This window comes from Ahaetulla prasina, chromosome 2 (assembly GCF_028640845.1).
Source record: "Ahaetulla prasina isolate Xishuangbanna chromosome 2, ASM2864084v1, whole genome shotgun sequence".
NCBI lineage: Eukaryota > Metazoa > Chordata > Lepidosauria > Squamata > Colubridae > Ahaetulla > Ahaetulla prasina.
The window spans coordinates 148,056,406-148,128,494 of record NC_080540.1 but is presented as its reverse complement, the minus strand read 5'-3'; the positions used below and the strand labels follow the sequence as shown (position 1 = coordinate 148,128,494).

At 43.2% G+C, this 72,089-nt stretch overlaps 1 protein-coding gene across 1 annotated transcript; it reads left to right on the top strand.

The window, feature by feature from the left end:
- The first annotated feature begins 21,877 nt into the window (after window positions 1–21,877).
- On the top strand, window positions 21,878–70,031 carry C1QL4 (complement C1q like 4). The gene is made up of 2 exons (XM_058171869.1): window positions 21,878–22,441; window positions 69,852–70,031. The coding sequence occupies exons 1-2, from the start codon at window positions 21,878–21,880 to the stop codon at window positions 70,029–70,031; spliced, it is 744 nt and encodes a 247-aa protein (XP_058027852.1).
- Window positions 70,032–72,089: the final 2,058 nt, after the last annotated feature.

Below are 72,089 nucleotides of genomic sequence, written 5' to 3'. Positions count from 1 at the left end.
CAGTAAAATGCACAGGAAAATCCCATTGACAGTGAAAATGAAACTAAAATTAAGCTTAGTGTAAGGCTTAGATCTCCTTGATGTCAGAGCATAAAACTGATGCTAGGGATAGATTGTCAGAGGTTTCCTAAGGAAAGTGAACATGACAGGTTTTTATTCGAACTTCATTGTGCACTGCTATAAAATGCACAAGAAAACTGTCGTGTCCTACTCCTCCGCTGACGGCCGGGTCAGGGAAATCCGAATCAGGCTTGCCTCTGCAGCTCTGCCCAAAGTCCTAGCAAAGTCCTCAGAGCAGGCAGGAGACCAGAAAGTGACTTCAGCAAGATAAGTTCGACTTTGCCTGACTCAGAGACTGCCAGAAAGCAGATCCTTTATATAGGCCATGGGGTGTGGCTCCATGACTCAGCACTCATTAAGGCCTGCCCCTCCCTTCCTTCTGTTGCCTCCGCCTATCCAGTCTTCTGATGCGAGGGTCACTCCAATCAGCAGCTGTTGGAAATAAACTTTCCTCAGGCTCACATGCTGTGGAGGAGGGGGAGGGGTCTAGCTGCTCCGTTTGCCTGGGCATGGAGCCAGGGCTGGGGCCGGGGGATACTCCCTCCTCTGCAGCCTGCTTGGGCATGGAGCCAGGGCTGGGACCGGGAGGTGCCCCCTCCTCTTCAGCTTGTCTGGGCATGGAGCCAGGACTGGGGCCGGGAGGCATACATTCCTCCGTGTTCGGGAGCAGATAAGAAGGCCCCGGCTGCTGTGAGAACGGACAAGACACAACAAAAACGCACTGCCAATGAAAATCAAAATAAGATTAAGATTTGGGTTGTGGTGAGTATTAGGTTTCCTTGGAGTAAGGGCTGAAAATTAATGTTACAGATAGATTCCCAGAGGTTTTCCAAGGACTGAGAACATGGTGGTTTTTGTTCAAACTTCACTGAGGATCACCATAAAATACACTAGAAAATGTTACCGCTAATGAAAATGTAACTAAACTTAGAGGTTGGGATAGGGTTAGATCTCTTTCCAGTAATGAGTTTCAAAAGTTTTTACTACCGGTTCTGTGGGTGTGGCTTGGTGGGCGTGGCAGGGGAAGGATACTGTAAAATCTCCATTCCCTCCCTCCCTTATCAGCTGGGACTTGGGAGGCAGAGAATAGATGGGGGCAGAGCCAGTCAGGATTTTTACTACCGGTTCTCTGAACTACTCAAAATTTCTGCTACTGGTTCTCCAGAACTGGTCAGAACCTGCTGAAATCCACCTCTGTCTCTTTGGAGTCAGAGCTGAAAAGTGATATTAGGGACAGATTCTCAGTGTTTTCCTAGGAAAGAGAACCTAACAGATTTTGTTTGAACTTCTTTGTGAACCACAAAAAAATGCATGGGAAAATCCCATTGCCAATAAAAATGAAAATTGGGTTAATGTTAGGTTTCCGTGGACTCAGGGCTGAGAACTGATGTCGTGGATAGATTCTTAGAGGTTGTTAAAAGAAAGAGAACTTGACAGCTCTTTGTTCTCACACTTTGTTCTCACTCGTTCTGGAACGCAGAAAAATGTATGAGAAAATCCCATTGACAATAAAATTGAAATTCAGGTTAGGGTTAGAGTTAGAGTTAGGTCTCCTTGGAGTCTGGACAGAAAACCGATGTTGAAGATAGGGGAGAGTTTCCTAAGGAAAGTGAGCATGACATGTTTTTGTTTGAACTTCGTTTTGCACCACTGTAAAATACCTCAGAAAATCCATTGCCGATGAAAATAAAATTAGGATTAGAGTTATGTTTAGGATTAGGATTAGGTCTCCTTGGAGTCATGACTGAAAAATGAAGTTAGGGATAGAGGTTTCCTAGGGAAAGAGAACATGACAGCGTTTCATTCTTCTTTGTGGGCCACAGTAAAATATATGGGAAAATCCCTTTGCCAAATAAAAGTGAAACTACGATTAGGATTAAGGTTAGGTCTCCTCAGAGTCATGGTTGAAAACTGATGTTAGGTATTGATTCTTATATGTCCTCTAAAGAAAGCAATAATGACAGCTTTTCCTTCAGATTTGTTTGTGGACCACAATAAAATACATGGGGAAATAATCCCATTGTCAAAGAAAACTAAACTATAGTTAGGGTTAGGGTTAGGATAGGATTAGGTTTCCTTGGAGTCAGAGCCAAAAATTGATGTCAAGGGTAGATTCTTGGAGGTTCTCTGAGGCAAGAAAATGAAACAACTGTTCGTTTGCACTCTGCTCTGTCTCCGTTCTCACTCTTCAGCCAGTGGATACACGGCTCTTATCAGTCCTGGCCGGGAAAACGCAGCTGCCTGCCAAAAAGTTCAAACAGATTAAGACTTCAGTTCACTTTGACACGATTCAGCTAATTTGCTTCCTGTAGAACTGAAAGCAGTCCCAAAACTCTTTATATATCCTGTGGGGTGGGGCACCTGGCCCATCCTGCCCTTTGATGACGCCGCCTCTCTAATGTTCTGAAGCGTGGGTCGATCCAGGCTTGATTGGTATGGTTATCAGCTGCATCTGTAGGCGTAGCCTGAGGAAGGGAGGAATCGGGATGTTGGCCTCATTACGTCCTCCGACTGGCCTGGTTCTGGCTCCTGGAGCCGGACCAAAGGAATCGGTGCTCCTGAGGTAAGCCTTACCGGCCCTTCCCCCTCACTCTCAGAGTCACTTTCGGGCATGGGGCCAGGTTCGGAGGCTGGAGCCACAACACACTCCATGTAAAATACATGGAGAAATTCAGTGGCTAATGAAAATGAAAGTAGGGTTAGGGTTAGTTCTCTTTGGAGTCACGGCTGAAAACTGATGTCAGGGATACGTTCTCAGACGTTCTCTAAGGAAAGCGACGGTGAAAGTTTTTTATTCAGACTTTTTTGTGGCCCAAAGTAAAATACATTGGAAAATCCCATTGCTAAAAAAAAAATAAAGAATATTGGAAACTCCTGCTCAGAGAGCAGTTCATGGACATGCACCATGGTTACTCTATCCCCTAGTTTTCCTGGACTATATCTCTTTCTCCCTGCCTGCCTTCCATTCATCCACTTAAAACATAATATCTCTATCTACTGTGCTGCTCCACTTGTGATTTCACCTTGTTCTCCATTCATTCTTTCTTCTATTTTTGTCTAATCATGTACCTTACAAAACATCCAGCACTAGGGACAACCATCTCCCACATACCTCCAGGTTCCTGTCCTTCCTAACATTATGAATTACTGACCTTTTTAGTTGGCAGCAAGGAAAGCTGCAGTTTTTCAATTCTGTATAGTGGAATTCCAACAATTTCAGGGTGTTTTTCATGCAAAAATGCAACCAGAAGACGGGGCTTATTTACTGGTGGCTTTAACAGCAGTGGGAGTTAATCTCAGTTTTGACTTTTTGTATACTATTCAGAAATCTTCTAATGGGGAAGGTTTAACTTGATTTTCTTAAAGAAATGTAAGTCATATCTTGAATGATTATCAAAACTTTTTTAAAAAATAATTTCAGATAAGTGGATGTCCCCCTTTCAATCTCTTGCTTTTGTTAGAAGAAATGGGATGTCAGATCTATGCATATCTTCCAATGGAGGGAAATCACTGCCCAAATAAGGAAAAGAGAGCTCTGCCATTTTTGCTCCTGGAAACAAACACACAGGAATGCACACTTCTGATGTGATTCTCACTTTTAGACAAAACAACACTGCTTCTGGACTCTAATACAATTAAATGATTCCTTTGTATCAGCTCATTGCTTAAGGCAGTGTCCAGTAGGCATTTGTGCATAACATTCTGAGAATGAGATGAGCAGTATTTAATTTAGATAGAGATTGATAAATGATAGTTAATGAGGGAGAGATGAGGAGAGACAGATACAAATGATACAGTAGATAGACAGATGGTAGAGATCGATAGATGATAGATAGATAGATAGATAGATAGATAGATAGATAGATAGATAGATAGATAGATAGATAGATAGATAGATAGATGAGAGAGAGAGAAATGATAGATAGATGATAGATAGATAGATAGATAGATAGATAGATAGATAGATAGATAGATAGATAGATAGATAGATAGATAGATAGATGAGAGAGAGAGAGAGAGAGAATCACAGAATCATAGCGCTGGAAGGGAGCTTGGAGATCTTCTAAATCAACCCCCTGCTCAAGACATGAATCCAATAGATGGATGGATGGATGGATGGATGGATGGATGGATGGATGGATGGATAGATAGATAGATAGATAGATAGATAGATAGATAGATAGATAGATAGATAGGTGGGTGATAGGTAGATAGTAGATAGATAGATGAGAGAGAGAGAAATGATAGATAGATAGATAGATAGATAGATAGATAGATAGATAGATAGATAGATAGATAGATAGATAGATAGATAGATAGATGTGGACAGATGAGAGATGAGAGAGAGACCGAGATGATACAGGAGAGGGAGAGAGAGAGAGAAAGAGAGAGAGAGAGAGAGGGAGAGAGAGAGATCAGATATCCTGTAGTGTCAGAGGTTGGCACAGAATATTTTGAAACACGTGTCACCATTTTGTATTGTGTCATAGTGGCATTTGTTGGGGAACATGAGAGTTGGTAAAAACAAAAGGAGATAGAAATAAAACAAGGAAAGGAGGGAAGGCATTAAAATCAAAGAGCAAAATATAGGTGCGGGGAAAAGTGTCAATGTTGAGAATCTTTATTAATGAGGTGGGTCAGGCTTATTGTGGAAATAAGATGGGGTGGATCAAAACATTTCTGCCCCAGAGACCCATATAGGGCAAAAATATTTGCCCCACTTTGGAATATGTGATAGGCATCCTAGCAGGAGACCAATTTATTTTGTCTGCTAATGCTAGGCATACCATTACAACTGAAGTCTCTATGGGATTTGAGGATGGGGGTCACCATTTGTGATTGACAAGCAGACCTTTGATTGTTTTGCAATTTGGGGCACTTAATGAGCAGCCCTGCAAAATGGGCCATTTCTCTGAAATCCTTATGGCTTAAATATCAAAATAATGAAGTCATGAATTACAAATCACCAAGTCATGAATTAAAGAATAACCTGGGATCCTCAGTCTCTGTGGTGATGAGAATTCAGATTTAAACAGGGCCCAGAAGAACGAGCACCGTGGGTCCAAGGAAAATAGGAAGATTAAGACTCTTATTCAGGCAAGGTTGCCTCCCCAGTAGAGAAGTCATTTGCAGGTATTATTTAATTTCCATTTGTTTAACTTCCACGCCGCATAAAAGGGATTTCTGGCTGCTATAGCATTGGTGGTAAGAACATAATTCCAATCCAAGGGCTCAAGATTTATACATTGACTTCTATGTTTCGGTACCTTTAGAACAGGGTGTCAAACTGGTGGCCTGCGGGCTAGATGTGTCACGCACAGGCCATGGCCACCCCAGCTCCGCGAAGGGGAAAAACGTCCCGTGATGGCAGGGGTGGGCTGCTGGGGGTTCGGGAGAACCAGCTAAGATTCTGTGCAGTTCAGAGAACTCCTGGCTGGCCCCACCCACCCCACCCCTCCCCTCCCAGGAATCCCCACACAGATGTAGGTAAGTGCAGGGCATGCACAGAGGCTAGGTGAGGGTGAAAAACGGGCCTCCCGGAAGTTCGGGAGGGCCTCCGGAGCTTGGGGAGGCTGTTTTCACCCTCCCGGAGGCTCGAGAAAAACCTCTGGAACCTGGAGATGGCAAAAACGCCACCCCCATCACCCCCGCCATGGTGCAGGAGGCTGACTAGATCACTCCCACCATGGCCACGCCCATCCAGCAACCAGGCAGTGAACCCCTTGCTAAAATTTTTGAAACCCACCCCTGCGTGATGGCAATGTGATACTGCGAGTTTGACACCTGTGCTCTAGAATGTAACTGAAGGGCCCCACATTGACTTGTGCAAAGGAAACGTAACAAAAGCAGCATTGTAGTTCCTCCCTAACACGTTTTCAAAAGTTTTAGTAGCTACAATTTATCCAGACTTCTTCAACCTAGTGTCTCCCGGATTACTGTTTTTCAACTCTCAGAATTTCTTGCCAACACAGCGGTACTAATGGGGAGATTATGGGAAATGAATTCCAACAACTCTGGAAGACACAGGAATTCAAAATATGGCTGAGAATTTGGCATCTGAGGTTGCACAAAGTACTAATCATTGATTAGAGAATGTGTTACTGAAATATTACCAGTGCTGGGCTGCAAAAATGCAGATGACCACTAGGTAACAACAAATAAATAATTTTATTTTATGTATTTTAATGCTAAACAAATAATTCCCTCAACACTGTCAAACTATTGCTAAATCTGCACTACTATTAATCTTCTCATCATTCCCATCACCCATCTCCTTATGACTGTATGACTGTAACTTTGTTGCTTGCATCGTTATGATTTATATTGATATTGATTGTTTCCCGATTGCTTATTTGTACCCTATGACTATCATTAAGTGTTGTACCTTAGAATTCTTGATGAATGTATATTTTCTTTATGTACACTGAGAGCATATGCACCAAGACAAATTACTTGTGTGTCCAATCGCATTTGACCAATTAAAAAAATCTGTTCTATTCTATTCAAAGAGAAAGAGTCTTCTTTATCTCTTTGGGACCTTCTAGCAGTCATCTAACTTTTTGCAATCCATACCTAGCAGGTACCTCCACCTCAAAAGAGCTAGATTTTCTAGCTTGATGTCACAATCCACCCACTTGACCAGCATGCAAATTTCAAATGTTAGTATGTTAAATACAGAAACATAGTTTATATTGCACAGACGGGAGATTGCGTGAGTAGGGTCTAATGAGATGTGTAATGCCAAAATGCATTTTGTTTTAACTTAATTACTTTTGTAATATCAACTGTTCCAGTTAGCTGATGGCTTTAGTGTGATGTGTGAACTAAGCCTGCTTGGCTTATTCAACAAATCTTGGTTTTTTAAAAAAGAGATTAATTCAGCCTGTGAACCTGGCATTCATTCCTTGCAAAAATTGACACCTGTTTAAGCCAAGTTTCCTTTTATTGTTCTAGCAATACAATTTGATGACAAGCAGAGGATTTTTCTCTAGTGTTAATTAAACGATTAGGATTTGAAATCTGTAGTAGCCTACAAATCTCTCAGAAACCTAATAGTAGATTTATCTTCTATTCATCCCAGTTCTATATCATTATTACAGTTGGAATTGAAGGAGGAGTGGCAGAATCTGGGGGGTGGAGTTAAAAGAGGGATCAAGCCAAAAATCTCACAGCCACAAGCAAACTAAGCTCAACCGCCCTTGAATTCTACAGGCCCTTATCTAAGTCCAAGCAGGTGCTAAACATTAGTTGACAATATTCTTGTGCATAGGCATAAATAGCAATAGATCAGTTTAATTGGAAGATACGTGGACCTGATCTTTTACGCCTGACCGGAATAGACTGTGTGCTATAAGCTATTTTTTACAGCTTGGGGAAATTTATATTGTGTTGCTATGCTATGCTGTGCAGTGCTGTGCTGTGCTGTGCAGTGCAGTGCAGTGCAGTGCAGTGCAGTGCAGTGCAGTGATATGCTGTGGTATGATATGATATATTAATATATTATCCTCAGTTTTAACTGTTTTATTGTTTCTCTAAATTAGTTGTAAATTCACACATATATATTAAAAATGGATTGTTTTCAGATTGTCTTTTTTTTTACATGGATTGTTATAATTTGCCCAGGGAATTAAAGAACAGCCTACAAATAACCCAATTCTCTGTGGGGGCTCCTACCCTATGGAATGAGCTTCCCCCTGGACTCAGACAAATATCTGACCTTCGGACCTTCCGCCGCAAACTCAAAACCTACTTATTTCGTCTTGCTGGACTCGCTTAAATTTTAAATTTTAGATTTTATATTATTAAATTTATGGGTTTTTAAATTTTTTAGTAAATTTTAGTGGGAATATTTTTATCTATAAGTAGCCAAATTAAATAGGTTTTTTAAGGGTTGTTTTTAGTTTTGTACTGTTGTTTTCTTTCTGTATTTTACTTGTGGCTGTACACCGCCCTGAGTCCTTTGGGAGAAGGGCGGTCTATAAATAAAAATATTATTATTATTATTATTATAATAAATCAGCACGGAAACCCAATCCTAGTGCTTTGAATCTCAGGATGGGGCCCCAGAGATGAAAGGATGCAGTCATATTTTTAAGAGAAGGCTTCTCAAAGCAGAAGCAGATACCTGATGGGTGATTCCCTTGGGTTCTGTGAACCACTGTGCATAGGGGCACCTCTATAGAATGTGTCCCAGAGCACTTTGCCATTCCTCATTCTCAGTGTTGCAGAGGGGAAAACTGTGTCTGTGCATACAGAGTGGTGCAAATACTTCCCCATCTCTCTCTCCCTCTCCTTCTCGCCATGCACATGCACGCAGGCACACACACACACACAATCATCCATCATAATGATGGGCATTTTGTTAAGTGTCTTTATAAAGGTTAAAGCAACCCAGGGTTTCCCAGGGAAGCACAATTTGTTCCTCATTCCAGTGAGGCAGTATTAACATGCACCAAGAAAGTATTAGATGCCCACAGCCCAGGGATTTTGAGAACAGGATCTAAAAAGTTTCAGAGACTGCTTTCTAGGACCAATACTGACTATCTATGACTATCATTAAGTGTTATATCATTAAGTATTAAATTTGTACCCTATGACTATCATTAAGTGTTGTAAGTGTTGTACTTTGATGAAGGTATCTTTTATGTACACTGAGAGCATATGCACCAAGACAAATTCCTTGTGTGTCCAATCACACTTGGCCAATAAAAATTCTATTCTATTCTATTCTATTCTATTCTATTCTATTCTATTCTATTCTATTCTATTCTATTCTTTCTATAACCGTTCTTCAACTACTGCAAGAGTCTGAAAGGGAAAACCATCTTGGAAGAACGCATTGGAAAAGCCACTTCTACATCGTGCAGGAAAACTTCACCAATGTATCCATGTAGAGCCAGCTACCTGGTGATACTACTTGAGCTTGGTTCTTATCAGTTGAGAACTCTGGAGAACCTCTCCATCCATTTTAATTTGTGAGATATCCTACCAATCCGAGGTCATTGAGCTTGGGCTTTCTACCTTCTGGCCTGTGCTTTATTAATAACATCAATTATAGTGCAGGATGTATGCTAAGTGGGGAGGGATGGATACTTAGCGTATGAAGTAATAGATAGAAAACTAGAAGAAGAGTCCAACACAGATCAGACACAACTTAACCAAGACACAAATCGTGAAGCAATTCCAGTGCTGTCAACATAGTTTCTTCACATTCAAAGGGAAATGTATGAGAAAATAAAAGGGATGCCCATGAGATCCCCAATATCGGGAGTCATTGAATAAACTGTCCTGCAGAAACTAGAATACCATGCACTTCAAAACTACATATCTAAATTTTGGTGCCTCTACGTGGGTGACACATCTGTCATCATCAAAACAAATGCACTGAAAGACTTTCATACCCTACTGAACTCCGTCTTCCCGGACATACAATTCACAATAGAGGAAGAAACAGCTAGAAAATGACCATTGTTAGATGTGCTTGTCAACAGGCAGGAAGATGGGAGCCTAAAAATCACGGTTTATCGCAAGATCTCCAGTGCTCCACACATTCTTAGTTTCAACAGTAACGGTCCACTGTCACACAAAAAGAGTTGTGTCAGAACATGATATGGCAGAGTGAGACCCCACTGTAGTACCTAGCAAGCTAAACAACTGGGGAGCAGGTACCTATGTGAACAATTCAGGTAGAATGAGTACACACAAGCATTTATTACAAGTTGCCTGTGCAATGCAAGGAGTGAAAGGAAGAAATAAGGTACAAGACCAACTATATGGCACACCCTGCCACACTCAGAACGCAGCTTCTGAGACCTGCAAGTGGGCATCACACACCGCCCAGAGGCTACCATACGAGGATAAATCCTGCATTGCAAGGATTGTTTGAAAGTGGGAGATACTTCTAATATAATCTACTGGATTCCTTGCATGCATTGCCCCTGTGACTAGGGACCGACAGGGAGGAAGCTAACCACCAGATTGCAAGAACACAAGCAAGCCATCAGATGAGGAGACCCAAACTCATTGATAGCATCATGCCGCAATGAACAAGGACATACATTCAATTTCCCAGCTACTAAAATTGTTGGCCGAGCAGGTACAAAGGTAGCCAGGGAAATGATTGAAGCCTGAGAAATGGCTGTAAGGATTTATGTTCTTTGGATATTCTTCGAAAGAATATAAATCCTTTCATTTCCCACCATTCAGTTAGAAGTAGAGAAGCTTCTTGGATGAGAAGCTAAACTTTTCAAGGAAAAAATCCAAGAAAATCCTTTTGGAAAAGCACCTTTACTTATTTTTACTACTATATTTATATACTATTATATTATATTTATATAAAATTGTATTATATACTATTATATTATATACTATTATACTATATTTATATACTATACTATACTATACTATACTATACTATACTATACTATACTATACTATACTATACTATACTATACTATACTATACTATACTATACTATACTATACTATACTATACTAATTTATATTTATTTTACTTATTTATAATGAAAAGGAACCAACTTAATTTTCCATCCAGTCCTATCATGAAGGGCAGCCAGACAAAACCAAAAGAGATTGCAGAAGTTCCAACTTGAAAATTACAAATGTACAGCCTCATGTATAATTGTTGTGCGTAGGAAACCCAAGAGAGAAAGATGAATATTAGTGGCCATACAGAACTGTAATCCATGCAAGCTACAGCTTATTGCACAACTGTTTCCTTGCACACTGATCCCTGTACACATCCTATCTAGATTGCAATTTGTTGCAGACAATGTTGCAGGCTATAATTGTGCCTGTTGCTTAGCTTAGCTATTTCATGCTGCACCCAACCTGTTCTCCAGAAAATCAAGGTGACTCATATAGGACTTTCGTTTTGTATTTGATTCCCACAACATTCTTGTGAGGTACCGGTAGGTATCTTTGGCTGAAAGGCAGTGACCAGGCCTTCTACGGTTGAAAGTGGGCTTTGACTTTTATTTATTTATTTATTTATTTTGTCATAACAGTATATATAAGCATAAGCATGAAATAACTATACTATTTATAAGCATATATATAAGCATAAGTATGTAATAACTATATTAATTGGATATAATGAAAGGAAACAATAGGACAGGAATGGTAGGCACTCTTGTGCTCTTATGCACGCCCCTTACAGACCTCTTAGGAATGGGGTGAGGTCAATAGTAGACAGTTTTTGGTTAAAGCTTTGCGGATTTTGGGAAGAGACCACAGAGTCAGGTAGTGTGTTCCAAGTATTTACAACTCTGTTAATAAAGTCATATTTTCTGCAATCAAGATTGGAGTGGTTGACATTAAGTTTAAATCTATTGTGTGCTCTGTATTGTTGCAATTGAAGCTGAAGTAGTCTTCAACAGGAAGGACATTGCAATAGATGATTCTATGAGTTAAACACAGGTCCTGTCGGAGGCGGCGGAGTTCTAAGTTTTCTAAACCCAGGATTTCAAGTCTGGTGGCATAAGGTATTTTGTTGTATTCAGAGGAGTGGAGAACTCTTCTTGTAAAATATTTCTGGACACGTTCAATTGTATTGGTAATCTGGTATGGGTTCCAGATAGGTGAGCTGTATTCAAGAATTGGTTTAGCAAATGTTTTATATGCTTTGGTTAGTAGTGTAGTGTTTCTGGAGAAGAAACTATGCAAGATTAGGTTTACAACTCTTAAAGCCTTTTTTGCGATGTAGTTGCAGTGGGCTTTGGCACTTAGATCATTTGATATGAAAACTCCAAGGTCTTTAACAGGTGGGGGGTCATCTGTAAGGTAATATCAATCGAGTTTGTATTTAGTGTTTAGATTCTTTTTTCCAGTGTAAGACAGAACATTTGCTGGTTGAGATTTGGAGTTGCCAAGTTTTTACCATTCTGACACAAAGTCAAGGTCTTTTTGAAGGGTAGTTGTATTGTTGGTGGTGTTAAATATTTTGACATCATCAGCAAAGAGAACACAATTTCTTGTAATATGGTCACAGAGATCATTAATGTATAATATGAAGAGTGTTGGTCCAAGAACGCTGCCTTGGGGAATGCCACTTTGGACAGGAACAGGATTTGATAGAGCACTGCCAATTTTGACCACTTGTTGCCTGTTTGACAGGAAAATTGTTATCCAATTGTGGAGGGGTCCTGAGATGCCGTAGCATTTTAGTTTTAGGAGAAGTTTATCATGTAACACTGAGTCAAAAGCTTTACAGAAGTCTATGTAAATTGCATCTATTGCTTTGTCTTGATCAAGATTTGTAGTCCATATGTTTTTGCAGTAAAGAAGTTGTAAATTACATGATAATTTTTTTCTGAAACCAAATTGTTTATTAGAGAGTAGGTTGTTTGTTTCTAGGTGGAGGGTAATGGATTGGTTGATGATAGATTCCATTACTTTGCAGGTGTTTGTTTCTTTGTTTCAGACTTGTTTCTCCACAGTCCTGGTCCATGATCCACTACTTTAATTACACTGGATCTCTTTTGCGTTGCAGACCACCAAATCGATCAGAGGATTTGCTGCATATAAGGCACATTCGGAGCCTTGGATGTACAGGAAGAAGCTGGTAAGCACAACCTATATATCCTGGTCTTTCTGTTGCATGAAACAAAAGCAGTTCTAAGGAAAGCCCACCCACCCCCCTCTCTCATCAGAGAAAGGATTCCCTTGATGCTTGAGCTAACTTGAGCCTTTTCCTTGAGGTCTCTGGCTATCTGCCACATCGCCTGGATGCCCCCACCCAGGCGTCCTGCTAATTAGCAGGGGTTCCACTTCCAGAGGCCTCTCCTCTCCCCACTGTTCCGGCTTTCTTCTAATTAATTCACTTGTGCTGCTCATTAGGATCAGCCTGCAGAAGACTTCCAATACAGTCTTTCTAGTGGCCTCTGGGCTACAAAGGAAACAGCTTGACTGGCTGGCTGGTTAGAGCCTCCTTCCCCCCTCCATTCGCCCCCCCCCCATATCAAGCAAAGCCGAGTACAAGGGAGGAGGGGAAAGCAATTGTCTTTAGCCAAGGTGGAGCTGAAGATCAGAGCATCGATCCTATGACAATCCCCTCAAATATATTCTGCTCAGCCTTTGCGCCCAGGATAAGGGCGGGAGGCAAGCATAATTTGCTGCACAAACATTGCTGGCTGGTTTGTTTGGTGTTTTTTTTTCCCTTTTAAGAATTGCATTGATCCTAGTATATAAAGCATTCATAAATCCATCTAATATCCTAAGTTGATTGATTATTGCCCTTTGAAAAGATTCTGTCCAGGACTGCAGGTTTTAAAATGATACTAATAAATTAAATATACTGTTGCAGAAATGGGAGGAAGTGGGTTTCGCAAGTGGGTCAGCGGCAGAAAGAGGGACCAGAAACATGGAGGGCGGGGCCTCAGAATGGGAATTGTCCGATGCCCCAAATCAAAGAAACAGTGTGATAACAACACAGCAAACCAACGCAGGGCAAAAACAAACAAAAGGATGACCAGTTGAAGCGTAACAAAATCTCACATATAAAGCATAGGAAAGAGAGGCCAACACACATACACACACACACACAAAACCACAACAGAGAGTTGAAGCAAACAATGATGTAGGTGAAAGAAAGACAAATGTTCATACAGGATAAGTAAGCAGTTGCACAAAATAATTCACCCAAACGTTCCCCAGGGAAAAAAAAAGTTTAATTCTTACAAGAAGAACAAAAATTGAACCCCAGGCTGCCAGAGACGTAAGAAATTAAACGCCGCTCAACCATGTGCATTGTTTACATGTACACAATTTGAGACAAGGTAGGATTTCACAAGGACAGCAGAGAGTAAAATAGAGAATAACAACAGGATGGAAATGTGCACGCTTGGCAGAAACTGGCTAGTAGTGGCAAAGCCCTCAGTGATGGAAAAACCACACTTTTCTTTCCTACACAGGCAGAAAGTAGCACAACAATGGAGGCCCAGCCTACAAAGAGCAGGAGGAGAGGTGAGATGCAGGACCACCCCTCATGTCAGTAAAAAAAAAAATCAAGTGGGCGCTGCTTTCATGAACACAGAGAAATTATCTCTCTCTCTCTGTCACCTAGCCCCACCCATGGTGCACAACAATAAAACCTTGCATTTTTCTAGTCTTTTTTTCTTCCCCCCTCTTCCTTTTTAATTGCCTAGAAAAATGCAGACTCTAATCCCTCCTGAAGGAAATCTAGCCTCCTGGGAATTCTGAGGGCAAAAGCTAAATTTTGCATGAAGAAGCGGTATTCAGCAAAGACGGTAAAAATTCAAGAAAGATGGTAAAAGAGCAACTCATAAATCAGCCAGCTTCTTCAGTTTGGGGAAAGATGGGAGAGTGAATGACAGCTGCTAGGGGCAGAGCCATGTCACGATTGAGATGTATTGGAGTCTCTGCGTTGTTGCCTTCTGGGTGAAAACACCGCAAAGGAGCCCTCTGATACAGCTCCGTTTTGTCACATGCCAGGGAACAAATCAATGTTAAAAGTTGTGTGGAGAGAAACATGAGATATTAAACTGGAGGGGGGGGATATAGGAATGGATGCAGAAAATGTATGAGAATGCAAGCGAGCAGAAATTCTAAGATGAGGTTAGCACCTGCTTAGCTTACACTGTATGGTGTACAACTCTAGGTAGCAGCAACAAGGTGCTAAGATTTAAACGCTGCATATTAAAATACATGTCTATGCACGCACACAAACACATAGAAGTGAATTCACACTACGTCAATCCCCCAGCCCAGACTAATATAATCTGTGCAAGGATGACATCAGTCTCCCAGACAGAATAGTTCAGTCATTCCAACTGTACAGAGGGAGTCCTTGTTTAGCGACTGCCTCAGACAGTGAATGTTTGCAGTTACGAGGGTGATGAAAATGTACCGGTAACTTTGCAACCAGTGCAATTTATGACCTTCACAGGTCGGCAAAGCAAAGGGAAGCTGAAGCAAGATTGTTTTGCTTAATGACTGCTTTGCTTAGCGACTGAGTTGCCAGTCCCAATTGTGGCTGTTAAACAAAGGATACCTGTATGTGCTCAATATAAGGCAACCTTTCTCAGGCTGGCAGTTTTCAGATGTATTGGATTCAACCTGACACATCCAAGAGCTACTTTGGGTGGGGCTGATGGAAGTCTCTGTTCAACCTGCTTGGAAGACCCCAGGTTTGGATGGGTGGGGAAACATTTGCACCACCCATCTTTGGGATTTGCTAGCCACACAGCTCCACTTCTTCATCAACCTTCCCATAGAATAGGGTCTCCAACCTTGGCAACTGTAAGACTTGTGGACTTCAACTCCCAGATTTCTTCAGCCAGCAAAGCTGAGTTGACGTCCATCAGTCTTAAAGTTGCCAAGGTTGGAGACCCCTGCCATAGACGACGACCCAGAAGAAGTTTCCAGTAGGGTTCTTCCTGCAGGAAGAAAATATATGTGTTACCACCAGGGAGATTGATTGATTGATTGAATTATGAAACTACTAGTCTTCTTCAGGGGACTCTAAGCAAGTTTATAAAAGCAACGACAGCATAACCCAAAGCAATAGTATCGTACATCGAGTAAAACCAAAACATTTATAATTATATTATTAGTCATTATATATCTGGTTCCAAGGACTTTCCAGAAGGGTCAGATCTTTGCAAGTTTCCAGGAGGCTATGAAAACGGAAATCATCCTTGCCTTGAGGTGATGGCAGAGGGGGAGGCAGTCAATGGTGGGTTTCAAATTCTTTTACTACCGGTTCTGTGGGTGTGGCTTGGTGGGCGTGGCATGGCTTGGTGGGCGTGGCTTGGTGGGCGTGGCTTGGTGGGCGTGGCAGGGGAAGGATACTGTAAAATCTCCATTTCCTCCCGATCAGCTGGGACTTGGGAGGCAGAGAATAGATGGGGGCTGGGCCAGTCAGAATTTTTACTACTAGTTCTCCGAACTACTCAAAATTTCCGTTACCGGTTCTCTAGAACTGGTCAGAACCTGCTGAAACCCACCTCTGGAGTCAGTTGAATTGTTCCAAAGGAGGAACCCTGCAGAGAGAACACCTGGTTTTTTTAATGCAACCCAGGCATTTGTTATTACACGTAGCTCTTGCCTTACAACCTTTCATTTAGTGACCATTTAAAGTTACAACAGCACGGGAAAAAAGTGACTTGTGACCATTTTTCACACTTACAACCATTACCATGGTCACGGGATCAAAATTCAGATGCTTGGCCACTGGCATGTATTTATGACGATTGCCGTGTCCTGGGGTCATGTGATCACCCTTTGTGACTTACTGACAAGAAAAGTCAGTGGGGAAGCCAGATCCACTTAACAACCATGTTATTAACATAACAACAGTGGCAAGAAAGGTTGTAAAAGGGCACAAAACACACTTAGCAATTGTTTTGCTTAGCCACAGAAAATTTGGGATCAGTCGTGGTCATAAATAAATCAAGGACTACCTGTGTTGGGGGGAATTCATTCCACTGGTAAATCAGTCTAGTACCTCCAACTACATTCTTTTTTATTTAATGCTTGTTTATCAAACATATACATGTATATGTGCTTCAGATTCAGATTCAGATCCAGTTTAAAAAATCTCCCTCCCTCCCTTCCTTTAAATGCTGTAGATTAGAGCAGGGGTCTCCAACCTTGGCAACTTTAAGCCTGGAGGACTTCAACTCCCGGAATTCCCCAGCCAGCAAAGCTGGATTAGAGAGCAAAGTGACTCTTCTAGAAAAGGAACTGCAACATTTCCATTTAAAACTCATTCTGTTTACCTAATATCAAGCTTATAGCAACTGATAAAACCAGAACAGAAGGAAACAAGGCAGAACAACATCCAACTCACTTATTCACCACCCTTCCAAAGGGTGTATATTGGGTGTATAACATACGGTATATTGATGATATATCAGCATATATTGATGATACAATAGAAGGAAGATGCCAATGAACTGAGAGGCAGTGTGTATAACATATATATATGTATGTATGTATGCATGTATCTTGGCGGGTATCTTGGCAACATTTCGATGAGGTCTCACTCATCATCTTCAGGCTGGTACTTTCGGCTTCGTGCCCATGTGAGCAAAGCGTGGTCGGAGCTGCCGTCTCTCTATAAATACTGGTGGGGAGATGGGGAGTGTTGCTGTGAGCAGGCCGGTTGGCTGGGTGGTTGCATCTTAATTGGTAGATGGAGTGGGTGCCGGCAGATTGGTCGGCTGTTTCGCAGCATCCTGTGTGGGTGTGGTCCTAGTCTTTTGTTCCTGTCGTGTCCCACTCCTCCGCTGACGGCCGGGTCGGGGAAGTCCGAATCAGGCGTGCCTCTGCAGCTGTGCCAAAGTCCTATCAGAGTTCTCAAGGCAGGCAGGAGACCAGGAAGTGACTTCAGCAATCCAAGTTAGACTTTGCCTGACTCAGAGAATGCCAGAAAGCAGATCCTTTATATAGGCCATGGGGTGTGGCTCCATGACTCAGCACTTATCCAGGCCTGCCCCTCCCTTCCTTTTGCTGACGTCACCTCTCAACTCTCCGGAAGCAAGGATCTCTCCAGCCTCCAGCTGTTGGCAATTCTAGCTCATGACTGGCTTCACATTCTTCAGGCCCACATGCTGTGGGCGAGGGGTTTAGTTGCTCCGTTTGCCTGGACATGGTGCCAGGACTGGGGGCTGAAGGCACATCAGGCCCTTCGTCTTGCTCGGCCTGTCCGGGCATGGTGCCAGGGCTGGGGCCTGGAGGCATGCCAGGACATTCTTTCGAACTATCAGCATCCGGCAGGAGATAAGAGAGGCCCGGCTGCAGCAGGGGGAGCAGGCGAGACACAACAGTTCCTGAGCTTTGGTGTTGTGGCCTCTGAAGTTCTGTGATGTGATGGCTGTGAGCAGATGGCTGTGATGCAGCATCCCGGGTTTTGGTTTAGCTCCGAGTCCGAGGTCTTGTCATGTGTTCCTGGCATGTGTCAGCTTTCTTTGTGTGGGGATCGGAGGGGGGCGCAGCGGCCAGTGGTGCCAGCATGGTCTGCCTTCTGGATGGTGGCTGTGTTTCGTCTGTGGGATGGGTTTGGGTTTGAATCTGGTGAGGATGATTGGTGGTGGCGTTGTGTGTTATCCTGGGTCCAGTGTCAATTTTCGTGGCTGGGACTCGTTTGTTGACCAAGGCTAGTTTCCAGATGTCTGGTAGGTGGGAGGTGTCGTCCTGTTTGTTCATGTTGTGGGAGTGTTTCTCTATTTCGATGTCTTCCATAATTATTCTCTTGTTATAGTGTCCAGTTTTGGAGATTAGTTTGGTTCCTTCAAAATGTATAGATACCCTCAACCTTACACGGGAAAAGACCCGACTATGCCAAGACCTACATACCTATACCCGTGAAAACCTATGAAAACAAATATATATATAAATATATATGTATGTGTGTGTATATATACACACACGTACACACACACCAGGGGTGAAATCTACTTACCTTCCTTACCGGTTTGGGAGTGTACACGCTGCGCTTGCTTGCTTGGTTCGATCATGCATGAGCATCTCATGCGCGTGCAGACCTTCTGCACATGCACAAAACACATTACTTACTGGTTAAAACCAGGAAGTAATGACACCCGAGTGGGTGGGTGGAGCTTTGCTCCGCCATCACTACCGGATCATCAAACTACCAGCCGCAATCACTACCGGATCGCGTGATCTAGTCCGATCTGATAGCATTTCACCTCTGATATATACCCAGCACTGTCTGAAGACATGTGGTCATGTGGCCAGCATGATTAAATACCAAAGGCACACGGAACACTGTTCTGTGTGTGTGTGTGTGTGTGTGTGTGTGTGTGTGTGTGTGTATACATACATACACACGCATACATACATACATAAAAGTGTGTGTGTGTGTGTGTGTGTGTGTGTGTGTATATACATACATACACTAGTGGTGGGTTGCTACTGATTCACCCCATATTGGGCGAACCGGTAACAGCGGCGTTGGGAGGCTCCGCCCACCTGCCCAGACGCTTCTGTCCATACGCAGAAGCATTGCGTGCACGCACATGATCAACTGGTAGCAAACTAAATTGAAACCCACTACTGCCACACACACTGCAAACGTTCACTGTCTGAGGCAGTCGCTAAACAAAGACTCCCTCTGTAGGAATAACTGAACTATTCTGCTTGTCTATATATAATATAAATATTTTGGTTTTACTCGATGTACTATTGCCTTGGGTTATGCTGTTGTTGATATGCTGTCGTGATACAATAGAAGGAAGATGCCAATGAACTGAGAAAGGAAGTGTGTGTGTGTGTGTAAGTAAAATATATGTGTTACCATAAGGGAGATTGATTGATTGAATGATTATGAAACTACTAGACTGCTTCAGGGGACTCTAAGCAGTTTATAAAAGCAACAACTCTGTGTGTGTGTGTGTGTGTGGTATGTGTTTAATACGTATGCACATATTTTTGATCATTAGACAAATATAATTCTGCACATTCCAATATAAGTGCATTCATGAATGCGTGTATACAAAAGTAAGTATTCCTCTAGAACTATATATATTAGTGTAGTAATGGATTTAGAAATAAACACAAACAGAGTTCTTTCTAATCAGACAGATCTAATGCTGGTCACATATACCTGCATGTTTCTGATGACTCCTGAACACACAGATCTCGTGCGGAAAAGTCTGTTTTCTTTTGTTTTGTTTCTGTTCACTTGGTGAAATCTGCCTCCATGCCATTAACAAAAACCAAGCCTTGCATTGGTATGCCTGTGGATTCGAATCTGGAGGGACAGAGAAAGGACAAGGTAATGGCCATACAGTATAACATTCTTAAGGCTTATAGAGAATGAACAGTGGATAATAAAACCGTAACAGCACACTGACAGAAAGACTCTATGTAGTAAAAGGTGAAATGGATTGGCCTTTTTTGTAGTCCCTGCTTTTAATAAAATATCGCCTTACTCTAGTATCCTGATCCAAAATTAGTTTCAGAATAGTCAATCAAACAATTCAACCTGCCTCTGAACATTTTTCAGCACATAGGTGTGTACTATAATGTACATACAGGTACAATTGCTCCTCTGCAACTTAAAATGTATTTATCGTGCACATATCCTCAACCTTCCTGGATAGTCATCGATCACTCACTTCTAGAAACCAAAGGCAAACTTCAGTAAACACAGACACACAGACAATATACCTGTATATTATTTGCCTACCCAACAGATCCCATATTATTTCTTACAAATGTGTACTCATATTCACACATGGATCTTTGTTTTTCCCCCATGCATGTTTATGAATGATCCCCATGTCATCAGGAACAAACAGTCTGAGTGGGGCATGTACTCATTCTCACGCATGTGTTCTGTTCAGTTTCTTCAGCCGTCTCAATGTGTAGCTGCTGCCTCTGAAGTTTTACGTCTGCCTCCTCCCACCCCGCTTTGTATAGCATCTCGGCAAACTGAATCAGAGCGTTAAGGCACCTCTCTTTGTGCAGTGTGTGCATGTGGAGGGGGGGGGGAGAAGAGAGAGTTGGGTGTTTGGGGAGGGGGGAATAATTGATTAATTAATGAATGGGATGGCTTGCAGCCCCTCTAGGAGATTCCTGCTGGATCTGTCAGCTGTTAATCAATCTCCGTTGAGAGAGGCAAAGGAGGCACAAAGGTAGAGCACTTAATTGCAGGGGGGGGGGAAATGATACAACCCCAGCATATAAAACACATCCTTAAACATGACTCTGGATGCCAGCGGGGCTGGGGGTTGGCTGGGATGTAGACAGAGTGAGCTGAGTCCAGGAGAGATGGAGGAGAAAGGGGCACTAACTACAGGAGCTCTTCCTCCCTCAGCGATGCAAATGGCCAAGCCAGGCAGGCAGAGAGGCTTCATCATCCCTCAAGAGTCCTTCTTCCTTCCAAGACGGGACGGGGACGCTTGTCCAACTGGATTGCTACCATCAGAGGACGGAGGCCTCCTGCTCCCCTCTGCCTGAGCATCTGCCCCAGGCTCAGGGAAAGCAAGCAGAAAGCCCAGCTGCCATGGATGGCAGGAGACCCTTCCAGACTTCAGGCAGACCTGTCTCCACAGCTGAGCCGCTAAGCCTCCTTTGCGAAGCACCAGAGGTCGCTCTGGTTGGCTTAAAGCTACTTTTTGCATCTTGGACAGCTCAGTCTGATCTTCTCTTTTTGAGTTTATGGAAAGAGTCTTCTTGCATGTGGTAGGGAGGGGTGCTGGATGACCTGTTTGTTAGGAAATCCTGCTCTCTCTCCCTCTGGCTCTCCGTTGATGGCCATATGATATGGCACAAGAAGCCTAGAGCTGCTCCGTGGCCACCAGCTGAGATCTCCACTGGAGAAGAGAAAGGAAGGCATAGATAGAACTTACATATTCACGCTCTCTAACACACAGACACACAGAGGCACACACACACTGGCACACACATTCTTTCTCTTTCCATCTCCACCCCCTAACACATCTGCTGCTGCTGCTGCTGCTGTTGCTGCTGCTGCTGCTGCTGCTCTCTGGAAAGTAGGAGCGAGACAAAGTGATTCCTGCGAAAGGAAGAGCAGTTCTCTAGTGGAGGAAAGGCAGACCAAGGAGCAGAGCTGCACAACTTGGGACGGAGTTTGCCTTGTAAGGAAGCCAGTGCTTCGTTGCCAAGGACAGGACATCGGCGGAGAGCATCACTCCAGGGATCCTTCAGGAGACACCTCCATCCGCGTGGTTTTTGACTCCAGAGAAACTTCCATCATTACCTCCAAAAGCGAAGACGATTTTTTAACCCTGGCCGCCTCCAGGCTGAGCCGCAAAAAAAGGGTCATTGGGGCCGCCATCGGGGTGGCCATGGTGCTGGTACTCTTGGTGGCCATCCCTTTGCTGGTGCACAGCTCCAAAACTACCTCCCACTATGAGATGTTGGGCAGCTGTCGGATGGTCTGTGATCCGTACACGCCCCAGACCCACGGGGCAGCTTCAGCAGAGGCAAGCCAAGAACTGGCTCTCATCTCACCGCCGCCTTATGTGTCTGGAGGGAAAGGAGACCCAGGGAGAAAGGCCAAATCTGGAATCCGTGGGCCGCCGGGACCTCCGGGGCCACCTGGGCCCCGAGGTCCAGCCGGAGAGCCGGGGAGACCAGGTCCTCCAGGCCCACCGGGTCCGGGTCCTGGAGGTTACATCCCATCTTTCTACAGCCCTAAAATTGCCTTTTATGCAGGATTGCGGAAACCACATGAAGGGTATGAAATCCTTCGTTTTGATGATGTGGTGACTAATGTGGGAAACTACTATGAACCATCAAGTGGCAAGTTTACCTGCCCTCTCCCTGGCATCTACTTCTTCACCTACCATGTGCTCATGCGTGGTGGTGATGGTACCAGCATGTGGGCAGATCTGATGAAGAACGGGCAGGTAAAGCAATGCTCTCTCTCTCTCTTATCCCCAAAGTCTTTCCAGGGTCATCTTCTCCTGTTTTACGTTTCTCTCTTTTTCTGTATACCGATCTGTGTGAGTTCCTTTTCTGTTGCCTCTGCCTCTTCCCAATTAATTTCCTCTACTCCCCCAGTCTCATTTTACTGATTGGTGTAGCCTATTATAACTACCTGTTCTTCATTCTACCTGTTCAAATTTAGGACCCCTCCCACTCCAACAATTAACCACAGTGACCATTACTAGCTCCTCCTCTTTTAAACCCTAACTCCTCCTAAGCTAACATTCACCTTTGCCTTATTTCTTAATCATAAACACCTGGCACCTGTTCTAAAAACTTAGACTAAACCGGAATGTGCTTTAAGTGCAGAAACTTCACAACTAATTACTTGGAGCACAATCTCACATCTCAGGATTGTGCTATGTATGTATGTAGTATTGTGCTGTAGAAGTTTGCAGCTCAAACGAATGATTTTATTATTCATAAGGATGCTTACGAAAAGTTAGAAGAAGGGATTAATTCCTCTAACTTTAGTTAAAATTGTAATTGCTCTGCATATTCATTCTCATTCATTTTTACATTTGCAATGAGTGATCTAAAATAAAATAGTAACATCAGTATTAAAAGCTCTACAAGAATCACAAGACATGCTATACAGTGCTTAAAATAAGCTTGTCTTTATAAAATGGTCATTGGTTCTCTTCTTATGAATTTTCATAGGAAAAAGAAGAAGAATATGGCTTAACAAATAAAACATATCTCTGGTATTTATCCCTTAACATAGGTTCTCCTATTAAGAAAATTTCTAGATTTGCAATTCAGTGTTGCTGTCAACTGACTAAAAATTCTTGAATTGGAAATTAGCCTTGAATTCAACTTTTCCCTCCTTTTCTCCATCCTGAATGGCTCTTTTGTTTCTTTTTAAAGAAATACATAGTTCAAAATAAAGCATAATGTAAGGCAATATACTAAAAATTCTATTCTGTGATTCTCAGACCTTTTGGCTCAAAAGCAGCTGAAAAGGGATTCACAGTTTAACTGTGTTTGTTCTGTTTATACATCTCTAGATAGCTTGGAAAGGGGGTCTATTTCCTTTTTTAAATATTGTTTATGTTAAGCTACTATGAAACTTCAGTTCACCGTGCCATAATTAAAGAAATACCTTCTGCTTCCTGATACAGAAGTAAATCTGAAATCAAAACTTTGAATAACGATGCAACCAGCTGTTAAGGCAACACAACTGATGGGCATTCTCCCAAATAGGCATTCTCATTAATGAAACGGATATTTGTTTTTCAAAAAATAATAATTAATGAATGGATTTTAGAAAGCAATTAGTAAAACAATCAAATCCGTAAGATAATAGTTTTCTTCCAGTTACAGAAGAATTAAGTTTATTTTAATAAAATGGTTATTAGATATGCCCTGCACACAAGAATGAGGTATTTCTTAAAACGATTGTGCCTATATTCACCAAATGTAAGTTTTATAAATTGCACATATATAATGTACTTGTAGCATGCATATGAATTAATCATTTATACAAATTGCCTCCATTCATCTTCATGTTTTAAAAAAATGATCGTTAAGAAGTCTTCACCTACATGAAAAAGCTATTCACTTTAGCACAGTGTCTAATATGTATTCTTCAATATCCCATTGTTTTATTATTGAAGAGAAACTATCAGTCAGTATTGTACTAAATACATCAAAACATATAAAATTTAAATGCTAAGAATTATCATACATATATATTGTATCTGGTGTATGCAAATAGTTAAGAAATAGTTATGCTGAATTGCAGAGAAAAAATAATTTGTGTGTATTGAACTATGTTGCATCAATCTAGATTTACCTCAGGTTTTGGTAGTAACCCATACAGGTATGTAAAGATTAGTAAGTTTATATAATTATTATTTGCATACTTTCCAAGTCAATAGCACATACATTTATATGTACACATAGTTGTATAAAAATTTAGTATTAATATATTTCAACAACAAAACTTACTAATAATTTCATTCCTAACTTGAGATATTGGTGATAGAGATAAAATCTGACAATTATCAGAATAAATTGTTGAGACCTAACCTAAAATATTGCTACACCATTGGGTTATAAATCTGAAAAGAAAAGTAGGGGCTAGAATATTTTTAGCCAGGTGAATGCCAAATGCAGAGCAATATCACTTCAATATCTTCTTGCATGTTATACTACTTTGTTTCTCTCTAGCCAAGCAATTTTTCCATCCATCAAAATCAGTTGCTCCTTTTTGCCCTTCTTTTAACCAACTTTCAATAAACTCGTTTATATGACCTCTCCCTCTTCTCTGTATTTATTAACTGTCTGCCTGAAGCTTCAGGTGGATAGAAACTTTACAAGCAACTTGGGCTTTTAAAAAGTTATTTATTTTTCAAGATAATTCTTTTTTTATTGAACAGCTTTTTATAAGTCCCCAAACTTGGTACCATAAGATTAAGAGAGATAACTATGAGTGAAATGTTTAGGTTTTTTTTTTAAATCTACCTAGGGCACCAAATTATTACATTGATTAGGTTAAATTAGAGAGTCTCATTTCCAACTCTTTCCATTTATTAAATAGAAAGAAGACATCGATCTGAAATTTAAAAATTCATTCCTTTATCCCTCAGCAAGCCACCTGAACTAATGAAAGCAACATCTCAAGAGAAGGAATCTGTCATCTCCCTTCACCAAATCAATAAACATATTTACATGTGCTAACAGGGAGTTTCAGCAAATGGGTTTGGGAGACATACCATGTAAAAATAATTTCTTATTTTGTGAAAAGGCACAAACAACAAAAATCTTTTAACAGCCGGATAGAATTCTTCTGTTCAATTGGTATCTGTTTCTATTGTCCTGCGTCCTCCCCGCCCTTTTTTCCATTTCCTTGTAAAATAAATAAATAAATTAGATTGGAAAGTGAATGAGCAGCTAACATCAACTGAATTGGGAGGGTGTGTGTGTTAGTTTGTACCCTCTGAATTAAATGAGGATTAAGAGCGGCAAAAAAACCCTCAGGTGCTACAGGTGGAGTCACTTCCATCTTGACAGTGGACATGTGACACATCCATCCTTATTGCAACATCCCAACCCACAATGTGTGAAGTAAAGACCCAGGGACATTGCGTGTAGCAAGCAAAAGGGGAAACTCTGTAGAACTAAGACAACAATTTGGGCCTGGCTTTGAAGGACACTCCCAAAAAACAAGTCTTAGCCATTCTTCTGGATAGTCACATAAATTAAAACAGATTGTGTCTGGTTCCTCACTTTGGCCCCCAAAATGATTGCCTGCCCAGGCGTGTTTGTATGCTATAGCGCACCAATCCGCCACTTACCTTCCTTGCCGCATAAAAAAATTGAGGATAGTCCAAACATGTCCTTGGCTCTAAACTTTAATTCCAGGTCAATTTTTTAAAAAAATAGAGAACACAATCGATTTCATACTTACGTCCAATGTTATTGTTATCATCACAGTTATCTCTTATTCATTCCCCCCTCCCAAAAAAACTCAGTTAATTACCAGCAATATTTAGACATCAAAAAGGCTGCCCGACCTAAGTTGGGAGCCTCTCCCTCCCAGGTAGTAAAATGGCACTTGGCTCTATTGATCAGAATTTATGTCAGCCTGGATCACTCGCTGCCTTGCCCTCTTCCCCAAATGATTGATGCTTTGTGAGGTTTTCTCTTCTTTTTCTGCTTTTTCCTCCCAGCCCACACTCCTAACTTGAAATAAAAAATTCTCTCCCCTACCCCATCCTTTCTCCAACAGCAGCACAGATTGCAACAGACAACTGAAAGCAGCAACGAGAGAGTTAATTTTCCCCCTCCCTCGGAGAGATGTTTAAATTTCAACACCTTCACAATTTGTGCCTGGTGGAGAGGAACAATTGCCTGCTTATTAAATAATAAATAGCGGGAAGGATAAAAACTGACAGGACACCTGGTAATATTGGTTCAGTCAATTCGCCTCCTGAGACCTGTTTGCAGTCAATTTGTCAGGAAGGGGCATTTTAGAAAAAAAATAAAAGTTTTAAGATCAAAATACCTCCTGTCAATTGAGATCGGGGAGGGAGCAGTAGCCATGTTCTTGCTTTCCTTCCCTTTTCCACACAGCTCCTGTTCTCTTTACTGTATGTCCTATACCTTTTTTGTAATCAAAGGATCAAAATAGAAATCTATGTGTAGCCTATAAATCCAACAGTAACCCTACACACAAATAAGGAGGAAGTTTAAAAGCTTACTCACACATAGACAGCAGGATCCTACGACAAACAAACAAAATCTTTAGCACTTAATCTTTGTAAGTCTCCGAGTTTAATAGCATTCTATCCCATTCTTAATGCACAATTAATCAAGGCATAAATAGAAGGGATTCCTCAGGACAGAACACCGGAGGTTGGAGGAAAATAACAATTTTCCCCGAATTGTGATTTTAAACCTAGACATCTCTATCAATCCCCAGTTTAAATTGCCAAAATTTAAACTCTGGAATTAGAAGGGCAAATTAAATTCAGAAGGCATTTCTCAATTCTCAAAAGCAGAGGTGTCTTGAAAGGGTCATCTCAATGGTGAGATGGACACGTATGCCTTACTTGACATCTCTGGCAAGATCTGAAAAGCCACCTAGACAGAAGGGAACCAAGCCTAACAAGGGTTTGATCCAGCATGAGACCGAAAATCAGAATTAGAACAAGTTATTCTTGCCCTCTATACATCTCGCTGGACCCATTTTAATTTTTCTTCATCTTTAACAGATTTCTCTGCCCTTAATAGTCAAGATTGTAAAGCAGATACACAGGGAGAAGATCAACAGGATACTTGGAGGGATTTGGGGGAGCTGATTCAAAATTCCAAGTCCTTTGGTAGGAGTCCAAACCCACAAAACAGCCCCCACCCAACCCCAAATCTCAGTCTCTGTTCAGCTATTCCGTCTTGGCACGGTGCAGCTCGCTGGCAGACAGACAGCGTACCTCTCTCGGAGTGAGAACCTGGAGCATTCCCAAGTAGATCAGACTGTCTTGTGCCCTCTTTGGCCAATCTCTTTCAATATTCATCATTTGTCAGTCTCAAATCTCACAAGGAAGTTGACATATTCTTGGCTCCTGTCCCTGGGCTTTGAAGAGGTTGAGTTTAGTTTAGTTTTCCGTTTCTTCTCAGCCTCAAGTATAATTCAAAAATTGCTTCTACAATGGCTCAAATATGAGACTTCACTAGTAATAGGGCAGCCCCAGGTATGACTTCAATCCAGCTCCTCACTAGAGTGTTATGGTTCAGATCTGCCTGGAAATTATCACCTCTAGCTGACAAAGGCTTCTTCCTAATTAAGGATACATGGAGAGGCCAAGTCTGAGCCTTTTGCACGTGGCTAGATGAACTTTTTCCTTCGGTTTACCTCAAAGGACAAATTAGACAGCTAGTGAAGTATCATGTTTAACGAATTGGACTGGGGTAAGAGAGATTGGTGTTTTGGTCCACGCTCACTGGGGGGCACTGGGACAGTTACTCTCTCTAAGCCAAGCTACCTCATAGGGTTGTTGTTATTGAGGAAGATTTGGAGGAGGGGACTATGTATAAAAAGTGAGCTACAGATCTAACCAGCAAATAAACAATGGCGCATCATCCTGGCGCAACTTAATATTTCTCCCCACCCCAATTTTAGTGCCAGTGCAGGAGTTCCCTGCACCCACAAACCAGATTTTATTAATCAGGATTCAGGGAACTATTCATTTCCAGAGAACAGCATGCCTCCAGGTGACTGGCAGGTCTGAAGACCATCTGGGATTCACACAGACACAAACATTCCATTTCACCGAACAAGTATCTAAACTAACTGACATCTGTAGAAGAGGGAAGATGAGGGTTACACAGGCTGGGAAGAATTAGACTTCTGTGGTGGGTCCCTGGTCAGGATCATGGAAGCCACTGACTGGCAGGCAAAGTTGTGTCCACTGTTCGAATAAACAAGAATCAGCTGCCATTCAAGCATCATTCTATAGGAAGGATTTCTTATATTGGAAAAACAAAGCTGCAAAGAAAATTGCACAAGGGAGCAGAAGAGATAGCCTTAAAAACATTATGTGTCCAGATGGAAATGGGAAATATTCGTGGCCTCCACACCTTCTTAAAAAGAGAAAGAGACTGTGTGTTTCTCTGCTTTTCAGATCTAGGGACACTAGTTCAACAGGAGAAGCAACTGGAGTGTTTTGGCATGCCTCTGTAGCATTGCTTTTGATTCCTGTGCAGATATTAAAGCACAGAAGCACTGCCAGAAAAATAGAACAGTTGCAGGTATGGTGAAGCCGACAGCGGCCCCATTGTTATCTAGTATCACTATATTTGATCCAAAACTCAGGTTGATATACACTCCAGCACAGGGAGTATCTACCACATTTCTCCCCATAATTCCCATGCAAAATATATAATGAGATCTATTATCCAGCGACTTTTATTGCTGTGCTGAGATTTGAAACTTGCTCTATTTATGATCCAGATCCAGCACTCAGTCTGTTACAAAACATCATCTTTCTTCAAGCATTGCAAGGATAAACTTTGCAATTTATTGTCACAATTGTAATCTCTTATTCGGAGTGTCCATTTGTGAAATGCAGAGGATGTAGACTTAGGTTTCAGCATGAAAAATTAAGGTAGTATAAATACCTTCTGAAATTCACTTGCTAGGAGACTGAAGAGGAGAACTGTTGAAACAGCTGGTCGTGGAAAAATTTTCTAGAAATAAAGTAATGGAAGTTGGGGGGAGAATAAAGAAATTCATAAACCATTATTTGTATAGGATTGCAACATAACAAATTATTATCTGCATTATGCCAAAATTAATATTGAATGGCACCTGTTATTGAATAATATGTAAAGTTTGGATTTTATGAATCTTTGTTTTGGAGTATCTAGTATTTCTGATCATTGTTGGTACAGTATATACCAGTGATGGCTAACCTTTTTCTCTTTGGGTGCCAAAAGGGCGTGCAACAGTGTGCGTGCCAGCAGCCATAAAGTAATGTGTGCGCCCCCATGCATGCACATGCAACCCCCATGCAACCTCATCCCCCCTCTCCCTGCGCGCATGAGCACAAGGGGTGCATTCAAAAATGTTAGCAACCTGCACCACAGTACAAGGGGCATTTTTGCCCTCCCCAGGCTCCAGAGGCTTTCCTTGAGCCTCTGGGAGGGCAAAAACGGCCTCCCCTGGGCTCCGGAGGCCCTCCAGAGGTCAGAAATTTGCCTTTTTCTGGACTTCCAGTAGCCCCGTTTTTCACCCTTCCCAGGCTCTGGAAGTTTTCCGAGGCTCCAGGAGGGCGAAAATGGCCTCCCCCAGGCTCCGGAGGCGCTCCAGAGGCACTCCAGAGCCATTTCCGCACTTCTGGAATGCGTGCACCACTTCCCCACGCTGCCCCTGCCCCTGCACATGACCCCCCCTTGTATGCATGCACGTCTCCCACATGCACTCCGTCCCCTGCACATCCCAAAAATCAGCTGGCCAGCAGGAGGCACACATACGCATGCGCAGTGGACGTGAGCTGGGTGACGGCTCGCGTGACTGCAGAGAGGGCTCTGCATGCCATTTGTGGCAAGCATGCCATAGGTTCGCCATCACAGGTATATATTTTCAAATTATCAATGCAAAAGCATTTTTTTTTTCATAATGGCACCTATTTCAACCAGATCTTTCATTTGCTTCATGGGCCAATAAAATAAAATTAAGAATAGAAACTGTGATACAGCTAGAGCACTGGTTCAGGTCACGGGAGCCAATAGTTGTCAAGTCAATAGTTCTCTTGAAAGGCAAGAAAAAAAACCTTCTCCAATTCCTGGCTTCCCATAGCCATTCCTTTTTACTTTACTATCATCGCATCTTTGCAACATAGTTTAAACATAGTTTATATATAGACATAAGTTTATATATAGACTATATATATATATAGAGAGAGAGAGACATAATATATAGACATAGTTTAAACATGGACAAAGTTAACATCTTTGTCACCCATCATATCTTAGTTTAAGCAAAAATGGAGATATAGGCTTCAGTTCTATTTTTTCAAGAGCTAAATTTATAGGTAGTCCTCAATTTACAACAGTTCGTTTAGTAGCCGTTCGACGTTACAACGGCACTGAAAAAGGTTATTTGTGACCGTTTTTCACAGTTATGGCCTTTCCAGCATCCACATGATCAAAATTCAGATGCCTGGCAACTGGTTCATATTTTTGACAGTTGCAGTGTCCTGGGGAATCATGTGATCGCTTAACAAATGCCTCACTTAACAACGTGCTGTAATACATCATTGGGGGTTCCAGGGATTTTAACTGTTGATATCTAATTTATAAGCCAGAAGGAAAATAGTGGATTTATTCACCCCAGTTTCTCTCCTCAGTCTGAATTGTCCATTAATACAAATGCTGGAATCGAGTGGAATCTAGAGCCATATCCATAATCAAGTTTTAGAATAGAATAGAATAGAATAGAATTTTATTGGCCAAGTGTGATTGGACACACAAGGAATTTGTCTTGGTGCATATGCTCTCAGTGTACATAAAAGAAAAGATACGTTCATCAAGGTGCAACATTTACAACACAATTGATGGTCAATATATCAATATAAATCATAAGGATTGCCAGCAACAAGTTATAGTCATACAGTCATAAGTGGAAAGAGATTGGTGATGGGAACTATGAGACGATTAATAGTAGTGCAGATTCAGTAAATAGTCTGACAGTGTTGATGGAATTATTTGTTTAGCAGAGTGATGGCCTTCGGGAAAAAACTGTTCTTGTGTCTAGTTGTTCTGTTGTGCAGTGCTCTATAGCGTCGTTTTGAGGGTAGGAGTTGAAACAGTTTATGTCCAGGATGAGAGGGATCTGCAAATATTTTCATGGCCCTCTTCTTGATTCGTGCAGTATACAGGTCCTCAATGGACCTGTTTTGAGCTCCACTGTCCATCAGCAAATGCAGGTTGACAAGCCTCTTCCTATTCGATTCTCTACTTTCTCCCTCACATCCCAAAGTATCTAAATTCTAATTGAAACTGGCCCTCAGGAGCAGCACATCCAGGCCTTCAGCCTTCACTCAGCCTGCACTGAGGAAACACTGGACGAATTATGGTCAGTTCCTCGACAGACAGCGATTCCTTCCAACTTCTCTCCACAGTCATTTTAAAAACACATATACATTCTCAGGGCTGCATTATTCTCAGATACGTTGTCATAAATACCCTCATCGAATGCAGTCCTGCCAACTCCGTCTGTGATTTTGTCATCTTATCCCAGCTTAGCAGCTCCGCTTCTTGGACAGATGGCCACTCAGGAAAACTCTAGCAGATCGAAAAAGGGCACTACTCCTCTAAGTCAGGCCTAATTCTTTGGCCTCCCTGGGCAGGAATTATACCCATGCAGAGAGTGTCTTCTCCTGTAATATCTTTGCCCTTCTTTGAAAAACATTGGATTGCTTCTCACACTACAGATTCAGATGCTCCTGTGGGCAGAGAAGCCATCCAGTACAAGGGAGCCCCCCTCCCCCCAGTAGGTTCAGTTTGAACGTTGGAACTGGAGAAATGGCCCAAGCCCTTGGCCTTTCATCTACAAGTAGTCTTCAACTTACAACGGTTCGTTTAGTGACCGTTCAAAGTTACAACGGCACAGATCAAAAGTGACTTACGACCGTTTCTCACACTTGCAACCGTTGCAGCATCCCCATGGTCACATGATCGAAACTCCGACGCTTCGCAACTGGCTCATATTTATAATGGTTGCAATGTCCCAAGTCATGTGATCCCCTTTTGCAAACTTCTGACAAGCAACATCAGTGGGGAAGCCAGATTCACTTAACAACCGGGTTACTAACTTAGTAACTGCAGTGATCCGCTTAACAGCTGTGGCAAGAAAAGTTGCCAAATGGGGCATAATTCACTTAACAAATGTTTCATATTAGCAAAAGAAATCTGGGGCTCAATTGTGGTCGTAAGTTGAGGACTACCTGTATTGGAGACCAACCAAAATGGGCAGAGATATGTCCATTCGTATAACCCACCCACTATTCTCTTTCAGAGTGCAATTCTAAGCACTAGGCAGGAAAAGGGGGAGATTAGTTGGCAGAAGACATTAAAGGAGGGAGCCGAGAGGAAAATAAAGCAAACCTAACTACAGGAATACCATTCACCATATCTCACCTTGCCTTTTTCTCCTTGCCAAACTTCTCTCCAGATCATGTTTTTTTGTTCTTTAAACTTCTTTCTCTTTGAGGATCTTAGCCTCCCTCTAAACACAGCCTTCCCCTCCTCCCGATCCATTCACTCTTCCTTCCTAGATTTGTTTTGCAATTTAATCCATATTCGTTCTCCCAATGACCTCAGCACACTTCTTTTGATTAAATACCATTTTATTTATTTTTATTTATTTATTTATTTATTACATTTTTATACCGCCCTTCTCCCGAAGGACTCAGGGAGCCAAAAATAAAAAAACAGAATATATACAATTAAGACAACATTTAAAACATAGCAAATTATAAAGGCTGATAATTAAAAAATTTAGATTTAAAATTTTAAAATATTAAGAAAACCCAATTAAAATTCAACACTATTATGCCAGTCCCGCTTGAATGAATAAATATGTTTTGAGCTCACGACGGAAGGTCCGAAGATCAGGCACTTGACGCAGGCCAGGGGGAAGTTCGTTCCAGAGCGTCGCTGCTCCCACAGAGAAGGCCCTACCCCTGGGGGCCGCCAGCCGACACTGTTTGGCGGACGGCACCCTGAGGAGACCCTCTCTGTGAGAGCGTACGGGTCGGTGGGAGGCAAAGGGTAACAGCAGGCGGTCTCGTAAGTACTTTGGTATTCAGTCCACATCCTTTTAGCATTCTTCAACATCTCTCTTCTTTGTATATAGTAAGCCCACCTTACTATATACCACCTTTGCTTTTTCCTGACGGACCCAACTCTCAAAAGTGAGCAAACGTGGCCACTTTCACTTTTTTTTTTAAACAACATTAATTTGTTACAACTGACCTCCACACTGCGCACTCCTACAAAATCTCATTGGCATAGTAAATCACCTTGTGCAAAAAGCATACCGAAGAAGTGAGACCTGCAGCAAAATGCGATATATTCTCATCGTCCCATAGGAGGGCAATACCAGAGGCCATTCCATTGTACTCTCCCTTGCTCCGTTTTCTGCTCTCTTTTTTAAAAAAAATTTTTCAGTCAAAGTTCTGTAGCTCAGTTCTCCTTTGTCTCTTTTTAGTCTTTCTGGTGACTGGAAGATTAGTAAGGAATTGTGGGAAGATTCTGACTTTCTCTCTAGCTGTCCTTCAGCAGGATTGCTCTCCAATCCACAGTAGGATTACGGTGTGGTGAGGGAAGCTAACAAATGAAAGATTGAGCTGACAAATGGGCAGACTCTGGACAGGGGTTCAGAGAAAAATAAATTAAAAACCTTTCCCAATGTATCTGTATGGGACAGGAATTGAGGAAGGACAGTGTTGTGCCTCGCTCGCTCCCCCCGCCGCAGCCGGGCCACTCTTATCTCCTGCCGGACGCTGATAGTACAGGAGAATGTCCTGGCATGCCTCCAGCTCCCAGCCCTGGCACCATGCCCGGACAAACGGAGCAACTAGACCCCTCCCTCACAGCATCTGAGCCTGAAGAATGTGAAGCCAGTCATGAGCTAAGATTACCAACAGCTGGAGGCTGGAGAGATCCTCGCTTCCGGAGAATAGAAAGGCGACGTCAGCAAAAGGAAGGGAGGGGCAGGCCTGGATAAGTGCTGAGTCATGGAGCCACACCCCATGGCCTATATAAAGGATCTGCTTTCTGGCATTCTCTGAGTCAGGCAAAGTCTAACTTGGATTGCTGAAGTCACATCCTGGTCTCCTGCCTGCCCTGAGGACTCTGATAGGACTTTGGCAAAGCTGCAGAGGCTTTGCAGCCACGCTTGATACGGACTTTCCCGACCCGGCCATCAGAGGAGGAGTGGGACACGACAGACAGGGAATATTGCATCCTCCTCCTTTGTAAGCCTTTGTCCCTCCTGGTCACATGACCCCTATGTAAATATGCAGCTTATCCCGTGCTTCTAAACCACATGCACACAAACATATGGAAAGGAGAAGCAGAAACACACATATGCACAGACACAACATATATGCCACATGCCTGCCCAGAGAAAGACACATCATGTCATGAATCTAGTTTTTTTCTCCCTCTTTGTTTTGATGTTGTATGCCACCCAGAGTCCCTTGAAACTGGGGCGCATTACAAGGACTGTAAAATAAATAAACTAACAAACAAAGGTGACAATTGCAGAGATCATTACGCGGTCACCAATATACAGCAAAAGCATTTCTATTGCCTCCGTTTATCATCTCTATCCAAGAGGGAGCATAGTCAATAAATGTGTCATATCAAAAGGGCTGTTTTGAAGGTTCAGGTGTTGCTGGATCAGGCAACGATGACTGCTCGTCATACCCCAGACTTTTCACACAACCTCATATCAAGTAAAATGCAGCACATAGCTCAATTACTTTCTCAAGTAAGTGAGAGGGTCCCTCTTCATCGCACCAATCATCTCCAGATCCCTCCATCTCCAAGTCCAGTCACCGCTGCAGCCCAGAAAGTAGCCTGTGAAAGAACTGGCAATGGTAACTGCGCCTTGCGGTCACTCCAATCATTCACTGGAGAATTTCTCTGCATGAAAAGCAACCACGGAGGCAGAAGGCTCTCCTTAGCAGTGGGCCCAGGGCGGAGATCCAACAATACAATACAACAACAATACTTATGCACACTGGCGTGCATAAGTGCACCAGCGTGCCTACCATCTCTGTCCTAATGTTTTCTTTTATTCATATCCTTTACAGGTATTTATAATTATGTTTACACTTGTATCTGTCATAAAATACGTGATTGACAAAATAAATAAAATAAATAAAAATAAAAATAATACCGCTTCATATGGGATCTATGATAATTCGCCACGGCCAACTCGTCATGGCCAACTCACCATAGCTGACTTGCCACAGCCATCTTGCCACAGGACAACTCGCTGCGGGACAAGAGTCACACTAATATCAAGAAAATGGTGGAATAGAATTATTAAAGAAAGGATGCAAATGGAGGGACAGAATAAAATGTGAATGGCAAAAATTAAAATACGTTTTATTTATTTTAAATAATTAAATAGAATTGTTACACTGTCCCACAGTGAGTTGTCCCAAAGCGAGTTGGCCATGGCAAGTTGTCCTGCGATGAGTTGGCCGTGATGAGTTGGCTGCAGCGAGTTGGCCATGGGGAGCTGGCAGTAGCAAGTTAGCTATGGCAAGTTGTCCCATTCCTCTACATATGAGAGCCGGTGAATACTGTACTTTTCCATGAAGCAGTAATGAGCTTTTGGACTGAATAGCCCTGGTCTAGTTTTATTCCAGCCTAATATTTCACCAGCAACTGGTGGTTGGCCTTTCCAGAAGCAGGGTGAGCTGCTTTGTGGCATCAGACCAAATAAAACTAGGCAACAGCCATTCAGCCCGAAGACTCATCACTGCTTTACTGATACCAGCCCTGATACTTTTCCACATCTCTCCATATCCAGATTTGTTTTTCTTAAAAAAGCTATTTTTTGTGTACAGTTTTGTACCCCCTATGGAAAATATTACAGGTATTCTTGAGTGACGACCACAATTAAGCCCAACATTTCTGTTGCTAAACAAGATGTTTGTTAAGTGACTTTTGCCCCATTTTACGACCTTACTTGCCATAGTGGTTAAGTGAATCACTACAATTGTTAAGTTGGTAACACAGTTGCTAAGTGAATCTGGCTTCCCCTTGGACTTTGCTTGTCAGAAGGTCTCAAAAGGTGATTACATGACCCCGGACACTGCAACCGTCATAAATATGAGCCAGTTGCCAAGTGCTCTAATTTTGATCACATGACCATGGGGTGTTGCAATCATTGTGTGAAAAATGGTCATAAATCACTTTTTTCAATGATGTTGTAACTTCAAGTGGTCGCTAAACAGATGATTGTACGTTGAGGAGTACCTATAGTTTGGTGTAGTGGTTAAGGCATTGACCTGGAAACCCGGAGATGGTGAGTTCTAATCCTGACTTATGCATGAAAGTCAGCTGAGTGATTCTGGGCCAATCATTCTCTCTCATCCCAACCCACCTCCCAGGGTTGTTGTTGTGGGGAAAACAGGAGGAGCATCTAAAAATTTTCCCTACTGGTTCTGTGGGCGTGGCTTAATTGGTGGGTGTGGCTTGGTGGTCAGGTGACTGAATGGGCATGGCCAATAATAATAAATAATAAAAATAATAAAGTATACAAAACTTGGGAGGCACCGGTCTACCTTCTTTAAAAATAGAGGCCCCGGTCTACCAAGTGCCTTTTTTTGGCAGGCACCGGTCTATCTTCTTTAAAAATAGAGGCACTGGTCTACTAGCTGCCTACAGCGCTGATCAGCTGTGGTGCGGCCCTTTGAAGGGCCGTGGCAGTCATTTAAGGTCGTTTGCAGCTATATCACCACCGAGAGCTTCAGGGACAGAGAAGAGGAACAGCGATGCGTGGGCATTGGGGGAGGCGGCAGGGATTTTTGCTACCGGTTCTCTGAACTACCTGCCCCAATCGCTACCAGATCGCGCGATCTGGTCCGAACCGGAAGCATTTCACCCCTGAGGAGCATGGAATAATAAGTTACTAATAAAGTAATAAAGGCAGGATAAAAAATAAACAAATAAGAGTTGAATGGGGGTTTCTTATTGAGACTTTAAGATATTTTCTTTTTCTTTTTTGCTCTAATTCAGGAGCCTTCAATTACATGACAGTCTTTCCTCCCAGCCCACATTAATTTTACCGACCCACTGCACAAATTTGCCATCCTCATGTTTCCTAGGCCAGAGAATGTGGATTCCCACCCCCACTTCAGAGACCAGGAGCTGAAATTGCCTATAATGCCCTACTACTAACCTCCACCCTTCCTTTTTAACAGGCCTGAAAGCGGGCCCTCCTATCAACCTTCTTACCACTTCAAACCTACCGTTTTCAATCTCATTATGCCTCTCCTTCCTCTGATCCCTCTTCTACTGTTGTCCCTGGGTACTCATTCCTGTGTAGTGCCAGCCCAGAGCTTTTCCCTCTACACAGCCATGTTTTTCAATTTTGGCAACTTTAAGATGCGTGTGGACTTTGGCTACTAGAATTCCCCAGCCAGCATGAATTCTGGGAATTGAAGTCCACTCATCTTAAAGTTGCCAAGGTTGAAAAACACTGCTTTATAGCCAAGTAAACCAGTGTGTGCTACGGCTTCCAACAGTTGTAGCTCAGGGTTCAGGCAAGACTGAACTGGCTCTTCTATGAAGTATCTCACTTTTTGCAGCCCTGTAGTGCAATCATAGTGGCCATCTGCGGTCATTCCCTCTAACAGCAAGCACAGCAGGTTCTGGCTGCTGATGGGAATGAAATCCACAACGGAGCCCCTGGGAAACAAAAAGCAAGTCATTCTCTAAAAGTGAGTGTGCCACACAATGTAGAGGATTTGGGGAAAAGAAAAATCTAATATCTGGAAGACAGAGAATGGAATGAGTCTCTAGGATAAGGGGTATGCCTGGTTGACTGGCTGATGGTGGTTATTACCTAGAAAAGAAATTCATTTGTAGGTAAGGATATATCGTAACCTTTGATTGTAGCTTTGATTTGCATCCCCTTTACTTCTTAGTGAAAGTCACCTTTTCTGCTGAAAGAGTGATAACTGTCAGGAAAGCAAAGCTGTATTCTTCAAATGAAAAAAATATACAGTATTTTCTTTTCTTCCATTCAATTGTTTCTAATTCTAGGAGACTATATGGAAACAAGTTCCTGCAGTTTTCTTGGCAAGATTTTTTGGAAGTGGTTTGCCCTTGCCTTCTTCCTGGGTCTGAAGGAAAATGACAGGCCCAAGCTCACTCAGCTGGCTTTGTACTGGAAGCAGAACTAGAACTCACAAGCTCCCATTGTCAGCCCTGGAAGCCATCTTTTTTTTTTTGAATCTTCAGGGCTGCCACATTTGATGCTGTGGGAGACTAGGAGGGGGGTTTGCATGGAGAGATATCTAACCATAACAACATTCTTTTCTCTGGGAGTCAAGGACGTTCAGCCTGCACCTGGAGTGGCATGACCAGGAGGCATCTCCAGTTGGGATGGTGGATTGATTGGACCATGTGGTGGACATGTGGGTGCAGGGGAAGGAACTTTGACTTTGGGTGGGAAAAACCCGGAAGCTTTCAGATTTGGGTTTTCCCAGATATGCCAATATGATATCTCTAATAGTGGAACTTTGAGGAAATTCTAGCCTCGGAGGTTTTTTCGTTGGAGTGTTACTTGAAACCCTGACATTAACCCGGATCTTCTTTAAAATCTCAACCAGCTCCCTGACCTCTGGGGTGCTCTCTGGGGTCCTGAGCCCTGAGGGCTGACACGACACTGGGTGGAGTAAAGACTCAGGAAAGATGGAGGAGAGAATGGTGACCATGGAGGGAATCACTGGGACTGATTCAATGGTCCACCTCGAAACCAACTACTCCCCTTCTGAGCCTGTGGTGAAGGCAGCGGAGGCTGCCAAAGCGGAATGCCGACAGGGTACCCAGCCCAAAGAGCTGGCGCCTTGGCAAGTCACTCAGATGGATCCCTCTCTATGGGGCTATGGGAGTCATGCTGATTGAGATGACACTGCAGGAATTGCAGATGGGGGCGAGCAGAATGGACCATACCCAGGCCCTCGAGTGAAGAACACCAAGGCCGGTGTCAGCCTCATTTCACTCGGTGCGAAGCAGATCGCATCTTAGCCTTTTCCGTCAGGCCTGGTCTACTGGGATGACAACTCCTGCTGGAATTAGCACTGTGCCACTGCAAGGCCCGCAGTCCAGTCCAGGCCTACAAGGAGAACCGTTGGGACTGCTGATGCCCAACACACACCCCTTGCCAACTGGTCCTCAGATTGCCTCATGCCAACCAGATCCCCCCTGGCTGGGCCTTTTACTCCGGCCAGGGGTAGGTTCAATACCAGTGGATGCCAGCTCCGGCCCCACCACTGGCACCGGCACAGCAACCGGCCCTGCCGGCCGTTCCTTCTCCACAGTTTAGAGCAACGTTCGACAGCATCCCAGAGAAGCTGGCCTACTTTCTCAATCGGATTTGGTCCCACATCGACCGATATGGGGATCAATATCAGACCGATTGAGATATTGTATCGGCAACTGCTGATGGCATGAATGAGGGGACGCGGTGGACTGGATAGCTGAACTACACAATGAAGGAGCCCCATAGCTAGAGGACACTGACAAATTCATCCAATGAAGGTTGGATGAATTGTAGCAGCCGTGCTCCTACAGAAGAACCCACAGGATCAGCTCTTGCCCTGCGCGTATGCGTCCAAAAAACTCACTGACACCTAGAGGCAGTGGGCAATTTGGGAAAAGGAAGCCTACGCAGTCCGCTTGGCTCTCCTTTCCTGGAAACACTTCCTGGAAGGGAGCGAGATGCCTTTAGAGATTAGGATGATCACAAAAACCTCAAAGCCCTAAAAAAACCCAGAAAACTCTTCCCTAAGCAAGTCCACTGGGCAGAATATTTTTTGATAGTTTAACTTCGAATTAAAATGCATGCCAGGGGGGAAGAATCTGCTAGCCGATGCTTTATCAAGGAAGCTACAATTCGATAGCTGAAGGGAAGAAGTCATCCACGCCATCATCCCCCCACCCCCTCACAACAAGCAGCGCAAGTCACACTAGGGGCCAAGCCAGACACCAACCGATCCTGTGCGGGACAAACTGACAGTAGCACTGAAAGCAGCACTCCCATCCGATCACTGGCTTATGGACAACAGAGACATTCTGACCATGAGAGATGGGCTAGCTTGAAAGGGGTCCAAACTATATGTCCCTACCAGCTTGAGGCTGGAAGTCTTGCAGCACAGCCATGATTCACAGCCATGATTCACTGGCAGGCCATTTCAGCTTCACCTGGCCAGATGGCAGTTTTGGTGGCCAAAGATGAAGGCCGATGTAGAGGACTACATAAAAACTTGTGCCACCTGTGCAACCATGAAGATGAGATCAGGGAAACCTCCTGGCCTCCTCTAACAAGTGGATAACCCTAGCCGGTCCTGGGAGGAGATTGCAATGGACTTTATAGTCAAGCTCCCAGAGAGGGGAGGAAATGCAGTCATTTGGATGGTAATCGATTTTTTTTTCCCAAGCAAGCCCACTTTACGGCTTGCTCAGGATTACCCTCAGCCAAGAAACTGGCTGTTTATCAAACAGATTTAATGGCTGCACGGAGTGCCCTGCCGGGTAATCTCAGACTGAGGGTCCAATTCACTGCTAAATTCTGGAGGGGGTTCCTGAAATCTGTCGGGTTTACTCAGGGGCTTAGCTCGGCTTTCCATTCAAGCACGAATGGAGTCGTGGAACAAGCAAACACAATGGTGGAGCAATATATAAGGTGTTATGTGAATTACCAGCAAGAGAACTGGGGGGACCTGTTGCATTCGCAAAAGTGGCTTACAACAACGCAGTACACAGCAGCACCGGATTGACCCCTTTTCAGGTCACCAACAGCATGGACTTTGTTCCCATCCCCAGGCTTCCCAGAGAGCCACCCTCTTTCATGTCCCTAACCAAATGGATGGAGTTGTTAAAAAAGGGCTGAGAAGACACCAAGAAAGCGCTGGCGGAAGCAGCTGAGGCGTATAGAAAACAAGCGGACAAACACCAATCTCACCAAACCCCCTTCTGGATGGGAGATCGGGTTTTCCTAGCAACGAAATAGATTAGATTGAAGTTGCCCAGTAAAAAGCTGGGACCTAAGTTCCTAGGACCTTTTCCAATAGTGAAAGTAATTAACCCAGTAACAGTTCAGCTTAACCTCCCATACATACTAGGGAAAGTGCGTCCTGTATTTCACTGCAGTTTGCTAAAGCTGGCAGTCGGTTCAAGGTTGAGACCACCGACCTGACCAGCATCCAAACCCATAGTGGTACAGGAGGAAACCCATTATGAGGTTTAGAAAATTTTAGACTTTAGATTGTATAGAGGTCAATTATAATATCTAGTTCATTGGAAAGGGTACCCTTTGTCTGAGGCTACCTGGGTTAAGAGCTGGGATGTGAAGGCAGAGAGATTAGTAAAGAAGTTCCATTACAAATTCCCTGATAAAGGGCCAAAGGGCCACCCGGGGGGGGGGGAGGTGGTTAGGAACTACCTGAATCAGAGGTGGTATTCAGCTGGTTCGGACCGGTTCTACCGATCCGGTAGTAATGATTCTGTGCAGTTTGGTGAACCGGCAAATCACACCACTGGCTGGCCCCACCCAATCCACCACCCCACCCCACCCCACACCTTCACCATATGGCTCAGCTAATCTCCACACCTTGCCTCCATGCCTCGCCCACTCTGCTCACCAAAGATAAGCATGCCACCCACTCGCCTTTTGCCTTGGGTGGGGCCCAGGGGCGTGCCATTCCCCCATTCTGGCCTTGCCCTAGGATTATACCCACTCGCCTTTCGCCTCGGCTGTGTCAGGGAATGCGCCATTCCCCCACTCCAGCCTTGCCCCAGGCCTCTGCCTGCTCACCATTTGCCTCAGCCAGGTCAGGGAATGTGCCATTCCCCTGCTGTGGTCTTGTCCTGAGCCTCTGCCGCATGTCACTGCCCCCCTCCAGCCTCAAACCATAGGGCCACATGGGGGGGGCACAAGAGGGTCAAAGTGGTTTGGGAATGGACCGGACAGTTCTTCTTACCTGTAAGAAGTCCCATCCAGAAAGTGTTGCAGCAGAGATCTTGCAGCCGCTTCTTCCATCCCTTGCCAAGCATTGATCGCTCACAGAGACGCTCCATGTGTTCTCTGGGTTGGCAGCTGCTTCTCTCCACTGCTGCTCTTGCTGGGAGAGCTCTTGTGCAATTTAGCACCTATGAGCTGCCACTTTCCTCTAAGTCCCATCTGGAAAGTGCTGCGGCTGAGAGAAACAGCATTCAACATTGCTGCTGCTTCTCTGTGCCTCAGCGCTTTCTGGATGGGACTTAGAGGAAAGTGGTGGCTCACAGCTGCTAAATTGCACAAGATGCTCTCCCAGCAGTGCGGAGAGAAGCAGCCGCTGCCCCGGAGAGCAGAAATGGAGGGGAGCAGGCCTGAAAGGCTGCTCAGTCAAGCCTCGTCACATGGTGGAAGCTGTGGGCACGTGCATGCGCCAAAGCCGTGCACACATGTGCGCTCACATTTTCAGCGTACCAGTGCTGAAATTATTTGAAACCCACCACTGACCTCAATTAACCCCCTATGTTCCTCTTGTTGCAGGACATGATCATCGGTTGAGGGGGGAGCAGCCTATCAGCCCTGGAGGCCATCTTTTTCTTTGAATCTTCAGGGATGCCACGTTTAGTGCTGTAGGAGACTAGGAGGGGGGATTGCATGGAGTTGTAGAGATATTTAGTCATAACAACATTTTTTCCTCTGGGAATCAAGGACATTCTGCCTGCACCTGGAGTAACGTGACTAAGAGGCATCTCCAGTTGGGACGGTGGGTTGATTGGACCATGTGGTGGACATGTGGGTGCAAGGGAAGGAACTTTGACTTTTCTTTGGGTGGGGAAAGCCCACCCAAAGCTTTCAGATTCGGATTTTCCCAGATGTGCCAGTATGACATCTCTAATAAAGTGGAACTTTGAGGAATTTCTAGCCTCAAGTTTTCTTTCATTGGGAGTGTTGCTTGGAACCCTGACTCCCATTTTCTAACCTGGTGAGTTCACCACTACACCAAGCTGGTTCTCTAATACAGTATTATGTCAACAAAAAAAGTAGCTGTGTCAACAGGAGACTCAAACCTGCTTTAGGAAAACATAAATATCTATTCTCCATTTGCCTCCTGCCCATTCACTCAGTTTCTTCATTGGCTCTGAAAAACTAATTAACCAAGAAATCAATTTATTATTCTGTTTTAAGATCTTTTGTAATTTCCTCTGGGTTGGCTGAAACACTGCCTAGGAGGTGGTCAGTGGTCTGGAATGGTTTTCTTAGAGCAGCTTTGTCTCTTTACTTCTTGCATGTAGCACATTACCACAGTTGTTAATTAACAGATTGGCTCATAGGGTGAATTACTGCAATTAGCAATTTATTTATTTGGCACCATCCATGTGCATGGTACTTAACTAAAAAAAAAGATGAGAAAAGCAAGAGAGACAGCTGGAGAAAGGAAGGGAAATGTAGAAAGAATAAGCAAGAGAACAATAGTTTTAATGTATTAATTCATTTTATTCTTATGGCCTCTCAACTCAATCAAGTGAAACAAATCAGTTTATAATTATAAAACAATAAAAACCCCAAGAAATCATCTAGTCTAGGGAAAGGTAGGACCAGGGGTGACATGATGTCCAATATTTGAGGGGCTACCATAAAGAAGAGTGGGGGGTCAATAAAACACCAGAAGGCAGGACAAGAAGGAATGGATGGAAACTAATTAAAGAGAGAAGCAACCCAGAGCTAAAGAGAAACTTCCGGACAGTGAGAGCAATTAACCAGTAGAATGGCTTGTCTTCAGAAGTTGTGGATGCCCCATTAACAGAGGTTTTTAAGAAGAGATTGGACAGCCATTTTCCAGAATAGTATAGGGTTTCCTGCTTGGGCAGGGGGTTGAACTAAATGACCTCCAAGGTCTCTTCCAACTCTGTTACAGGTAGTCCTCAATTTGTGACCACAATTGAGTCCAAAATTTCTGTTGATAAATTAGACATTCATTAAGTTTTGGCCCAGTTTACTACCTTCCTTGCTACAATTATTTATTTTATTTATTATTTATTTTATTAGATTTATAAACCGCCCTTCTCCCGAAGGACTCAGGGCGGTGTACAGCCAAAGTAAAAAGAAACAATGTACAGTTAAAATAAAATTTAAAAAACTTATTATACAGTGTGGCCGAAATTAAAATAGTTTAAAAACTAAGAAACCCCAATTAAAACCAGAGAAAAATTTAAAATTTAAAACTAAACAATTTAAGAAAGCCCCGCACGAACAAACAGATATGTTTTCAGTTCGCGGCGAAAAGTCCGAAGGTCAGATATTTGACGTAAACCAGGGGGAAGTTCATTCCAAAGAGTGGGGGCCCCCACAGAGAAGGATCTTCCCCTGGGGGCCACCAGCCGACATTGTCTGGCGGACGGCACCCTGAGAAGGCCCTCTGTGTGAGCGTACGGGTCGGTGGGAGGCATAAGGTAACAGAAGGCAGTCCCATAAGTACCCAGGTCCCAAGCCATGGAGTGGTTTAAAGGTGGTAACCAGAACCTTGAAATGCACCCGAAAGGCAACAGGAAGCCAGTGCAGTCTGCGCAGGAGAGGTGTCACATGGGAGCTACGTGAGACTCCCTCTATCACTCGCGCAGCTGCATTCTGGACCAACTGAAGCCTCCGAGTGCATCTCAAGGGGAGCCCCATGTAGAGAGCATTGCAATAATCCAGGCGGGAGGTAACAAGAGCATGAGTGACTGTGCATAGGGCATCCTGATCAAGGAAGGGGCGCAACTGGCGAACCAGGCGAACCTGGTGAAAGGCTCTCCTGGAGACGGCCGCCAAATGATCTTCAAACGACAGCCGTGCATCCAGGAGAACACCCAAGTTGCGCACTCCCTCCTTTGGGGCCAATAACTCGCCCCCAACAGTCAGCTGCGGCTGCAGCTGACCGTATCGGGGTGCCGGCATCCACAGCCACTCCGTCTTGGGGGGATTGAGCTTGAGCCTTTCCTCCCCATCCAGACCCGTACGGCTTCCAAACACCGGGACAACACTTCAACAGCTTCGTTGGGGTGGCCCGGGGTGGAAAAGTACAGCTGAGTATCATCAGCGTACAGTTGATATCTCACCCCAAAGCCACTGATGATCTCACCCAACGGCTTCATATAGATGTTGAACAGGAGGGGCGAGAGAATCGACCCCTGCAGCACCCCACAAGTGAGGTGTCTTGCGGTTGACCTCTGCCCCCCTGTCAACACCGTCTGCGACCGGTCGGAGAGATAGGAGGAGAACCACCGATAAACGGTGCCTCCCACTCCCAACCCCTCCAACCGGCGCAGCAGGATACCATGGTCGATGGTATCGAAAGCCGCTGAGAGGTCTAATAGGACCAGGGCAGAGGAATGACCCCTGTCTCTGGCCCTCCAGAGATCATCCACCAACGCGACCAAAACTGTCTCCGTGCTGTATCCGGGTCGGAAACCGGACTGGAACGGGTCTAGACAGACAGCTTCATCCAGGTACTGGGATAGCTGCCATGCCACAGCACTCTCTACAACCTTCGCAGTAAAGCAAAGGTTGGAGACCGGACGATAGTTACCTAAAATAGCTGGGTCCAGGGAAGGCTTCTTGAGGAGGGGTCTCACCACTGCCTCCTTCAAGGCAGCAGGGAAAACTCCCTCCAACAAAGAAGCGTTAATAATCCCCTGGAGCCAGCCTCGTGTCACTTCCTGGGAGGCCAGCACCAACAAGGAAGGGCACGGGTCCAGTAAACATGTCGTAGTATGCAGCCTCCCCAGCAATCTGCCCACGTCCTCGAGAGTCACAGGATCAAACTCATCCCAAATAACCTCCACAAGACGCGACTCTGCCCTCCCACCTGGATCATCCCAATTTCGGTCCAAGCCGTCCCGGAGCTGAACGATTTTGTCGTATAGATAATCACTAAACTCCTCGGCATGGCCCTGCAACGGGTCATTCCGCACCTCCTGATGCAGGAGGGAGCGGGCCACCCGAAACAGGGCGGCCGGGCGGTTATCTGCCGATGCAATGAGGGTGGAAGCGTAGGAGCGCCTCGCCTCCCTCATTGCCACTAGGTAGGTCCTAGAATAGGATCTAACTAGTGTTCGGTCAGCTTCTGAACGGCTGGACCTCCAGACACTCTCTAGGCGTCTTCTCCGGCGTTTCATCTCCCTCAGCCCCTCGGAGAACCAAGGGGCCGGTCGAGACCTACGCCGGGTCAGAGGCCGCAAGGGCACGACACGGTCCAAAGCTCCAGCCACGGCCCGTTCCCAGGCCGCAACTAGCTCTCCAGCCGTGCCGTGGGCCAGGTCCTCAGGAAACGGCCCAAGCTCCATCAGGAACCTCTCCGGGTCCATCAGGCGCCTGGGACGGAACCAACGCATTGGCTCCGTCTCCCTGCAGTGGTGGATAGCGGTCCGAAAATCTAGGCGAAGGAGAAAATGATCTGACCATGACACCGGTTCTATTTCTAACTTATCTAATACCAGATCATTTCGCCACTGACCAGAGATATAAATCAAGTCCAGTATGCCACCCCCTGTGTGCGTGGGGCCATCAATTACCTGAATCAGGTCCAAGGCCGTCATGGAAGCCTGGAACTCCCGAGCCGCTGTCGATGACAAGCCCATCGATGGCAGGTTAAAGTCCCCCATGACTATCAGTCTGGGGGTTTCAACCGCCACGCCGGCGAGCACTTCCAACAACTCGGGTAGGGCTGCGGTCACGCAGTAAGGAGCCAGGTACGTGATCAACAAGCCCATCTGATTCCGATGGCCCCACTTCACAAAGGGGGATTCACAACCGGCAATCTGAGATACAGTGGCCTCCCTCGGCTCTAGACTTTCTCTAATAACAACCGCTACCCCCCCCACCCCTACCTTGGGCTCTCGGCTGATGAAATGCTCGGAAACCTGGCGGGCATAACTCCACAAGGGGAACCCCCCCCTCCGGACCCAACCAGGTCTCCGTAATGCCCATATTAAGTGAATCACTGCAGTTGTTAAGTGAGTTGCAGGGTTGTTAAGTGAATTGGGTTTCCCCACTGACTTTGCTTGTCAGAAGGTCTCGAAAGGCAATTACATGATCCCCTGCAACTGTCAGAAATACCAGTCAGTTGCCAAGCATCTGAATTTTGATCATGTGACCATGAGGATGCTACAACAGTCGTAAGCATAAAAAAAAAAAGATCACGTCACTTTTTTCACTGCTGTTGTAACTTTAAATGGTCGCTAAACAAACTGTTGTAAGTTGAGGATATCTGTATTCTGTTATTCTGTTAAATGAATGCAAACAGCAAAGATAATTAATCAGTTATTAAACAATGGTTACTGTTTCAATTAACTGTGCTTGGTCTTATTTGCAACTGAGAGTTCAGTCTCAGGAATTAACACACTCGACTTCTTGCTGCCTGTGTTAATTCTATGCATTTTCACACATATTTCGGGAATGACACGTTGCCGTTCCCAGAATGTGGGTATAGTGTGCAATATATTTCCAAGCCACAACAGAATTGGGTGTTTGAATTCCGGTCATCTGCATTTGATCCAGAAGAAATAAGTTGTACGATTCAATGCAGAAATCCTTTTCCAAAAAGTATCGTATTATTTCTAAGGCATGTACTATACCTCACAGTAAATAATGTTGACTGTTTTACAACAGTTTTAGCACCTTTCAGGCTTATTCTGACCAGTTTTACTGAAAACAGCGTACCAGTGATTTTTAGAGTCAGGAAGCAATAAACAAAATACATCTTTGATGGTGTCCTTTTCATGGACTTGCCTACAAAGCAGAGAGAAAGCAAGTATCCTGAGCCCAGTTTCAACCAACAACTCCAGATGTGGCCAATTCCCCATTAAATCCTGTCTCCGGCCCCATGGCAGTTGCCCTATGTCAATGGCTCAGACATAAGCTCCACATGGCAAGTTTATCCTTCCTTTGCTGATACCGGCAGGCTTTCATCTCCCCTGGTGACAGCTTGATCCATGTAAGAGCTCATTCTATTGTCAGAGATTTGTTTGGCAAAGCCTGTTGCTGGCCTCTTTTGATCTGTCTATCCAAGAGATTTATTACCTGGACACTGCCACTACAGCATCTGAGCTTTTCACATCATTGATATATATCTGTCCTTAGACCTATGCACCAAAGCTGGGGTATGCGGGTGCATCTCTTGGTTTCTCTGGAGCACTAAGCACGCTGCTGGATTAAATTGCCCAAGGTAAATCTGGACATCAGGTGGTAGAGCAAAAAAAAAAAAAGGTGAAACCCTGTTTCTCCAAAGCAGCGGTTCTCAACCTGTGGGTCGCGACCCCATTGGGGGTCAAATGACGATTTGCCAGGGGTCGCCTAAGACCATCGGAAATATGGGAAGTATACTTGCGAGTCGAAGAATCGTGCTCCAATGGTTGACTCCACAAGGCTCTTCAAATCGCTAGCCGAATTTGGCTTCAGGCGCGATGAATTAAAAAAGAGAGAAATCTTTGCTCTGATGTCTCCCTCTCAAGCCAGCTGCAATCACTCCCAATTGCTAGCCTAATCTGGCTTCAGGCTCCATAAACTTAATAGGGGAGGAGTCTCCGCTTTAATGCCTCCGTCCTCAAGGCAATCGCAAGCAGTTCAGATCGCTAGCCAATACGGCTTCAGGCGCGATAAATACAAGACGAAAATAATTTTACGGTTGGGGTTGCCACATCGCGGGGAATTGTATTAAAGGGGTCGCAGCACTATAAAGGTTGAGAACCACTGCTCCAAAGTCAGAAGGCATACAGACAACTTTAAACGAGGTCTTGCCACGTTTTAATACATTTGCAAGGCTCAGAAACGTGCAAAGAGTTAGTTTAGGGAAGTTAGCGCATGGACATCTGCTTCCCTGCTGTGAGTCAGCTAGTTTAGGATGACCAGCCTTTGGGAGTTTTAGAATCAGGATCATGCGTGCATTCTCTTCACGGGCAAAAAATTAACTAGGAACACTGGTCACACCAGTGGTGGGTTTCAAATTTTTTTTACTACCGGTTCTGTGGGCGTGGCTTGGTGGATGTGGCAGGTGAAGGATACTGTAAAATCTCCATTCCCACCCCACTCCAGGGGAAGGTTACTGCAAAATCCCCATTTCCTCCCGATCAGCTGGGACTTGGGAGGCAGAGAATAGATGGGGGTGGGACCACTCAGAATTTTTACTACCGGTTCTCCGAACTACTCAAAATTTCTGCTACCGATTCTCCAGAACTGGTCAGAACACCACACCAGTCCAATATTGCCTCTCCAAAGTATTTTTTTTTTCCCAACGCTACCACATTTAGAGAAAGTAAAAACGGAGATGCCTGAATGATTGGGAACTATTTACATTCCCTCCAAATGTTGATTATTCTTGTGGAGAGCAGTACATAAATAAAAATAACAAGGATAGCTTGGCAAGAACTGTGTACATTGTTTGGTAGCAGGACGCAAGCAATCCTACATCAAGAAAAAGGCCCTTTTAGAGCCAATTCAAATTATTTTCTGCACTTTGGGTCTCAGCTGAAAAACTAGAATTTCTGATCTTTGACCACAGGCTACTTTGCTTCTGATTTACTTTAATGGTTCCTTGAAGATAAAAGAATCTTTTTCTGATTTTTTTTTTCAAATAACCTTGGGTGTTGTGTGTATTAGGCACAGAGCAACATAGGAGCAATACAAATCTGAAAGCACTTTTGAGAATAACCAACTGTATTAAGGCGTTTGTGAATGGCCCTTCACTTCATCACATGCACGTCACTATTATGGGAGTTTAAATACAGCACAGTGAGCTAAAGAGAAAAAAGAGATGGAGGAAAAATAAGATGGGAAGTTAACAGGCTTATCCAGTAGTTGCGATACAGAGGAAACTCTCACAAATAAGGATGGAGGCTGAATTATATCAAAAAAATAATGGGTTAAAATAATGGGTTACTTACGGGACCGCCTACTGCTACCGAATACCTCTCACCGACCCGTGCGCTCTCACAGAGAGGGACTCCTCAGGGTGCCGTCAGCTAGGCAGTGTCGTCTGGCGACGCCCAGGGGAAGAGCCTTCTCTGTGGGGGCTCCCACCCTCTGGAACGAACTCCCCCCAGGACTCCGTCAACTTCCGGACCTCCGAACCTTCCGTCGCGAGCTTAAAACACATTTATTCATCTGCGCAGGACTGGACTAGATTTTAAATTTATAGTGGTTTTAATTGGTTTTAATATTTATACTATTTTTAATAATTTTGGCTTTTAGAATAAGTTTTTTAATGGTTATCTTAATTTGTACATATATGTTTTTACTTGCCTGTGAACCGCCCTGAGTCCTTCGGGAGATAGGGCGGTATACAAATACGAATAAATAAATAAATAAATAAATAATAAATAATAAATAAAAGAGAGCCAGTTTGTGAGGTGGTTAAGGCACCAGAAGCCAGCAGACTATGAGTTCTAGTCCTGTACTGGACACAAAGCCAGATGGGTAACCTTGAGCCAGTCTCTTTTTCTCAACCTCAACAAGAAGCAAAGGCATAAATCCCTTCTGAAAATCTTGCCAAGAAATTTGCAGGGACTAGTCTAAATAGTTAAACAGCATACTAAAAAAAATAGAGATATCACCTTGCCGATAAAGGTCCATATAGTCAAAGCTGTAATTTTCTCAGTAATAACGAACGGCAGTGAGCTGAACCATAAGAAAGGCTGAGCACTGAAGAATTGATGCTTTTGAATTGTGGTGCTGGAGAAGAATCTTGAGAGTCCCTTGGACTGCAAGGAAATCAAATCAGTCAATCTTAAAAGAAATCAACCATGAATCTTCTTTGGAAGGATAGATACTGAAGCTGAAGCTCAAATATTTTCACAACCAAATGAGAAAAGAGGGCTCATTGGAAAAGACTGTGATTTTGGGAAAGATTGAAGGCAAAAGGAGAAGGGGATGGAGGAGGAAGAGGAGGAGAAGGTGGCTAGTTAGTGTCATTGATCCAATGAACATGAAATTGAACAAATTCCAGGAAACAGAGGGGGATAGGTGTACTCTGGTCCATGGGGTCGCAAAGAGTCAGACACAACTTAGTGACTGAACAACAAAGTCCAGACAGCAACACTGACTTGAAGGGCCACACATAGGAAAACAGATTAAGAGCTCATTGTCCCTGTTCAACACTTTGGTAACAGTTTGGATTGGTTGGTGTATTGTAGTTAGATTGTCTTTCATTGTATTGAAGCAATATCTCTGTTCCTCCATTGATACCTTGGAATTCAGTAATGGACTAACCTAGGAGTAAAACATTATCTATCTTGTTCTAGCCTTGAGCGCAGATGTCCAGTTTGGGTCTATTTATTCTCTTGGGTGCGGTGGCTCAGTGACTAAGATGCTGAGCTTGTTGATCAAAAGGTCGGCAGTTCAGCGGTTTGAATCCCTAGTGCTGCCGTGTAACGGGGTGAGCTCCCATTACTTGTCCCAGCTTCTGCCAACCTAGCAGTTTGAAAGCACGTAAAAAATGCAAGTAGAAAAAATAGGGACCACCTTTGGTGGGAAGGCAACAGCGTTCCGTGCACCTTTGGCGTTTAGTCATGCTGGCCACATGACCACAGAGACATCTTCGGACAGCGCTGGCTCTTTGGCTTTGAAACAGAGATGAGCACTGCCCCCTAGAGTCGGGAACGACTAACACATATGTGTGAGGAGGGGAACCTTTACCTTTACCTTTACCTTAAACTATTCTCTTCGGCAGAGTCTGTCTAGTTCAGCCTATGTAGGGGATTCAGGTCTGTTTATTTAGTGTGTGTGTGTGTGTGTGTGTGTGTGTGTGTGTGTGTGTGTGTGTTTGTGCGACCCATCTTGCTGTCCAAGGCAATTCAAGTTCCTACGTAGGTGGGAGTGACTCAGAAATACCCTGTTTCCCCAAAAGAAGACATCCCCTTATAATAAGCCCAATCAGGCTTTTGAGCACATGGCAATAAGGCCAAGCGCTTATTTCAGGGTTCAAAAAAATAAAAGACAGGGTCTTAGTTTCGGGGAAACACAGTAGTTAATTTAAAGAAGCCCTGGTGCGTCTGCTGCCTTAGGAAGCAAAAACATTTTTTTCCTTGCTGCAACAGATGAAAAGCAATTATTAAAAAGTAAAACTGCATGTTTATTTCAAAAGCGGTTTTTAAGCAATTAATTATACAATGTCTTTTGGCTAAAAAGAACAATGAATAAAAATGAAGTCTCATATGAGTTCATATATTTAAAATACTGAATCAGAAGAAGGCCTTTATTCCTTTCTAGCAATGGGAAGGATAGAATGAAGTCCAAAACTTTGGAGAAATACTGCTTGCGCCTGAAAAGTTATTTAGCAGAATTCTCATTAAAAGAGTAAAGTAAAGGTAAAGGTTCCCCTCACAAATATGTGTTAGTCACTCCCGACTCTAGGGGGCGATGCTCACCTCTGTTTCAAAGCCGAAGAACCAGCGCTGTCTGAAGACATCTCCGTCGTTATGTGGCCGGCATGACTAAACGCCAAAGGCGCACGGAACGCTGTTACCTTCCCACCGAAGGTGGTCCCTATTTTACTACTTGCATTTCTAATGTGCTTTCGAACTGCTAGGTTGACAGAAGCTGGGACAAGTAGTGGGAGCTCACTCCTTTACGCGGCACTAGGGACTTGAACCGCTGAACAGCCAACCTTTCGATTGACAAGCTCAGCATCTTAGCCACTGAGCCACCGCATCCCTTTAAAATTAAAAATAAAAGAGTATAGAAGGTGATAATAAGCTTTGTATAATTCTAGCAGAGGTTGCCTAGTATGTATATTTCGAAGCTCTTGAATTTTATTTTCCAAATAATCTCATTTTTTTCTCTTCTATGTAAAGCATATCCAGTACTAAAACCACCAATTTATGTCTTAAATGCATCCCAAATACCATCAAATTTGCATGTCTATCAAAAAGTTTTCAACATCTTGTTTAGTCTGTTTATAAGTCTTTCAATATTGAGGTATTTTTCTTACACACACACACACACACACACACACATTTTCAGCTAAACAGCAACAAGATAAGTGAAAATTGCTTTATACTGGGCAGTGAGTATACAGGCTATATTTTTATTCTTCAGTCAGTTACTGAGAAATCTATGTATGCGACAAGGAAAATTTATTTGATCGTTATAGATTTAGAGAAAATGTATAGCAAAATGAAGAGGCTTGAATTATTAATTATATTTATATATTGCCATAATTTCCAATCTTTCCCTCGATGAACACAATAAAAACTAAGCAATAATTAAAACATCAGTGGTAAAACTATATGCAAATGTATTTCATGTTTAGTGTATTTATAGATAACTGCATAGGGAATGTTTGTGGTGAGGCTAGAAGTTGTTGATTGTGGTGAGGTAGAAGTTGTTGATTGTGGTGAGGCTAGAAGTGTGTTGAATATGTGCATGCATTTGTGTGAGGCAACTTTGTGTTGTGGAATGAAAATTGTTTGTAGTGAATGTTAGATATACTATAGTGTAGATCCAACAAACAATTTCTTATCAAAAAGCAAAACAGTTGCATCTGACAGAGAAAACCGAATTTTAAACTGCACACTATATATACATGATGAAAAGTTAGTGCAAGTAAACAACTTTGTATAGCTTAGTAGATTGTCTACTAAAACATTAAGATAGATGAATCAGATATAAGATGTGTGAAAACTGTAGAAAGGTACATAAGGTCATTTGCAAAGCAACAATCAAATTTGTCAAAATGAACAAAAATGCCTGTGAATATTTGCCTGCTTTTGTCAATTTTGCTATTGGGAAATTGAATTTGGGGATTTCATAAGAGCTATAAATTGGAGGCGTTAAAAAATGGGTCACTTAAGAAGAGTGTAGCAAATGAAGAGGAACTAAGATTCAAAATGAGTAGCTGCTAGATTAGAGTGGGTGGATACAGGGAGTCTTCGATTTACAACCACAATTGGGCCCAAAATCTCTGTTGTTAAGTGTGACATTTGTTAAATGACTTTTAACAAATTTCACAACTTTTCTTGCCACAGTTGTTAAGTGAATCACTGCAGTTCGCCTGATCCACCAGTTGCGTCCCTTCCTGGACCGGGATGCCCTATGCACGGTCACTCATGCTCTCGTTACTTCTCGCTTGGACTATTGCAATGCTCTCTACATGGGGCTCCCCTTGATGAGTACCCGGAGACTCCAGTTAGTCCAGAATGCGGCTGCGCGGGTTATTGAGGGAGCAGTTCGAAGCTCCCATGTAACACCTATCCTGCACAGACTGCACTGGCTACCTGTCGTCTTCCGGGTGCGCTTCAAGATATTGGTTACTACCTTTAAAGCGCTCCATGGCTTAGGACCGGGATACTTACGGGACCGTCTACTGCCGTCCTCTATCTCCTAACGACCGTGCGTTCTCACAGAGAGGGACTCCTCAGGGTGCCGTCAGCCAAGCAATGTCGACTGGCGGCCCCCAGGGGGAGGGCCTTCTCTGTGGGGGCTCCTACCCTGTGGAACGAACTTCCCCTTGGACTTCGACAGCTATCTGATCTTAGGACCTTTCGCCGCGAACCTATTTATTCCACCTTTCTGGATTGGCTTGATTTTTAAAATTTTTAATTTGATTTTATGGGTTTTAAATTTCTATCAATTTTATAGGGCGTTATTATATTTTAAATTTGGTCATTTGAATAAGTTTTTTAAGGGTTGTTTTTTAGTATTGTATGTATTGTTTCTTTTGTATTTTATTTTGGCTGTTCACCGCCCCGAGTCCTTCGGGAGAAGGGCGGTATACAAATTAAAATATTATTATTATTATTATTATTATTATTATTATTATTATTATTATTATTATTATTATTATTATTATTATTATTATTATTATTATTATTATTTGATGGGCTAGTAACTTGGTTATTAAGTGAATCTGGCTTCCCCATTGACTTTGCTTGTCAGAAGGTCGGAAAAGGTGATCACATGACTTTGGGATACAGCAATGGTCATAAATATGAACTAGTTGCCAAGCATCTGAATTTTGATCACATGACCACGGGGATATTGCAAAAGGTCATAACTTTAAAAAATGGTCATAAGCCACAGTTTTCAGTGCTGTTGTAACTCTGAACAGTCACTAAACAACCTGTTGTAAGTCGAGGACTACCTGTACAAAAATGAGTGACTAGAGAAAGAAGAGTGAAAAAAGAGTTGATATGATTTGGTGTAATAGGAAGAGATGCAGTGGCTCAGTGGCTAAGATGCTGAGCTTGTTGATCAGAAGGTCGGCAGTTCAGGGGTTCGAATCCCTAGTGCCACATAATGGAGTGAGCTCCCGTTGCTTGTCCCAGCTGCTGCCAATCTAGCAGTTCAAAAGCACATAAAAATTGCAAGTAAAAAAATAGGGACCACTTTGGTGGGAAGGTAACAGTACTCCTTGCGCCTTCAGCATTTAGTCATGCTGGCCTTATGACCACGGAGACGTCTTCAGACAGCGCTGGCTCTTCAGTCTAGAAACAGAGATGAGCACCGCCCCTAGAGCCAGAAACGACTAGCATGTTCTGTCTCCGTCCTCACTTTGGAGTAATGAGCTGGCCTACAGCCAGTGGATACATGGCTCCTATCAGTCCTGGCCGAGAAAACGCAGCTGCCTGCCAAAAAGTTCAAACAGATTAAGACTTCAGCTCACTTCGACACGGTTCAGCTAATTTGCTTCCCATGGAACTGAAAGCAGTCCCAAAACTCTTTATATATCCTGTGGGGTGGGGCTCCTGCCCCACCCTTCCCTTTGATGACGCCGCCTCTCTAATCTTCTGAAGCACGGGTCAATCCAGGCTTGATTGGTATGATTATCAGCTGTGTCTGTAGACGTAGCCTGAGGAAGGGAGGAATCAGGGGATGTCGGCCTCATTACGTCCTCCAGCTGGCCTGGTTCTGGCTCCTGGAGCCGGGCCAAAGGAATCGGTGCTCCTGAGGTAAGCCTTACCGGCCCTTCCCCCTCACTCTCAGAGTCACTTTCGGGCATGGGGCCAGGTTCGGAGACTGGAGCCACAACATAGCACGCATATGTGAGGGAACCTTTACCTTTACCTTAAGGATCCAGTTGCAAAAATGTAAAGGCAGAGTGGATGGATCAATAAGTATGGAATCGATGAGAATCTGAAAAAGAGAGAAGCGAGAAGTTTAAGCAACAGAAGGCAATGTACAAAGAAGTGCATCAGTACGGTTGAAGAGTCATTGGTTTGGAAGGACAAGAAGATACGGAATGACCAAGTTGTAGGTCCTTTTCTGCATTTTGCATAATCTTGTAAAGGTAATAACATAATGAATATGTATGCGTGTAAATGTAAATCTATACGAACAACTAAATACTTGATGGCTATGAAACACAAGCATCTGTTGTAAAAAAAGATGTCTCTTGAGATGAAGTCTTGTAAAATTATTGTGGCAATTATTAGCATTTGTGAACATTGACTAAATTGGACAACCAGTCAAGGCGTAATTAAGTGTCAATCTAAATATATTCACAAGTGTAAAGAGCTACTCTTGTTTAAGAAATAGCATGGTTGAATAAATCTGCATTGTATCATTTTGTAAATTGAACAATGCTATTTCTCACTGACTGGATTCAGAAATGCACTAAGCTGCTGCTTAAATTGGACGGTAACCATCTGATTCTGGGCCAGTAAAATAGATTTTTTTAGGCCAGAACAAAATACACTCACCAACAAAATTTCAGGTGTGCCCTGCATTAATTGCAAGCTAAAAATTTCTAAAACTGTGGCCCATGCACACAAATATGTTGCCTACATTTGCACTAGGTATTTTGTCTGGTTACTCCTAAGTACAGTATATAATAGAAATCTAGCAATTGGTGATAAGATATTAACTCAGACAATTAAAGCATGATGTGTAAACCAGGATGTTAACCTCAACGACAGGGTGTTTGGTTGACATTTAATTTCCCATAAAAATCAGTGGGAGTAGAAAACCTTCAAACTGGGCTGAATTATGTTCTTGTTCCCATGTTAAATTATTTAGCCAGGAAGATATTGCATATTTAAATACTGAGAAAAGAGCCTCTGTTAATATCCATGCACAATTACCTAGAAAACCTAGGCAAAGTTCATTACCATCTGTATTTCTAGTCAGATAATAGTGGAATGCAAAGAGTTACTCAATTATTGTCCAAACGTTTTGAATTGGTACATTCCCTTTCTATTTAATTGCAACCCAGTGTACTTTAATTGCAGAAGCTACCAAGGAAGTTTCATCTTTGATCAAAAGTTCAAAATAGAGAATTACTAATTATTTTACATGATTTAATTTAAACAACTCCAACATTCAATTATTCAATTAAATAATTAAGTGGAATGGTGTAAACATAACATTTATTTAAATGGGTCTTAATGGCCTATTTGGGAGGGGAGGAATAAATTTTTTGATTAAAATTAACCTACTCTATCCTTGATTATAAAGAAACTGTTTGGTGTAGGCTAGAAACCAGGAGACTGTGAGTTCTAGTCCATTAGGCACAAAGCCAGCTGGGTGACCTTGGTCAGTCACTCAGCCCCATGAAGAAGTGCAATTTTATGTATTTATTTGTTTGTTTGTTTTGTCACAACATTATATATAAACACATATAATGAAAGAAAACAATAGGACAGGAACGGTAGGCACTTTTGTGCACTTATGCACGCCCCTTATAGCAATAGCAGACCACTTCAGAAATCTTGCCAAGAAAACTGCCAAGTATTTGTCCAGTGAGTCAAGAGTGACTCAAAGGCACAGGCACATTTACACACACAATTATAGAGGTTATTTATTTCTATAGAACAGCAAACCACAAGGATTCCAACAACGATAAAAAGGTAGCAAGACCTGCCTTCTTTCCTTCACACAGCAATACAAATCTCTTCTTGATGACACTTTCAGTTGTGTTACTAAAAGAGGTGTGGAAAAATTGAAAGTAGCATATGTTCTAGTGCTGAAATTAACAATGCAAATTAATTTAATTAAATGGAATTAACATAACATGTACTAATTACATTTCACATAATGTAATAACAAAGAAGGGGAAGGGAGAAAACATGACTGATCAGCCTGCTTAGCAGTTTACCAGCTACTGAAGACTGGGTGTCTTCCGTGTCAAATTGGTTGGTTGGTTGGTTGTTTTATCATTTATTCATTTTAAACTTTTCACAGGTTGTCATAGGATTTCTCTCCATTTTTCTCTCCCAATTCCATACTATCTGCAATAAGGCAAAATGTAATACAAGAAAATGAAGAAAACCCTATCCTGTATTGGAAAATTCTTTTGTTCAAGAATAGCCAATTTGAAATCTGGAAAGAATATCTAGGGGGTAGTGAAATTTTTATATATTGGTTTCCAGACAGTGCCCTTTCTGCTGACAGATCTGTCCCATCTATGATATCTTTTGCAGAAGCTGATATGCGCACCCTGCATAATACATTTCTCGAAACACTAATAGAAACATTACGCTTGGAGAATCAGGTGACATTGTCAGCATCAAAGGGGAAGGTTTTGAAATCTTGGTGCCATACTTGGCTAGACCTAGATTAAGAATCCTTGGAGCCTTCAGCAAAACAACTTGGAGCTGGGATAGGATGAGAAACTGCCAGTACAAGCTTATTGATAGGATTACATACTAGCTCACCAAAATGGCCCACCTTCTGTTCTCAGTTCAGACCTGTGCACTGGAAAACCCTTTTCAAGATGGGCTTGAGAGAAGCGGGCCCATTCGGATCCTGTGCAATGTCTCTCAGGCCTGAGACACATGGGGAGAGTTTATCTGATTAGCTTCCGGTCTGTTTCTCAGCTTTGATTTTCATCTATCACACTCCAGGCCCACCACTTCACAACAGGTCCCTTGACTATTTTAACGTAAGAACACAATAGATGCAGAGAACGGAAGTAGAAATATGAATTTGCAGATTTCATTCAAGTCACTGTTGACTCCTGGTAACTACATGGACAAACCATTAAGTCACCATCAGCACCCAGTATCAGCAGCCTCATGGCTCAAACAGAGTATGGGCTTCAAAACCCGTCGCTACCGGTATGCTCGTCGGCACATACATGTGCACAATGCTTCTGCGCATGCGCAGAAGCATCCTGGTGGGTGTGCGGAGCCTCCTGCTACCACTACCGATTCGCCCAATCCGGGGCAAACTGGTAGCAACCCACCACTGGGCTCAAGGAGAGGTTTTGCTTCTGCTGGTTAACAACTGCAATAAAATTATTTGATTTGATAGATTTTGGACCCTTCTGCAGGTGACAGATATGCTGCTTCTGGATTGGCTCAGTGCCCATGTGATCACATGCCTGACCCTCTGTAGCAGGGGTGTCAAACTCGATTTCATTGAGGGCCACATCAGGATTGTGTTTGACCTCAGGGGGCTGGGGTGGGCGTGGCCAGCTCGTCATCACTCATGTCGGGAGCACCTGTGGTGGCCCGAGCGCTCTGCCAGTGAAAATCGGTCCTGAGCTCCATTTTTGGCTGTGACAGCCTCCTACCGTGCGTGTCCCCTCTGTTTTCTTTGTCACAGGCACCATGGGCCGGTCCTTTGCTGTTTCCAAGGCAGCCCCACAAGCCAGATCTAAGCACCTCGAGGGCCACATCCAGGCCGCAGGCCTTGAGTTTGACATCCCTACTCTATAGATAGTGGAGTTTCTACTTTCCCTATTGTGACAGAAGAAGAATCCCTGCAGGAGGATAGTTTTGCAGCAAAAATGTTGGAGTGCAGAGCCAGCCTTTCATTGAGGCTACTCTCCTGCATCCCAGCTTCGATTCTGCCCCATACACCGCACCATCCACTTAATATTGTTTTGAGTGAGCCAACAAGGAAATGTTATTTTGCTCCATTTGTTTGACAAGGCACATAAGTTATTCCAATTGAAGACCAGTGTTATCTGTATCGCTCAGATTAAAAGAAAGAAATAAGAAAAACAATATAAACAGTAATAATCGAACTCTCCACTGAAAAGATGACACGATGTAAAAAATAGGAATCTGTCAATGGTCCCAAATTTTTTTAAAAAACATTCCTCACTAGAAGGAGTTGGTCTGCAACTCATTTCAGAATAATGCAACTTCTTTGCTTTTCTTTAAGTCCGTTAAAGAGATGTTTTTAATTTAAAAAAAGTTTATTTATTAGATTTATAATCTACTTTTCCTGCAAGAGCTCAAGGTGAAATACAAGTTATCCTCAATTTAGGACTGGTCACTCTGACTATTCAAACTTATGACAGACCCACCCAAGAAAGCTACTTAAAACCCAGTTTCTGAGCGCCAATGTTTGCTGCCCCCTCCACTCCCGCAGTCCTGTGATTGCATTTTGGGTGCTCAGCAACAGCTTCACATTTACAGCCATTTGCAGTGTCCCACAGTCATGTGACTACCATTTGCAATATTTGTGCAGGAAACCGACATTTACTTCCCATTTCCGGCAAAAACCTTCCCAGAGTGAACAATGGCTTTGCTTAAATTGCCACCACAAAAAAAAAATTAATAAAATCCAGTCCTGTCACATGATGACCCACTTTATGACTGTCACCATTTATGGTCGTAATTGCAGGCTCAATTACGATCGTAACTCAGGGACTACCATAGCACTCCCTCCTCCCATTTTTCCCCCCAGAGCAACAATCTTGGGAGGAAGGATGTGCTGAGGGAGAGCCCATAGCCATGATATTGTTATTATTGCTATTGTTGTTGTTATTTGAACATGTATGCCATCTGACTCTGAAGAGTACTATTCAGTTGTGGTGCAGCTGTTCCTGAGTTCCTCTGCTCGCAATAAAATACCTTATGCCACCAGACTCCAAATTTTGGGCTTAGACAACTTAGAACTATGCAAACTTCACTCTGACCTAAGCATAGTACATAAAATTATCTACCACAATGTCCTACCTGTCAATGATTACTTCAGCTTCAACGACAACAATACATGAGCAAATAATAGATACAAACCAGAGGTGGATTTCAGCAGGTTCTGACCAGTTCTGGAGAACCGTTAGCGGAAATTTTGAGTAGTTCGGAGAACCAGTAGTAAAAATTCTGACTGGCCCCACCCCCATCTATTCTCTGCCTCCCAAGTCCCAGCTGCTCAGGAGGAAATGGGGATTTTGCAATAACCGCCCCCTGGATTGGGGAGGGAATGGAGATTTTGCAGTATCCCTCCCCCGGAGTGGGGTGGGAATGGAGATTCTACAGTATCCTTCCCCTGCCACGCCCACCAAGCCACGCCCACCAAGCCATGGCATACCCACCAAGCCACACCCACAGAACCGGTAGTAAAATATTTTGAAACCCACCACTGATACAAACTCAAGGTAAACCTCTCCAAACTCGATTGCAGAAAATATGACTTCAGTAACAGAGTGGTCAGTGCCTGGAATGCACTACCTGGCTCTGTAGTTTCTTCCCCAAGTCCCCAAAACTTTAAGCTTAAACTGTCTACTATTGACCTCCCCGCATTCCTAAGAGGTCTGTAAGGGCACCTGCGTGTCTACTATCCCTGTCCTAATATTCCTTTTTACTTACTCTTTTCATGTATCCAAATTATGTTTATACTTTTACCTGTTATCTTATATATGATTGACAAAAATAAATAAATAAAATAAAAAATAAATTTAAAACAATGATGCACCAGAGTTCCTTGGATAAAGGGTAGCTAGCATTGCTCAAAGCAACCATTTCTCACTAGCAGAAACTGAAAGTGATATGTCTATTATTCAAGTCAGATGTCTCTAATTCCTGTCACCTTGCATATAAAACAGAGGAAAATATATTTATCTACGAGCAACAAAAGAATAATCTGAAGATGAGACCACCCCAGCATTTGTAATTCTCTTGTCAGTTTTCAAAACATGGGTTATCCTAACCTGAACTCTTTTCACTCAAGCAAATCTTGCAATCCATCTATTTATGTACTTGGATATATGGCAAGAGCAATATTAGAAATGAAGCTTCAGAAACAGCAAGTCAACTGCAAGAATAGGCATAGTCAAAGAAAACTCTTGTGATGGTCAGCTCTGGCTAACTTGGTGCCTTTCAAGTGCAGAATATTCTGCGGGAGGAAAACATCTTAATAGTCATTGGACTGTTCATTATTCAGCTCCCTTAGTTACGCCTCAACTCCCTGCAACTAAATTGCACATTCAGAAATAGGTGTTGTGGGCTCCCTGGAGACAACTCCAGGATTGCTTGCAAAACAGGCTTTTATTATATAGGAACATGCTTCATTCATGGGATTAATAAAAGGGAAGGAGGGAGAAGTCGGATTGCACACCCCTTTGTAAAAACCCTTTGTGCTTTCCTCCGTATTTCTTCTGATATTTTTTTTTCCTTCATAGAATATGTGCTAACAGTGGTTGGAAAAACAGTAACATGTCATCCTCTTTTGAATGATAACACTAGAAGTTATTTATCTAGAAGCATCCAGGCATACAATAGAATTAACTGGCAATTAATATCTCCCAGATTCAAACCACACACACAAATTCACACATTGCCCCATCTCCCTTCTGTTAAAGTACTTAACTAGGACTTCCATTTTTTCCCCATACCAGGCAGGAGCACAAATGCCAAAGTCTTACTTGAGGCAGAAGACCGAAGAATATTATTTGAGCTGGCAGCCCTCTACCCTCTTATTTACCGACTGACTCATACCATCTTAATCCAGTCCTGGGCTGTGATGGAGGACAACATCACAACACTAAAAACCTCCTGGAAAGGGTTCACAATACTGTACGTGCTCAGCCATAATGCAGTTTCTTCGGTTTCAATTCTGCATGTTGTGCCAACCCAATCAATCACGCTTTATTCAAGAAACCGAGTTTAACAAAATCGTGACAGCCTAATCTGTAAAACCAGCCTTGTCATTTGAAGGCAGGGATTCGATGGGAGCTATTTCACAAAACTGCCAGATATCTGATCTTTCATGGGATTTAACAGTAAAAGACAGAATTATTGCTGTGGCCTAATCCTTTTGTCTCTCTTACTTTGTGGACCCCTAAACAAAGAGGTGGCTCAGGGGCTAGGACGTTGAGCTTGTCGATCGAAAGGTCGGCAGTTCGAATCCCTAGTGCTGCCATGTAACGGGGTGAGCTCCCGTTACTTGTCCCAGCTTCTGCCAACCTAGCAGTTTCGAAAGCACGTAAAAATGCAAGTAGAAAAAATAGGGACCACCTTTGGTGGGAAGGTAACAGCATTCCGTGCGCCTTTGATGCTGAGTCATGCCGGCCACATGACCACGGAGACGTCTTCAGACAGTGCTGGCTCTTCGGCTTTGAAACAGAGATGAGCACCGCCCCCTAGAGTCGGCAACGACTAGCATGTATGTGCGAGGGGAACCTTTACCTTTACCTTTACCTAAACAATCCAATTTTCATGCAAAGGAAAGCTTCCTGGCTGTTGCAAATGTTGCGGTTTGTGTTTTCTTTCTTTGGGCATTGTCATCTGCATCTATAATCTGTATTTTGTCTATAACTCTCAGAACTTAGTGAGCTGATTCACAGAGTGAAGGCACTCTGCTCATACACCTCTTCTCCTGAAGGAAATCTGCATTTGAGGATGTAGCAGCCACCTTTGGAGCTACTCCATAAAAGTAGGGACGCCTTCAGGTTAGGCTCAGTTCCTGGTGACTACAAAGCTATGTCCAGATGGTTTTGATAACAAAACAGAAGTCACTTTTTAGGAACACCTGCAGTGAACTGGTTGCTCTCACTTGGATGGACTTGTAACACCGGGATAACAGAATGACAGAGTTGGAGGGGAGTTTGAAGATCTGCTCTAGTCCAACCCCTTGCTCAGGCAGGAAACCCAGTACCATTTCAGACAAATGGTTGTCCAATCTCTTAAAAACTTTCAGTGCTGGAGTATTCCCAGCTCCTGGAGGCAAGTTGTTCCACTGATTAATTGTTCCGTCTGGAAATTTCTCCTTAGTTCTAGGTTGCTTCTCTCCTTAATTAGTGTCTATCTATCCATTGCTTCTTGTCCTGCCTTCAGGTGCTTTGGAAAATAGGTTGACCTCTTTTTCTTTGTGGCAGCCCCTGAGATATTGGAACATTGCTATCATGTCACTCCTACTCTTTCTTTTCATTAAACTAGACATACCCAATTCCAACCACCATTCTCCATATGTTTTAGCAATGGTGGGTTTCAAAAAATTTTACTACCAGTTTTGTGGGTGTGGCTTGGTGGGCATGGCATGGCTTGGTGGGCGTGGCTTGGTGAGCATGGCAGGGGAAGGATACTGTAAAATCTCCATTCCCACCCCACTCCAGGGGAAAGTTACTGCAAAATCCCCATTTCCTCCCGATCAGCTGGGACTCAGGAGGCAGAGAATAGATGGGGCTGGGGCCAGTCAGAATTTTTAATAACGGTACTCAAAATTTCCGCTACCAGTTCTCCAGAACTGGTCAGAATCTGCTGAAACCCACCTCTGTGTTTTAGCCTCCAGCAGGAGTGAAATCCAGCAGGTTCTGACAGGTTCTGGAGAACCGGTAGCGGAAATTTTGAGCGGTTCAGAGAACTGGCAAATACCACCTCTGGCTGGCCCCAGAGTGTGGTGGGAATGGAGATTTTGCAATATCCTTTCCCCAGGAGTGGGGAGGGAATGGGGATTTTGCAGTATCCTTCCCCTGGAGTGGGTTGGGAATGGAGATTTTGCCGTATCCTTCCCCTGCTATGCCCACCAAGCCACACCATGCCCACCAAGCCACACCGACATAACAGGTAGTAAAAAAAAATGGATTTCACCAATGGCCTCCAGTTCTCTAATCATCTTGTTGCTCTTCTCTGCTTTCTTTCTAAAGTCTCAAATCTTTTTTACATTGTGGCGACCAAAACTGGATGCAGTATTCCAAGTGTGCTCTTACAAAGGCATTATAAAGTGGTATCAGCACTTCATGTGATCTTGATTAATGCAGCCTAGAACTGCATTGGCTTTTTTAGCAGCTGCAGTACACTGCTGGCTCATGTTTAAGTGATTGTCCATTAGGACTCCAAGATCCCTCTCACAATTACTACTATTGAGCCAGGTACCACCTATACTATACCTGTGCATTTGGTATTTTTTCTTATACAATCAAGACATCATAAAATGTTATGTGAAAAGAGGAAGAAAGTGGCCAGGTGTAAACTAGTCTTAGGTATTCAACATCTTTACCAAATATGCCTTCTGGACGATCAAAATAAATGCCAGAAAGCTATTTTCACTTAGCAACAGGAGAAAGATTATTTTTTTATCAGTACCAAAGGAATTATCCGTAACAGCCAGACAAGCTAATGCTCAGAAATCAATGGAATTTATTTTTAAATGCACAGACCGAGATATCTATTCACATTAGACTAGTCCATGTATAAATCAGTTAATAGGCAGATGTTCCAAAAATGAAGCTGTCTGGAATGAAAAAGCTAGTTTGGTCCAGTGGTTAAAGCACTAGGTTAAAAATTGGGAACTATTGAGTTTTTCCCACCTTAGCTATGAAAGCCAGCTAGATAACCTTGGACCAGTCTTTCTCTCTCGGCCCAACTTACCTCACAGGGTTGTTATTGTGGGGAAAATAGGAGAAAGAAGGACCATTAGATATATTCACTGCCTTGAGTTGTTTATAAAAATAATAATAGTGGAATATAAATAAAATAATAATAAAAAGGTGCCTTAGCACAGAGGTCTCCAACCTTGGCAACTTGAAGACTTGTGGACTCTAACTCCCAGAATTCCTCAGCCAGCAAAGCAAAGCTGGCTGAGGAATTCTGGGAGTTGAAGTCCAGAAGTCTTCAAGTTGCCAAGGTTGGAGACCCCTGTCTTAGCACACAAAGGAAGCTCCAGAAATTATACTGTATCTCCTAAAAGTTTGATTGGATGAGAAACAGCGCCTTGAGTTAATGCCCAGTTGGGATGTATAGGAGCTATTCTGGCCTCAGGTGTCCTCTGTGAGCTGCAGCTGCTGTCCATTGTCAATCTACAATTATTGAGTGCTCCTCAAAGATTAATCACTGTTTGGTATGCTCCGTCTGAGCCACATTTGTTACCTGGCTCTATGATCACATTGCACATGTACAGAATTTGATACTTGAAGTTAATCTTCCTAAGCATGCCAGTGTTAATGCCTTGTTTGTTCCCTGAAGTACCTTAACCCATAATGCCAGGAAAATAAATTGCAAGAGCATGGGCACAGGTTTTCACAACATCTCAGAAGGCAGAAAAGTGGTTGACTGCACAGTGAATGACATGTCTTTTTGGGTCTCTGGATGCTCTCTTTGAAGTGACAAGAAATACAGCAAATTTATTCTCTTTTCATAATTAATTCAGTTTTCAGGATTCAAAGTACAGGTAGTCCTCAACTTACAAGCACAATTGAGCCCAAATTTTCCATTGTTAAGAGAGGTAGTTGTTAAAGTGAATTGTGCCCCCCCCCTTTTTTTTGCCATAGTCGCTAAGTGAATTACTGCAATTGTTAAGTGAATCACACGACTGTTAAGTGAATCTGGGTTTCCTCATTGACTTTGCTTCTCGTAAGATAGCTGGGAAGGTTACAAATGGTGATCACATGAACCTGGGACAGTGCAACTGTCATAAATACATGTAGTTGCCAAGCACCTGAATTTTGATCATGTGACAAAAGGGATGCGGGCGCGACAATAGTTGTAAACAGTGGGTGAAATCTGAACCGGTTTACTACCGGTTTGCTGGCCGCGTATATGCACTCCGCGCCAAATGTGCGCTGTGCGCGTGCATGCACAGTGTACAACACGCATCAAATGTGAGGTGTGCTCGAACGCATGTGCGCAATGCACACCCAAAGGAGGCATGGGGTAAGTAGAACAGCGCATGTGGGGGGTGTGATCAGCTGTGGCGCACACTTTTTTTTACTTTTAAAAGCATTTTTTACAACCTATTAGGTGAATAGGTTGTAAAAAAATGCTTTTAAAAGTAAAAAAAAGATTCTGACGGTCAGGCAGCTCAGCTGTGGTCATCAGAGCCTTTTTTTTTTAACTTTTAAAAGCAAAAAAGCAAAACCTTCTGCGTACGCGCAGAGGGTACAAAACACATTACATCCTGGTTAAAACCAGGAAGTAACGACAACCGGGTGGGTGGGCGGAGCCTCGCGCCGTGATCACTACTGGTTCTCCGAACCACCCGCCACGATCACTACCGGATCAGGCGATCTGGTCCGAACTGGGAGCATTTCACCCCTGCTTGTAAGTGTGAAAACTGGTCACAAGTCACTTTTTTCAATGCTGTTGTAACTTTGAATGAATGATCACTAAATGAATAAGTTGCAGCTGTACCCAGGTAATCCTTGAGTTTACAGCTTCCTGAATTTTCAGCTCCTAGAGAGAACAGAATCACATGTTTTGTATAGGTAACCCTATTTCTTTAGAGCAGTCTTCTCAAAGTTGATGTTCTCCAGATAGGATGGGAGTTTCAGCTGCCAGAAGTGTCAAAAACATTGGCTGTGCCGCTAGGGCAGGGATCTCCAACCTTGGCAACTTTAAGCCTGGAGGACTTCAACTCCCAGAATTCTGAGAGTTGAAGTCCACCAGGCTTAAAGTTGCCAAGGTTGGGGACCCCTGCGCTAGGGAATTCTGGGAATTGTAAGGGTGCCCATGTGGGATAATGGAGACTCCGTGTTCGGGGCTGAGAGCTATCCTTTTTTTTTTTTTTATCCTCAAGCGAAGCTGCACCTTCCCCAAAAAAGCAGGAAGCCCAGAGGTTGCCTGAGCTGATGCAGAGAATAAAATAGATGACCTTGATGAAAATATGCAATATTGGTAACACTTAGGCAACAGTGTTGAAACAAACCAAAAAATTAAATCCTGAGAAACTAGATAACATTTAGAAGCAGCTTAAGCAAAGACCTTCCTACTTCACTGGAGCATATATAAGAAGGGGAAAGAGGTTACAGCACAATCAGACAATTCTGTCATTATAGCCAATCTCATTAAAAGTAATTCTATGCTTCCTGTGTAGCTGGTTTCCTAATCTGGTTTACCTGCTCGGGCTGACAGCAGGACCAGCCATTTCATTCAATTTAGAATGAACTGAGTTAAATTCCTTCACAGTTTAAAAATTACAGTTTGGTGGCAATATAGGCAGGATTTGCTATATTGAGATGTTTGGTTTTTTTTGTGGGAGGGAGAATTACCACCTATGGACTTGGAGACACTCCTGATAAAAATTATACTATATTGGCTTCAGGATGTGGGTGATGACCATTCTCAAAGAGTAGATGCCCAGTGTATATATATTCACTATTCAAGGTGAAGATATATATATATTCAAGGCAGTGGTGGGATTCAAGTAATTTAACAACCAGTTCTCTGCCCTAATGATTTCTTCCAACAACCAGTTTGCCAAACTGCTCAGAAAGTTAACAACCGGTTCTCCCGAAGTGGTGCGAACTGGCTGAATCCCACCACTGATTCAAGGCAGAGGTGGGTTTCAGCAGGTTCTGACTAGTTCTGGAGAACTGGTAGCAGAAATTTTGAGTAGTTTGGAGAACCGGTAGTAAAAATTCTGAGTGGTCCCACCCCCCATCTATTCTCTGCCTCCCAAGTCCCAGCTGATCGGGAGGAAATGGAGATTTTACAGTATCCTTCCCCTGCCACACCCACCAAGCCACACCCACAGAACCAGTAGTAAAAAATGTTGAAACCCATCACTAATTCAAGATATAAATTAGATAAGTTCCTGAAAGAATTGGCTTTGGCGGAAAATGGAAGAAAATTAGGGATCAAACTAAATGCAAATGAAGAACTACGCCCTCCCGCCGTGGTGCAGGATGCCAACTAGGCCACGCCCACCATGGCCACGCCCACCCAGCAACCAAGCAGAGAACCCCTTGCTAAAAATTTTGAAGCCCACCCTTGTATGTATCCAATCTTGAGCACAATGATATCAACATGGAAAAAAACCCCAGGTTTTGTGAGTCACAATGCAAAGTCTATCCTTTCACACAACAGGCAACAGAGTTTTCATCATAAGACCACATGCAAATAGTCCTTGACTTACAACCACTCATTTAGTGATTGTTCAAAGTTACAAAGGCACTGAAAAAAGTGACCATTATGACCATTTTTCATGATTGCATCCTCATGTTCATGTGATCAAAATTTGGGCACTTGGCAGCTGGCATGTATTTAACATGGTTGCAGTGTCATGTGATCACCTTGTGTGACGTTCTGACTGGCAAAGTCAATGAGGAAGCCAGAGTCACTTAACCATTGTGGAACTAACTTAACAGTTGCAGTGATTCACTTAACAACAGTGGCAAGAAAGGTTGTAAAATGGAGCAAGACTCCCTTAACAGCTGCCTGGTTTAGCCATGGAAATTTTGAGCTCCGTTGTAGCCCTGGGTCGAGGGCTACGTGGACACATTTTGTCCCTTGCCTTTTGTCATTCATCCCACCTCACCTGGGGAGGTGAGACTAGAGATTCTACCTAACTTTTATGTACACTGAGAGCGTATGCACCAAGACAAATTCCTTGTGTGTCCAATCACATTTGGCCAATAAAAAATTTCTATTCTATTCTAACTCTTGGATTCTCGTTGTTTCTGAAAGCAGATGAGGCAGAACCTCTGTTGTTGTTTCTTTAACTAGGTCCGCGCCAGCGCTATTGCACAAGATGCTGACCAGAACTATGACTACGCCAGCAACAGCGTGATCCTGCACCTGGACGTAGGTGATGAAGTCTTCATCAAGCTGGATGGCGGGAAAGTTCACGGTGGAAACACCAACAAGTACAGCACTTTCTCTGGATTCATCATCTACCCAGACTGAGCTTTCCAGGCTCCAGTTTTTCCCTCCCTGTTTTGCCTCCCCAAATCCTTTCCCCGTGAGTCAGCTTTTATTCTTCTTGGCTTTACCATCTCTGTGGATTCCCAGAGGCTCCTCCTGTAAGCTCTGGTCAATCGAGGATGAATCAGAAAAACTTGGGAGACACGGGCGATTCTACCCTCACCATCCGGCCCCTCCTATGGAAGGAGGGTGGGTGATATGAGACTTTCTCTGCATGGGGAAAATCGGGGAGGGGGTGGAAACAGGGTAAACTATTATTATATTATGGTTGGTGGCCCAGTCAGCCAGAGGTTTAGACTGGATTTGGCATTTTTATCCTATTGTTATTATGAAACCTTGGTTAATAAAAGGTGTGTCCCTAAGAGAGATAACTTCTAATTTTGGAGCTTGGGTACTTTGGAGGGCAAAAAAAGTTAATTAAATAAGAATGGAGTCAAATCCCTGGCAAATTCTACAAAACTCATTCTCTCTACATATATATATACCTCTTCCCTAAGTAAAAGAAGGGGAGTTTTGCCAGCCCTCTGTTTCATCTTTCACCATATAGAAGTTATTGCATTGATACCCACTCTTTCCTCCAAGAAGCTCAGGATGACTTATTATGAGATATTTCCATTTCAGAGTACCAGTTTAAGATCACCCAACCAGCCTCATGGCTAAATGAGAATTTAATTTGGGTGTCTTAACTGAGAGTAGCATCATTTCATGGAACTATGCTGGCTCTGGTTGCTACATATATTTTCAATCCTCCTGCCGTCTTTGAAACTATGTTGATTAGAGTGAGTTCCTTTTTTTGTGTGAAGGGGTTACATTTCTACAAGAATAATCGTTGCAGGGTTGCATTGAATGCCAATGGTGGGTAAGGCTGAAGACACGATGGGCAGGGCCAAAGCTGAAAATGTATGGGACCATCCACCTCTCTTTATCCATCATCCCAATAATATTTTTTGTCTGACCCCCTTCTCTCTCTCTTTCTCTCTCTCCCTCCCTCCCTCCCTCCCTCCCTCTCTCTCTCTCTCTCTCTCTCTCTCTCTCTCTCTCACACACACACACACACACACACACTCCTCTTCACCCATCCCACCTACATGTTCAATTGCTGGTAAAGATGGTAAAAATCCTCATTAAGGATCTCAACTGATGGCTAGCAAAAATAGACCATGCTTTTCCAAGTAGAACAGCCAATGTGAAGTTATTTGTGGGATGGAGCACTTCAAGCAAGTTTTAGTTTCCGCAGTGCTATTGGCCTCCGTATAATCTGAAATATATCAGCATGAGAAAACATTCAGATAAAACTCTGCATATGAGGCCAAAGTTTTCCAATATGAGATTGTTCTATAGAAAGCAAGGGGTGGGGGGGTGGGAATCCTTTTTCATTCATCAATCCTGCCTCCTACCTTGCTTTTCAACAGACATTAAACCTCAATTCCTAGCAAGCTTTGTACACTTATTCATAGATTGTGGGCGCAGCTGCTCCAGAGGACAATCTTTTGTTCACCTGCATGAAGATATATAAATAATATGAAAATAGACTTTAGACATCAACCCAGTGGAGTCTGTTCCACTTTCCACATAGTCCTTTTGAACTCAGAAATGAGACTTGCACTGTCCAGAATCATAGATCTTCACATCAAACGATGACTCGACTACTGAACAAGAAGAGCAGCAAATGTTCTCTTTGGCTGCCATCCTGGAATCAGCCAAAGGGCTGATGGATGGGTTTTGTCATGTTCTTCAAAAACAGAACAGCCAGCCCAACAGGCATCAATAGAAGCTCGAGATGTCTCACTCTGACCTCACTTTCTCCTTGACTTATCCACCAAAGACTGAATCACTCTTATCATACTTCAGGTATGTACACTTGCCAGCAAGACATCCATAGCAGCACCTGCACATTCATTCTAGCATTTGACTCCTTCATTAGCAGAGCTGTGGAAATCCTGTTCCAGCTATGTCCCCAACTCATGTTCATATGCACCAGAACAACTCCCAGATGCAAACAAAGTCACGCTGCACCCATGCGCTTCAATAAGGATGGAA

What these genes read in the sequence shown, in the direction of transcription:
- C1QL4 (XM_058171869.1), top strand. Translation starts at nt 21,878, where the DNA reads ATGGTGCTGGTACTCTTGGTGGCCATCCCTTTGCTGGTGCACAGCTCC. An exon ending in ATCTGATGAAGAACGGGCAG is followed by an intron (nt 22,442 to 69,851) that starts GTAAAGCAATGC and finishes TTCTTTAACTAG; the next exon opens with GTCCGCGCCAGCGCTATTGC.